Here is a 72,089-nt window from a genome sequence, read left to right as displayed (position 1 = left end):
TGAGACAACTCAAGCAGTTACATTAAGCAGTGGCAAAGAGTTGGAGCTTAGAGGAAAAGTTGAGTATAATTATGTGGATGAAGAGGAGTATGAGATAATGCTTCTCACTTCACTTTCGGAGATGGATCCACCAATGAAGGATGGCATGGATTTAGAAGAATCAGAAAATTCTCCATCAGCTGCAGAATGTGAGATAGTTTCAACCGAACAAGAAATTAATGGACCTACATGGGTTGAGGAAGATATAGAAGAGACAACTCTTGTCGATTCTGGAAAAAATTTGAAAGCTGAAGATTTGGAGAACAAGTATGATGATGTGGTGGAGGAAGAATGTGATAACTTTGCAGAGAGGCATGAGGATGACACACTCCACAATCAGGTGCTATCACCATTTGAAGCACAATTCATTGACTTTGTTGGAGTTGAGGAGCCTAATGTAAATCTCAGTGCTTCCATATTGCAAATCCTGGAGGAAATTTTGCCAACAAAGAAAAAATGGAAGCTTCAACAAAACATGGAGAGCTACATTGCAAAATCATTGAAGAAGCTTCCCCTCTACTCAAAATATCTCTTCCATTGGCATGGAAGACAACAGTTTCAACCAAGAGGGCCAAAGGAATTTAGAGATAGAATCTTTTTGAAGGGCTCATCAAAAAAGGATGTTTGTGCCCCATTTCTTGCGCCACTGCAAAGTGGTGGATCTCGTCTAGCTAAAGACATTAAACTTAGCGCTTCTTGTCATATGCAAGAAGGGGTTCATGAAGACATTGAAGAATTGTGGCTAGGCCAGTACCCCAGTCCACGCGATGCATGACTCCAACCCCCAGGTTGTATTGTTTCAGCTTGTCATCTTTTTAGTGCATTATTACATTGTTCTGTTTTGCATTGAGGACAATGCATTCTTTAAAGTGTGGGGTGGTGGACTGCATATGGATTTTCTTGTGCGAAATTTCACATGATTTTTGTAGTAGTTGAATTTTGAAGAAAAAAAAAATATATTTGAAAAAAATTTTCGGTGCTTGAATCTTGCATATTTATGGGAGTTTTCTGTTGAATTGAGCATTATACTGAAATGCAGCTGATCTTGGTTTGTGGAACCCATCATATCCTTCTATATGCTTGTCGTCTACTCTATTGGATAATCACTTGAATTCACTTGCACGAGAATGTGTGCTTGTGGGGTATGACTTGGGTGAATAGATGTTGAATGTGGACTTTCTCTAAGATGATCTAGAACACCATGTTAGTGATATTCTTGGCACTAGTTAATTACATGCATGTTAAAAATAATAATAATAATAATAAAATGATGATGATTAAAAGCATGTTCCGCTCTTGTGATCTTGCTGAGTAACCGGGGCTCTTGTCTAACCAACTCGAGTTTCGTGTAAAAAGGTGAGGCAATCATGATGAACATACTAGGCTAGCTTAACTTCGAAGCCTTTTCAACTTGAGTGATTGATCCGAGGTGTGCTTTATCACATAATGCCCTAAACCAACTGGTTGGGAGTCATTGGTTGAGAACTCATTACATGGGTTGACTAGAAAGCTTAAAGGAGTGAGCATTGCACAGTCCTAGTAAGATGAAAATAAAAAAAAAACATATAAAAAAAAAAAGAAGAAGAAGAAGAGAAGTATGTATATAAATAAAAGTGCCTTGGTATTACTACTTGACTGTTCTTGGAATTCTTGGAATGTGACTATGTTTGGCGCCTATGAACTCGTGGAAGCCAAATATTTATACATTTCTTCTTTGCACGCACTTAATGTAGATGAAGTAATAGATTAGAAGGATAATCTTCACTGAGTATATGGTTTGGATGAAGTGTGGGGTCTCCACATCTTTTTGATTGGATGGCATTGATGTATGTTGTTTCGATTCTAGAGATTTCCCTCCCATATGTTTGATTTGAGTTATCTTGAAACATTTGTGGGTGTCGTTCTTGTAAGCCCTCAGGAGACAAAACTCCTCCACTAGGGACACCTAGGGGTTTAAAGGCTTGTTGCATACGCTAAATGCAATCGCGATTCCTGCGTTAGTGAGTTAGGATGTTAGTTGGTAGATGTACTTAGTTTAGTTTTACTTGAGGACAAGTAAGGTTTAAGTGTGGGGTGTTTGATAGGTATGATAATACCTATTGTTTTTGGTAGAAATATCCCCCTCTTAAGCTTTCTTTTGATAAATAATGAGTGTATTTATGTGTTGATTTGTATTTTGATAGGTTGATTGCGGTTTGGATGAAAAGCGACGGAAAATGGGCTGAATTGAAGGAAATGTCCACCGACCTTCGTGTGTTCAAATAGTCATAACTTTCTGTCATGTTATTGGAATCGCGTGAAATAAAAGGCATTGGAAACTAGACATCTCAAGCCTTCCGTAGAAGCTAAAATCAGGCAAATCGGAGGTCATATGGAGAAGTTATGGTTATTTGAATTGTGGGACTAAGCGTAACGCGCCTAGGCGTGTTCGCGCCTAGGCGCACCATTGTGCACGCCTAGGCGTGTACGCCCAGAATCATTTATGCACGCCCAGTCCAGAGAGCATTTGATGTGAAGATGATTGAAAATATATACCACGCCTAGGATTGCGCCTAGGCGTGGTACGCCTAGGCGTGAATTCAACACGCCTAGGCGCAAAAAGCAATTTTCTGGGATGTTTTAATTCGCGAATTGCCCGAGCCGCAAAAAACTTTTGGACTTCGAACTGATTTTCTGGAGAGCGAAACCAGAGGGGGAAGGCGACTCTTGGAGCTAGGAGGAGAGATTCTTCAGCTCAACTTGGATTTACTCAACTAATTGGGTTTATTCATGATTTTCTCATCTCTCCTCTTGTGTTCCTCTCTCATTATGTGTAACTAAACCTCTTTTTCCAAGGCTAGGTTGAAGCCATGGGTTTGATGACTTTGTTTATGACTTGATTTACATATATATGAGTTGATTTGGGTATAAATCTTGTGTTTCTATGTTTGATTGCAATTTCTTCATGCTTGTGGTGTTTGGCCAACACTTTAGGTTTTTGGATGAAATTGTTTGGAGAATTTGCTTAGACAATAATATGTCAAGTAGATTATGCTTCTTGAAACACTTGATTATGAATGTGTCTCCCTTTAATTAGGTGACAATTTGTATGAATTCTAATCTCCATAGAACTCCATGAATTCCTATGCATGTTTAGACCAATAAGATGGCTAGAATGTATTTAGGAATATCCGACCTAGACCAATAAGATGGCTAGTGATCGATTTTAGGGAGATTTGGCTTAAGTGCGCTAAAACCGACTTAGGTACGGATTCGTTATGCCTGAATTAGCAAATATGTGTGTGAATTTGTGTCATTGCAAGTCATTTCCCAAGGGGGATTCCAAAGCCTTGGTATTCATCTCATTTGCATTAGTTGCATCTTTATTCTAAGAAAATACCAAAAACACTTTGCTATTTGCTTGTCTTAGTTTAATTACCCAACCAAACAATCTTGAGTTGAACTTTACTTTTGTTTGCATTGTCCATACGTACATACAAATATACATTTGGATTAGATATAACACCGTCCCTGTGGATTCGACCCTTGCTTATCATTGTGCTGTAGTCGCCGACTAGTACACTTGCTAGTAAGGTTAATTTAGACCCAACAAGGGGTCCTGCAGGATGGGGTAGGCCACTAGTTCAGCAGCAGTAGCAGCAGCAGGTTTAGAGAGGTGGAGTGTATGCACTCAGGCCTGATGTGGTTCCAGCAGAGCGAGATCACTTGGGAGGTAGGTTTCTCTTATTCATATCTTGGGCACGTGTTTTGTTTGATACTGGTGCTACGCATTCATTTATTTCTGTATCATTTGCTAAGACATTGGGTTTGGAAATTATGGGAGTGGCGAGGAGATTTATAGTTGATTCACCCCTAGGACCAGGTACTGTGATTAGTGGTATCTGTAGGGACTGTGTATCTAGCTTCGCAGACCATGAGTTTAGAGCGAATCTGTTTGTGATGCCATTTACTGATTTTGATGTTATTCTCGGATTGGATTGTTTGACTGGGTATGAGGCGATTATAGAGTGTGTTGAGAGGAGGATTACACTAACCACACCTACGGGGAGGGTTAGATTTCGTGGCACAAGATTTCTTCCGTGTCCACATTTTCTAGATAATCCTCGGTACATCGATTGTGTTATAGCGGGTTTGATTACTTCAACGTCTAGGGAGGATTCTTTGATCCCTATACCGGTTGTGGAGCATTATTTGGATGTTTTTCCTGATGATTTACCGGGGTTACCACCGCAGAGGGAGATTGACTTTGTGATTGAGTTGTATCCGGGTACAGATCCGATTTCTATACCACCGTATAGGATGGCACCAGCAGAGCTGAAGGAATTAGACACTCAGTTGACAGATTTACAGAAATTGGGTTTTATCAGACCAAGTACTTCACCTTGGGGAGCACCTGTTCTGTTTGTGAAAAAGAAGGATGGTACGATGCGTATGTGTGTGGACTATCGACAGTTGAACAGGGTGACAGTGAAGAACAAATATCCATTGCTGAGGATTAATGATTTGTTTGATCAGTTGAGGGGTAGCCATTATTACTCCAAGATTGATCTCAGATCAGGGTACCACCAGTTGAGGGTCAGAGAGGAGGATATTCCAAAGACAGCATTTCACACATGGTTTGGCCATTATGAGTAATTGGTTATGCCATTTGGGCTAACCAATGCACCTGCAGCGTTTATGGATTTGATGCACAGGGAGTTTAGACCGTATCTGGATCAGTTTGTGATTATGTTCACTGATGATATATTGGTTTATTCAACCACTGAGGAGGAGCACATCAGACACTTGGAGATTGTGTTGCAGACGCTCAGAGAGCATATACTGTATGCCAAGCTGAGTAAGTGTGAGTTTTGGGTGACTCAGGTGAGATTTTTAGGTTATGTGATTTCTCAGGAGGGTATAGCGGTGGATCCAGCAAAAGTAGAGGCAGTGGTGGCATGGAGGAGACCAAAGAATGTAGGAGAGATTCACAGTTTCCTGGGATCAGCAGGTTATTATCAGCGTTTTATTGAGGGGTTCTCACGGATTGCAGCACCGATGACACAGTTGACCCGAAAGGATACTCTATTTGTGTGGACAGATGTGTGTGAGCAGGCTTTCCAGGAGTTGAAGACTCGACGCACGTCACCTCCAGTGTTGGTGATACCCGACAGGGGTATTGGTTATCAGGTGTATTGTGATGCTTCAGTTGTTGGTTTGGGTTGTGTGTTGATGCAGCAGGAGAGAGTGGTTGAGTATGCTTTACGTTTATTGAAGCCGCACGAGAGGAATTATCCTGTGCATGATTTGGAGTTGGCTGCAGTAGTGTTCGCACTTAAGCAGTGGAGATATTATCTTTAAGGAGAGAGGTTTAAGGTATTATCGGATCACAGGAGTCTTCGATACTTGTTTACTCAGAGGGATCTAAACCAAAGACAGCGCAGATGGATGGAGTATCTTGAGGATTTCGATTTTACTTTACAGTATCATCCGGGCAAGGCCAATGTGGTAGCTGACGCCTTGAGTAGGAGATTGATTGCTGCTCGGTTGGCTATTCAGGAGTATGGGTTGGTGGATACACTTAGTCAGTATCGACTGGATATGGAGGAGCGTGGAGATGTACTGAGTTTACGGAGTTTGATTGCTCGTCCGACCCTGGTACAACGGGTGTTGGATGCACAGTTGGGTGATGCATTATTTGATGACATTGAGGATATGAAGGGATGGGTTAGAGGCACTGATGGTGGAGTCAGATTCAGGGGCAGAATAGTGGTTCTAGAGGACACTGAGTTACGAGAGGAGATACTTCAAGAGGCACATTACTCACGATTTGCGATGCATCCTGGTGCTACCAAGATGCATCGAGATTTACGGAGGCAGTATTGGTGGAGTGGCATGAAGAGAGATGTGGCACAGACCGTGACTCGATGTCTTACCTGTCAGTAGGTAAAGGCAGAGCATCGATGACCTGTTGGATTGTTGCAGCCGCTTCCATTTCCTGAATGGAAGTGGGAGCATATCACTATGGATTTTGTGATGGGTTTACCTATGACTCCGCGGAGACATGATGCGGTTTGGGTTGTTGTGGATCGGTTGACAAAGACAGCTCATTTTATGTCTATTTGTCAGACAGATTCGATTGAGTAGTTGACGAGATTATATGTACGAGAGATAGTTCGATTGCATGGGGTACCGTTAAGTATTGTATCTGATCGGGATCCCAGGTTTACTTCACGGTTCTGGGGTAGTTTCAGGTGGGGGATCATGTTTTCCTGAGGGTTAGTCCTCGTAGAGGAGTACAAAGGTTTAGGAGAGCGGGGAAGCTAGCCCCTAGATTTATAGGGCCATTTGAGATTTTGGAGAGGGTGGGGACGATAGCTTATCGATTAGCATTACCCCCACAGTTGTCAGGAGTACATGGGGTATTTCATGTGTCTATGTTACGGAGGTACCATAGGGACCCTTCTCATATATTAGATTGGTCTACCTTGGAGATTGGTGAGGACGCTACTTTTGAGACACGTCCTATTAGGATTGCGGATAGACAGGAGAGGCGACTACGGTCGAAGACCATACCCTTGGTTAAGGTGATATGGTAGCATTATGGAGTGGAGGAGACGACTTGGGAGTTGGAGTCGGATATGCAGACTAGATTTCCGGATTTATTCACTACCTACGTATGATTTTAATTTCGGGGATGAAATTTTCTTAAGGGGGGAAGGATGTAATATCCTGATATGATTTTACACTAATCATAGTATCTTGTTGCGTTGATTGAGGTGGAGTGAACCTCGGGGATGGTGAATCGAGATTTGGAGAAAATAAAAATTAAATCAAGATAAAACTATCAAAATATTTTTTATAAATGGGGAATTTTAAAAGAAAATTTTTGGAACAAGAATCACCTTAATCGGAGTTAAATTGAATTAGTTATGAATTTTTGAAGTTAATTGTAACAATTTAGTTGGGGGTATTTTTGACAGGTGGGTGTTTTTGGTAAGTAAAAGATATTATAAAAGAAAAATAAAAAAAAAATTCACGTGACACTTTTTCTCTTTTTTTCTTTTTCTTTCTCTCTCTCCCGTGCATTTTCTCTCTCTCGGTGGACTGTGGGCCCATTTAGGAGCCCAAATTGTCGGATATGGATTTATGATGGATGACATATATATATATATATATATACAGACCGGGTATGTACCGGTAGACCGTTTGAGATGGGGTACATCACGGGGGACGCCCTCTGGTGTAGGCTATGCTATCGGGATATCCGATCCTCATCCAGTTTCGGTGTGGACCTGGATTGAGACATCCTACGGGGATTAGGGTGGGTCCAGGGGTGATTTATGGATTATGGATTACTGGGGGTTGGTGTGGTGGTTACAGTGTTGTATAGCCTTATCGGCTACCATATTACTTGATTGGATTGGTGTATGGATTTCTGGAGACCGGTGTGGGTGGTTCCAGTGTTGTTTAGCCTTATCGGCTACCGTGCTACTTGGTTGGCTTACTGATGGATGTATATTTACTGTATTGCATATTTGTATCATATTTCTGGATTTCTTATTTATGGATATCGGTGTTCCCTCTCTACGCCCTACTGAGCTTTGTGGCTCACCCCTCTTCTTTATTCCTTTTCAGGTGAGTTGGATGTAGGTGATGGCGGTCAGCGGCGGGATGCGTGAGCTGGTGTGTAGCCTTAGGCTGACTCTTTAGTGGGTGTGGGGATTTTTTTTGTATTGTATCTTGTATATATTATACGGTTTGGTATCGGGTGGATAGATCTTACTATTCCGCTGTTGTATTTGTACTCGGGTAGACATATTTTGTGGATATTATGGTGGTTATTACTATTATTATTACCTATGGCTATTGGGTTTAATTATTGGTTTGGAAATTGGTTAGGGGAATGGGGTGTCCCCTGCCGGTCATGTCCCTGTGGTATAGGTACACTTAGGTATACCTCACGAGAGGGGCATGACAAGTTATTACTTACCGAGATCAAAGTTGCACAACCTATAACTTTGTTTGTTTCCTTTTGATAATTCTTAATTGATTGCAGAATGTTCTTTGAGATTGCCTGCAACCAATTCCATTTTTTCATGTCCTCAACCACATCAACAAATTTTACTAAAGCCCATGGTAACGCATCTGCTCTTGTTGGAAAGAACAGAGTAAGACATGTGTATAGCACAAACAAACGTGCAACATCTTTTGCATCCTCATCTGTATCTCCTATCAAAGCATTGTCAATTGCTTGCTTTATGTTGGGCGATCTCATCATATCAATGCCCTTAAACCTTCGATTCATAAATTCACAATCATTGGGCATCTTGCTGCGGCCTATCTTCAATGGAATATCTCCAGACACTACTCCAAATATCAAAGAAACATCATTCTCTGTAATGGTAACTCTCTTACCTCCAAGAATAAACGATCCACGCTTATCATTGTATGTGCCAGTAATGTCTTGTACGATCAAATCGTGCTTCTTGATATTTAATTCCTTATGCTCCTCCTTCTTGAACACTTTATACAAGTTCCAAAAAGGTGTCATTTCAAAAACTTTTTATGACTACTCTTCAATCGCATGCTTCTTAATGGTGTCGATATCCCTTGCAGATTAGACCGGTATTGTAATTTGGCCATACTGAAACAACAAATTTTAGTATTAACATTATGCAAAAAAAACCGTGCACTATACAAATGTTAGTGTTAACACTAGACACAAAACATTATGCAAATTTGGTAGTGTATTATACAGTAAAATAAATCATTAAAGCCAAAAAGTAAATCAATTACATTATGTATATTGGATTATACAAAAGGGGGAGGTTTGAACAAATTTAACCCACCCACCAAGTGAAGTAAACCATTCAACCCAATTGCATCATTAATTACCTTAATTAACAATAGTGTATTATACATTTTGTAAACTGGTAGTGTATTATAGATTAAAGTAAATCATTCAAGCCAAAAAGTAAACTGAATACATTATGCATATTGCATTGGACTCGATACATTACGTAAAATTATAGTGAATTATGAATTAACATTGTAATTAACATAGATATCCATGACAGTAATCAAAGATTTGAGCTACATACACAATCAAACCGAGCCAAACATGGTAATGTAATCTAAGTTTTGAGCTAAAAAAATCAGGCACTCACAAATCGACAGTGTATTTATATACCCATAAAAAATGGTAGTGTAATCAAAGTTTTTAGCTACCTCCACAGTGGAACCGAGCAAAACAAAGCCATTAAAACACACAAATCGGTAGTGTAGTTATATACCCACCCAACATGGTAGTGTAATCTAAGTTTTGAGCTACCTGAACAATGGAAGTGCGAAAAAAAAATAAAATAAAGCACTCACAAATCGACTGTGTATTTATATACCCACAAAAAATGGTAGTGTAATCAAAGTTTTTAGCTACCTACACAGTGGAATCGAGCAAAACGAATCCATTAAAACACTCAAAGCTCATACCTTTAGTCGATATTAACCCAACTTCAGCAAGACCAAGCCAGAGGACGGTTATCACTGACGATTATAGGTGTATGTCAACAACAGTGAGCACGAACGATTATCAATAGAGAAGAAAAAGCCCGCCGGATGTATAAACAGGGGGAGGAGTATCGGACTGTATATTGAGATAACAAAACCAGCTTAATATTATTTTCCCTTTTGAGATTTTGAATTTTAAAACTACACAATCATCATCCTAATCACCATGCCATGTCATTATGTATACTTATGTATATCAATCTTATGTATGTATATCATATCCGTTTATACTCCCAACTCACTCGATATTTATTTGTAATGATTTTTTTTAACCCCAAATGTGACCATTCAAACATGTTTACCCAGCTCAAATGGATATATATATATACTCAACACATATTGGTCCTACATAATTTCTAAAAGAAAAAGAAGTATACGGGGTATTACACATAAAGTTTCATTGGTGGAGCAGGTTTATTGGTGTCAGACCGGCTATACATGATCGTACGACGCGACTGCTTTTGTGGTGAACTGTGACAATCTTGTTTGATGTTACTGATAGTTTCAAAACATAATCAACAACTTTATAATCTCCCAAATCTGTAGCAATTCGGCTTTGTTGCTCATCACAAAGTGTGATAGCCATGGCGTGCTCCCTAGTGTTCGGATTAAACTCAGTTTGGCCTTGAAACTCTCCAGCCTCCCTTCGACTCATGGCTTCTACAATTTGCGCCACTTGTACCTCCATTTTTTGATGGCTAATCGCCAACTGTTGTACCATATCTTCCAATGCTGTAGAAGGTAGATTGGCTTGATTCTATATGTTCTTCCAAGAAAAATTTGAATGTGCCCTAAAATCAGGATTATCAGGATTAGAGTATGGATCAAACCTTTGATTCTGATTGTAAGAGTTCATCATATTGACTTGGTTCTTGCACAAATTCTATGAAATCCACTCTTTGAGAGCATGTAATGGCAGCATGACCAGGAACATGCATTATATGGCACATAGGTCTTGTGGAATTACGCGCCCATTCATTGCTAGCAGCATGTCCAACTTGCTAGAAGTAGTGTCAACCTGTGAATTATGTGCAAAAGAATAAGAATTAGTAACATCATAAACACCAGTTTGCTTACCTCTTACTTCTGAGTGTTGGGTTTCAATTGCTAGGTTGTAAAAAAAGGTTCGACATTCCGTTTCAGTCATGTTCTTGATTGATCCCCTGTATAATTGTTGATTGCTGCTTTGCTATTGAACGTTTCCAATGCCTCAGAAAATGACTTATCTATTAGAAAATTTTCTCTGAAAAATTATTATTTACCTCAGTCCATGTAGTCAGTAAACCTGACCTCAAACCGTAGAGCCACATCTTTGCTTTATCCTTCATAGTGTATGTAAAGATTTTCATCTCCTCAATCACCTCCATAGCCAAAGACATGCTAAAACTCATGTTAAAAATCTCACAAATGTGATTAAAAGGATCTTTATAACTTAAACCATGGAAAGAAGACATCATATTGAAGTGAATGGTCTTAAGCTCATAGTTCCTTGCTACTACTATTGAGGATTCTTCTTTGATGTTGCTACCTTTATTCTTGTTCCTCAACAAACCTTCAATGTCATCGATGTAAGGTTGTAACTCTCCTTTCAAATAGTGTATCTTGCATGCAACTTGAAAATTAAAAAAAAAAGAGTTGAATACAAAATTAAACTAAAATTAGCCCCCGACAAAGCCGCCAAAAACTTGATGTAATAATTCTCGCAAGTGCAAGAGAGTTTATGAATAGTACAGTGTATGCATGTACGAGATCGATCCCATAGAGACTAGTTTAATTCAATTAATGTACCTAACTTGATGAATTATTGAGAATTGATGGAGAAGGGAAGAATGAATGATGTAAAGAAAATAAACAAGCAAAGAAATAAAATTCAAATTTTTGTGTTATCAATATGAGAATGATACTAGGGAATGATTTAACCTAACAATCTTATCACAAGCATTCAATTAACAAGCACATGATGTATGATTCCAATTCAAGGATTTATTCTTTCTTAAATATGTTGGTTTTTCATTCACAGTCCCAACAAATATCATTAAACAATGGACAAATCATGTTTGTTCGCAATTGTTACCCAATGTTAATGACTCATTACGATCTAAAGAACTATAACAACCAACCAATCCCCTAAACCATGTTCTCAGCATTCAACAATTGATTTATCTAATTTTAGTTCCACTAAGACATGTGAATTCTATTTATTCCTTAGTCTTAGCTAGATGAGCCTAATTGCATACCCAATTGGTGATCAAGCAATCAAATAAACAATACACTATAAGCATGAAAATTAAAGATAACAATTATTGAACCAAAATCATACACCCATCAAATTGAAATACTTGTAATATTCATGCTAGACTACATCAAATCCTGACATTTGAGTTTCATTACAACCCATCATCCAGGAAACAAAATCAAATCTAAAACAAGAATACATAGAAGAGAGATGAAGAAACTCGCTTGAGATTGATGGAATTGAAGTTGGGAAGTAAGCCTTGATTCGTTGAATCCATGCCCAAGCTTGGAGAGAAGGAGAGTTGCTTCCTAAAAACATAAGAAAATTCTTGTATTCTTAAATTTCATGGCCCCTTTTACATATTAAGGTTTAAAAATTAGGAAACCTAAAATAAATAAAAATCTATAGTTTCTCCCATTAGGGACTACTAGACCACTAGAGCGGTCAAAAAATATCGTTCTGGTGAATTTGCATAGTTTTCTAGCTTTGCAGCGCCCAAAAACCACAGCTCTGCCATCTGAATGTCTATATGCCTTTGCTAGAGTGCTCGTGAGTGTTGGAGTAGTCATCTACTGCACTTTTGAGCCTAAGTCAACTATTTTCCCGTCTCTTTGAGTTGTACCTTCATTTCGACTCCCCTACAATAAAAGCATAATGTAAATATCATCAACCCAATTTTATCAAAAAGTACCTAGAACATAATGAAATTAAGCACAAAAATATGATAAACTATATGAACATCAGTTGGAATTTCAGCGTAGGAGAAGGGAAACTGAGTCCTAACAAGATCATTCGTGGGCAAGGAGATGTTCCAGGTTGGTTTCTTTCCCAGTTTAGTTAGCTGATCCACCAACGGTCTTGTCTTATTCTAATAGTGAGTTATTCTAACTATCTTGGCTAAGCTTTATAAGCATCTTGGCGATGGGCTGATCAGCCTCTGTGATTTTAGGTTATAGGCCTTTTGTAATGGCGCTCTCTCATTTGCCTCACAAGGTTGAAAAATTAAAGCCATGGAGTTCTTTCTTTCTTTCGACCTAGCCAACGCGCTCATTCATATCTTTTATTGCACTCAACCCGAAGTGCCGGTTGTCCCTCAAGTTCCCTATGATTTGCCTAGCATAGAAAGTTAGCTGGACAACTTTGATGGTGAACTGATTGACCTTCCAATTGCATATTGGGATTTTGTCGAATTTGAGGAAACTAGTGCGTTGTTTTGCTGTATTGCATATTCACGAATTTATTTTAATCTCCCTTTTTACTTGTTTCTTGCATATTTTCAGGTTCATTATTGACTACAATAATGCGTCCTCTTAAGGCTTATAGTGTTGGGCCACACCGACCCATTGTTCCCTAGGCTAGTACTTCGGCTAAGCCTTCTTCCCAGCCCCGGGTTGAAATGTAGGCAATTTTGATTGATCCCCCTTCAGGCTGATAATAGGCCTAGTGAGACCGTCTAGTCCAATTCCACCTCAAAGAAAAGGAAGCAAATTATTCTCAGGAGTTTAAGGAGTGATGCTCCCAAGGGATCAAATTTCCATTTTTCCATGTTTTTTCGAGTCCAACCGTTGATCCTTCTGTCGACTATTGTGGGTAAGCCTCTCACCTAATTTATTTGGCCGATTTATTGTAATACAAAATTGCAGCTTGTCGTTATTTGAATAAGAAGTTATTTTAAGAGACCTGTTTGTTAATCCCCTTAATTTTTATATAAAAATATTTATTTTTTATTTATAACTTTTAATTTCCATGTCAGCAAGGTATGTTCTATTTTTTTAAAAAAACTTCGCATAACCAATTTCCAGGGTCGTAGGGGTCTGCTGTAATAAAATTACAGCAGACCCTGCTATAATGGCAATTTGAGATAAAAAATATTTTATTTTATTTTGAAAAAATGATAGATGTATAGTTTATGATCTAACGAATCCAACGGTATATTTTTTGTTCGAAACAAAAATCAAATTCATCGTGATCTAGACACCGAATGTTTTGAGTTTATATCCGACGGTCTAAAATTGTTAAGCATTTTTCATGTAGCATATGATTTTTGTTTTGAACAAAAAATATGTCGTTGGATTCGTTAGACCATAAACTACACATCTATAATTTTTTCAAAATAAAATAAACTTTTTTTTTGTCTCAAATAACCATTACAGCGGGGCCTGCTGTAATTTTATTACAGCAGAGCCCCGGCACCCCAATTTCCAGCGAGTGGCTGACTAGAATTAATCAATTGAAATAAATATGAAAAACTAGCGACCAAAATTAACATTTCCCCTCTTATATGCTCTTTGTTCTTCGAATTAGGGTAGGATTCTTAAATAAGAATCCTATCTTGCTTTGGTATAAGCCCAAGTAGGCATCTCAGTATAAGCCTAGGTGGTCACTGCAAGACATCCCCAGTTGTGGTGCTTGTCCATTCTGATACTTAGTATTCATGTTGTATTGAGCAGAGGAAAAGCTTATCAAGATATGTCTTGGATACATTTAAGGGATCCCACGTGTTCATTTTTTATTGGAGGGTGAATTTGATATTATCATATGTCACCTAAATTGCGCTGCTCAGAAGATGCAAAGAGTCTTTAAATCTCATCAGTTGAGCGGATCTGTACCTTAGTATAAATAGAGGAAGACCTGTCACTTTCAACGTTACAGTCCCTAAGTTCTCGAGACCGAGCTAGCCTTATATTTCCAAGCAACTCTACTAAATCCGAGCAAACCTTATAACTCCAAGCAATCCTTTTCCTTTGAGGTACATCTTCAAAAAATATCTTCTACTTCTGATTTAGATATTTCTAATAGCATTTTAAAGGATGCACCTACCTTTGCTTCTAATGAGTCTTTGGATTCTTCCTCGTATGAAGATGAAAGTTCTTCCCTTCTTTTAGAAAATTGATGAAAGTTCTTCATTGGAACTAGAATATGTTGAGATAATCGATGATGATGCTCCTCCTGCTAACGCTCGGAGAGGATACATGAGATCAGATATCTCGGAGCCCGAAGGTTTGGGTTGCAATTCTACTGACAAAGATGTAGAGGGTTTTAGGAGACAATATAGAATCATTTTCCCTATAGACCTATTCATGCTGGGAAATCTTCTCTCAATCCTCGTTACGAGAAATTTTCTATCTCGATTCTTGCTCTCAAATATAGCGCTCGGATTCCTTTCCTAGGTGTCTTATCTAGCTTTTTTCATCGTTATGACATAAACCCTGTCATTTTAGCCTCCAATTCCTGGTTTTTCTCAACATTATTTTGTATGTCCACAACTAGTACAATATTAATTTGTCCTACACTATTATGCCTAATCTTCTCTCTCTTTGTCATCTTCCTAAGTTTCTTGATTTATGTTATCTAAAGTTTAAGAAGAGGCAAGTGTCCTCAAAGTATGCATTTTTCAATCATGACTAGAAGATGAGATATTTTTTTTGTTAATATTACAATTGACGTGCATGAGCATCTGTCGCGTTGCACAATTCCCTGCTGAAGCCAAGCTTTCTCAGCATACTAATGAGATTTATGGAGGTATGTAACTTTTTGCTCGATTTTATGTTTAGTTTGTCTTTTAAGAAAACTGATTGTCTTTCTTTTAATGTTTTCGATCAGTTGGCCCCTTACCTCAGTAGGAGGAAAGTTTAAGATGGCCGAAGAAGCTAGGATACTGGTGCAGCCCCCGTAGGAACTGAACAACTCAAACCAATTGAGTGAAGAAAGAAGACACTGAATACAAGCTACCAGATCAACGAAGGATCATACAGAGCCATACAAGATAACCTTAAAGGATTGTTGCATACAAACATAATTAATTCTGCTACTACGATCTCTCGTGAGATTTGTTACTGATTTATCAACTGCCTCAACGGCTACAAGAGAAACCATTAAATAGATGAGAAGATAAAGACAACAAAAGGTAAAGTAACGGCTACAAACACTAGTGTCAGAGAACAAAAGGAGGAAAGCCAAAACATAGACAATCCTTCACGCAAAGGACCAAAGGAGGACAAAAGTCTTTGATGGTCACGTGGTCCTTCCCCTATTACCAGAATCATCCCTTGGTTCAGTGTTGTCCACGTCATGCATGCTAGAGCTTGGTTGGGTGTGTGCTGCATCAACTACCTCGGCCTGCGCAGAACTCGACTCCGTCGAGTATATCTGAAGGTATTGCTGGAGGAGTTCGGGATAAAAGTGGCGAAGATGGGACTCAGTAAGCCATACGCCATCAGAAATCGGACGATTACGAAACATGACAAGGTATCGCCAATAACCCCCACGCCGAGTGCTGACAAAGTCACGCTGTATAATCACATAAGGTGAGTCATTTAGAGCAGTGGATTGGACAGGAGGAGGCAGAACTGCAGTAGGTAATGTGTGGTGATCGTTGGTTGGAATGGTCGGATTGACAGTGGGGGGTTCATTGGCATCACTAGACTGGGAACTGGGGAAGTCTTCATGACAAGCGGTAAGGTCAGCCACATTGAAGATAGGGCTGAAACGAAGGACAGGAGGTAAATGAATGAGGTAAGCATTTGCGCCAAGTCGTTTGAGAACAGCAAAAGGCCCCGCCCGACGAGAATGAAGCTTGTGAATTGAACCGGAAGGAAAGCGAGCTGGGTTGACACGAATGAACACCAGATCACCCGGCTGGAATTCCACATGGCGACGATGTGCATTTGCCGAAGTACTGTAAGCCTCATTGCTGTTGGATAATCTTCGTTTGACTTCGGCATGAATCTGGTGGATATGAGACGCGAATTCCAAAGCCTCACCGCTGGGTTGTTGAAAAGAAGGCAAAGGCAGCAGGTCAATGGGAGTCCTAGGCTTAATCCCTGCAACAATTTCAAAAGGAGAACTACCCGTAGATCGATTAATAGCATTATTAAAAACAAATTCAGCTTGTGGAAGAATTAAATCCCAGGAGGTAACATGATCTACCACTAAGCATCGAAGGAGATTACCGACACTACGATTAGTGACCTCCGTTTGGCCATCCGTTTGGGGATGGAAAGCACTGGAGTATTGAAGCTTAGTGCCCAACTTCATCCAAAGGGTTTTCCAGAAGTAGGACATGAACTTGACATCTCTATCAGTGGTGATAGACTTGGGCAGGCCGTGAAGACGGACTACCTCAGTAAAGAAGAGGGCGGCAACATGCGAAGCGTCAAACGTTCGCGCACATGGTAAGAAGTGGGCCATCTTGGAGAAACGATCAACCACAACTAATATGGAATCATGATGGCGGATCGTACGGGGCAACCCAAGAATAAAGTCCATGCAAATATCATCCCATGGCCGTTGGGGAATAGGTAGAGGAGTGTAGAGCCCACTGTTTGTCTTGGTTCCCTTTTGTAGTTGACACACACGACATCGTTGGATCAAACGAGTAACATCCCGTCGGAGCTGCGGCCAAAAGAAACGATCAGCCACTAGTGCTATGGTCTTGTCACGTCCTAAGTGACCTGCCAACCCTCCGGCATGAAGTTCCGTGATCACAAACTCGCGAAAAGAGCCTTGAGGAAGGCAAAGACGATTGGCCTTGAAAAGATAGCCATCCTGCAAAACAAAAAGAGAGCTAGATGTGTCCTTGGGCACAACATTAGTGAGATCTGCCCAGATTATAGCAAAGTCGGGATCGGAGGCATAGTGCTCACGAATCGATTCAAAACCAGTAGAGGAAACAGAAAAAGTAGTCAAGAGATGCACACGCCTACTCAAAGCGTCAGCAACCTTATTTTCGACACCCGATTTATGCTTTAACACAAACGTGAATTGTTGAATGAAATCAACCCACCTAGCCTGTTTATGACTTAAATTTTTTTGAGTGGTTATATATTTCAATGAGGCATGATCAGTGAATAATATGAACTCCTTGTGCAATAGATATGGTCTCCAATGTCTAAGTGTTTGGACCAAAGCATAAAATTCAAGTTCATAAGTGGAGTACCGTTTTCGAATGTCCGATAACTTTTCACTGTAAAAAGCCACGGGATGGCCCTCTTGGCTGAGAACCCCCCCAATGCCCATAATGGAGGCATCACATGCAACTTCAAAGGGCTTTGTGAAGTCGGCCAAATGAAGAACAGGAGCTGATGTGAGTTTGTTCTTGATAAGGTCAAACGCTCGTGCGGCCGCTGAAGTCCATTTGAAAGATCTTCCTTTAAGGCAGTCTGTAATAGGAGCTGTGATGGCACTAAAATTACGGATGAAACGTCGATAAAATGAGGCTAAGCCATGGAAGCTCCTAGCTTCAGTGAAGGATGTGGGCGTAGGCCAAGATGAGATAGCCGTGGTTTTATCGGGGTCCACCTCAAGTCCTTCCTGAGAAATAACAAAACCAAGAAAGTTAATCCGAGTTTGGAGGAACGAACATTTCTTTTTATGAATAAAAAAAGAATGACATCGCAGAGTCTCAAACACCACACGTAGATGGCCAAAATGTTCTTCCTCATTGTGGCTGTAAATCAACAAATCGTCAAAATAAACCACAAGAAATTTTCCCATAAAAGGTTTGAAAGTTTGTGTCATAATGCGCATGAAAGTGCTAGGTGCATTAGTCAAACCGAAAGGCATAACCAGCCATTCAAACAACCCATCCTTTGTGCGGAAGGCAGTCTTCCATTCATCACCCGGTTTAATTCGAACTTGATGGTAACCGCTGCGTAGATCCATCTTAGAGAAGATAGAAGCACCGGATAATTGGTCTAGTATATCATCCAAGTTGGGTATGGGAAAGCGATATTTGACAGTGATGCGGTTGATCGCTCGGCTGTCGACACAAAGACGCCAAGATCCATCGCGCTTGGGAATAAGTAGAGTTGGCACAGCACAAGGAGATAGGCTTTCACGAATGAAACCCTTTGACAACAGTTGTGATATCTGGCGTTGCATCTCTGAGTGTTCATTTGGGGTGAGTCGATATGCTGGAAGATTAGGCAAGGACGAGCCTGGAATTAAATCAATAACATGTTGTACTTCACGTAAAGGCGGAAGGTTGCTTGGAAGATCCTCAGGCATGAGGTCCTGAAACTCAGTAAGAAGGTTCTGAAGAGTTGCAGATGTCGTGGAAATAGCGAATTCAGAAGAAGGTTGACATGGTTTGGCCAACAGAAGAAATAGAGCAGGAACATCCTGAGGAATCTCTGAGAGATGCGAAATAGTGAGAACATCTGTCTTTGTCGTGGGTACCGGTCGCAGCGGACTCAAGGTGATGCGTCGTCCGTTGAAGATAAACGAATAAGAATTGTGAAAGCCGTCATACAAAGCCCTTCTATCAAATAACCACGGACGCCCAAGTAGGAGTTGGCACACCGACATAGGAATGATATCACACCAGGCCTCATCCACATAAGTTGGACCCAAAGAAAAACGTACACGGCAACGAGAGTCCACCGGTTTGGTGGTAGAGTCCACCCAGCTAACTTGATAAGGATGGGGATGGGGTTCCTTGACAAGACCCAATTTATCCACAACCCCACTTGCAATGGCATTCATGCCACTTCCATTGTCAATCACCGTATCAAGAGCCTTGGTGCCAACTTCAAACCGAGTACGAAAAATAGATGTGCGTAGCCAAGAACCTTTGTCTAAAACAGAAGCTGCCCCCAGGAGAATGGGCTGAATAACACAACTAGGTAGCTGGGAGGCCTCTAATGTTTCCTCCTCCGTGACAGAGATTTCAGGTTCCATGATGGGAACCTCGGCCAAATTATCTGGGGATGTGGAATCGCCTTCACATATTAGGCCTAATTTAGTAGATTTGTGGGGACAAACAACAGCAAAGTGACCTTTCCCTCCACAATGAAAACAACTACCAGCATTGGCGTCACTTGTTCGTCGGCGACCTTCAGCTGGAGCGGCGGTGCGCGGGGCTAACTGGCCTGTAAAAGGTGTAGAGCCATTAGTAGAAAAACCAGAATTGACACCATTACCTCGGGCTGGCGGAGTGGATGATGAAGCGGGAAACACCCATGGCCTTTTCTGGCGAGCAAGGTGTGCTTCCATGTGAAGAGCGGCCTGATAGGCAGCATCAACAGATGGTGGTGACAGAGATAAAAGTTCATGTTGGATATCCTCACGCAGGCCAGCAATATAGCGCGCGATTGCCTGTCTTTCTGGCTCGATGATTTGGCTTCGAATGGTGAGCTTTTGCCAACGGGCTGTGTACAGAGTAACGGAAGTGGACCCCTGCTTGAAACCCCAGAGTTCACGTAGCATTGCATCAACATAGTCGGTAGGCATATATTTCTCCTTGAGACGAAATTTCATCTCAGCCCATTCAGAAATCGTTGGCCGTCCCAAACGCAAAGCTTGTTCCTCTATATTCAGCCACCACGTACGAGCGCTCCCCTTTAATTTCATGATTGCATAATCGACCTTGCATTCATTAGGCATTTTGTACCAATGAAAATAATCCTCAACCGAGATAAGCCAGTCGTGAAAGGTAGTAGGGTTAAGGTCGCCCCAGAATTCTTGGACGTCCACACGGATGAGACGTTTAACATCGTCCGCCGGGTCAGTTCGACGCTGCTGGAACGTGGTGTCCAAGTAGTATGAACCAGTCCAGCCGGTATTGCGATGGGAAGAAGGAGTATGCTCCTCCAGAGAGGTGAGGCGGCTGCCTCCTGCAGCAGAGGTATTGCCAGGGCCCGCATGTGAAGTGGAAGGTTTGTCACTCCCGCCGACAGACAACAAATCGAGCCGTTGCGAAACCTTTTGGATTGAAGTTTGGAATTGGTCTCCTAAAGCTTGAATTTGCTGGCTAAGCTCCAGGAGAGCCTCGTCGTTGACTTGAGCAGACATGGTGGAAGCCAAATAAGGCCGACCACTCCGAGTGCACATAGAGGATCCGATTGCTCCGATACCACTTGGTGCAGCCCCCGTAGGAACTGAACAACTCAAACCAATTGAGTGAAGAAAGAAGACACTGAATACAAGCTAAAAGATCAACGAAGGATCATACAGAGCCATACAAGATAACCTTAAAGGATTGTTGCATACAAACATAATTAATTCTGCTACTACGATCTCTCGTGAGATTTGTTACTGATTTATCAACTGCCTCAACGGCTACAAGAGAAACCATTAAATAGATGAGAAGATAAAGACAACAAAAGGTAAAGTAACGGCTACAAACACTAGTGTCAGAGAACAAAAGGAGGAAAGCCAAAACATAGACAATCCTTCACGCAAAGGACCAAAGGAGGACAAAAGTCTTTGATGGTCACGTGGTCCTTCCCCTATTACCAGAATCATCCCTTGGTTCAGTGTTGTCCACGTCATGCATGCTAGAGCTTGGTTGGGTGTGTGCTGCATCAGATACTTGTTGAGGAGAACCTGAAGAAAGCTCGGGACGAGGTCAACCACCGTGTTGAGAATGAGGAGAACTGGAAAGCCTAGACAACAAGTATAGAAGATAAGCTTGCCAGGAAGAATCAGTTAGTGGAGGATGAATCTTCTTAGATGTTTCAGGAGGGCCTTATTGTCGGAGTTGAATAGTTTAAGAAATCTTATAAGTATGGACTCACTTTTCGAAAACAGCGTTTCTTCGGCGTTTGAGCTACTTCAAGAGGGCCAGGAGAATTCAGATCTAAGCGGGGCTTGATCCAGCTTTGGTGGGAAAGAGCAATGAAGAACTAGATAAGGCAGCAACTTATGAAAATTTTAAAGCAGCCAAGGAGGCACGAAATGCTCCTCCCGAAGATAGGTCAGATCATGATGAAGAGGTTGACATCGAGATTTAGCTTCAATCGAGATTCTTAATATTTCATCTGATCCAACCGAGCCTGTTGCTTCTAATCTATCCCACTAATCCTTCTGAAGAGCCACCTCTTGAAATTTCTTTGCTAGGAAATGTTTAATAGTTTAGGATGAATTTCATTTAACTTTCTGGTCGCATATGACCAAGGAATATTTTGTATAGTTGGCTGTTTGTGGCCTAGATAATTGGATTTGTAACAACTTCTATTTTTTTTATTTCATGTTTCTGCTTGGTATATGTTACTTAGAATTTTATCAATTACTTTTGAATGATTATGCTAGAAACAATATGACCGGTTCGTGTAACTTAGAACGGAGCTGGTGAATGTGGTTATTTTAAGTCCCTGTAACTTGAATTTCAAGTTGTAAGGCTGAATTACGATATATAATTTTGCTCGGCACTTGTAACTTAGAGTAATGTCTAAGTTGTAAGGTTGAATCGAAGAATCTTTGAGCTTAGCCCTTGTAAGTTAGACTGATTTCTAAGTTGTAAGGTTGAACCGAGGTATGTTTAAGCTCGGTCCTCGTGACTTAGACTAGATTGATTTCTAAGTTGTAAGGTTGAACCGAGGTATGTTAACGCTCTCGGCCCTTGGAATTTCTAAGTTGTAAGGTTGAACTAAGGTGAACTTATGCTTGGCCTTTGCAACTTTAAATGATTTGAGTTGTAAGGTTGAATTGAGCAGCTATGGCCATTATAACTTATAATGATTTCTAAGTAGTAATGGGTAAGTCTTGTGACATTTGAACGTTGAACAATACCTTTGAGAAAACTGCTCTTTTATTGATATTTGTAAGATGAACATGAAGTATCTACTAGGTAAAGGAAATTGCACGAACTTTTCCTAAATGAAGGTAATCTTGAATGTAGTATTTTCAAAGATTTCTCCATTCCACGGTCTTATTTCGCCTGGTTTCTCAGAATCTGTAATCTTATAGGTCTCGTCAAGTAAGACATTGTTTACTCACTAAGGGCCTTCCCATGTTTCTCTAAGTTTTCCTGGTTGGTTTCCAGCTGCTTAAGCTTTTTGGAGTATCCAATCTCCAATGCTTAATTTTCTTTCTCGAACTCTCTTATTATAGTACCAAGTAGTCTATTGTTTGTACGAGGCAGTATGAATTTTGGCCTTTTCTCTTACTTCTTATAACAAGTCTAGGTTGTTTTGAAGAATCTCATTGTTCTTCTGCTCGGTGTACTTCTAGATCAAATCAGAGAAATCCCAAGGTAAATAATCTATGCAATTAACTGATATATGGTTTATGTTATGGTGATTAGTATTTGATAAGAAATTTTTGAAACTTTCTATTTATTGTTTATGTCTATGAGGTCCTTATACGCTTCCGCGAGTTGCATGTTTCCAACAATTGGTATCGGAGCAGGTCATAGATACGTAATCGATGCAAAACAAAATAAAAAATTTATCAAATTTAATTTGTTAGCATAATCTATGTTTTTCGGTGTTATTGCTAACTTTTTTTGCAGACTGAAATTCTGGCTATCATGATCTAGTTTTTTTTTTTAATTATGACTTTAGAATTGTTCACTCTGAATAAAAGAGTAGGAATTTTTGTAAATAAAAATTTTAGATTGTGAACTCTGGTTTGAAGGAGGCTAGGATTTTTTTTGTAAAAACAGATGAAGAAACGAAGAGACGAAGGACACCGACAAACTTGCTGCCACCGCCAGCTACTGCTGCCATCGCCAGCTACTGCTGCCATCACAGGCAGCTGCAAGTGCTGGCAGCAGCTTAAGCTGCAGCCAGAAGCTGCTGTAGCGCATCTGGCAGCCGGTGGTCACCACCGAAAGCTGCCGGACAGATGTGGGCGGCAGGGTGTAGATCGGGCAGTGGGTGCAGGGAAATTCGGGTAGTAGTATTTCGAGCAGTTTCCAAACAGGGATTCCTAATCAACTTGAGATTCGGGCTTGATTGAAGACCATGATAGCTAGGACTCTTGATTGATTGGTTTCCTATTTTAACTATGTCTCCTATTTTAATTGCATGTATGATTGTAATTAAATACCATGCTAGATTAGAATTCCTATTTATTTATGGATGTTATCTAAACATGGAAAATAAAATACTAATCACCCAAAAATAAAATAGTGAGTGGGAGAAGGGTTACACATCACCCTACGGTCTCCATCATTGGTTCAAAGAAAAATATGTAATAATGAAATTCGGAAAATTGAGATATTAAATGTGACTACGGTATTATTTTGGGAAAATCCGTTTTTAACTTAAGATTCTTTTCATAACCAAAGTGTGTAATTCCGACCCATGCATTTAAGTATTCTAATTTATGATTAACAATGCAATGTCCAGAAAGTTCTGTCAACGATTGAGGTTACTTAATTGCGCGTCGTTTTTCGGAAATCCCCCTCTTTCTTGGGAACGACCTGGTTGCTAGATTTGTTAATTGTTAATTTGAAAATCTATGGTGCTATGATAACGGTTTCACTTCATGGAGAAAATCCGAAACGAATCTTGGTTTTGGGCGGTGATACCAAAATGCGTAAATTTCGGTCAATGCATTTTTAAAGATGTCTCTATTCCAGGAGTTTTGGAACTACGAAAATATTTTTTTAATTTGGATTATTGGTAAGAAAATTTAATAGAGATGTAATTGAAAATATGTGTTGGCTTAGACCTTCCTCCGTGTTGGAAATTTTCGATTATAGATATCTCGGATTATTAGTTTTTTTTTACAGTCATAATGGGTAGTCATTTATTATAAAATTATTTCCTCATTGGAATAAATTTTATGAAGATGATGAGATTATGAGTAAGTGATGGTTATACACTTAACTATAAATTATGGAAATATTTCCCGTCGATATCAATACCATTATTTATAGGACCAAAGCAAGTTAACTAATTAAATTTACATTTGACATGGCGTGTTGTCTAGACAATGAAATATAATGTGAACTAAATTGCATGAAATTTATTCTCCCATCGAGATAGAAAATTTCATGCTAAAGTGTTTTGATTGTTAACGAATTATATGATTGATTATGGGTGCAATTTTAGATAAAGATAATTCGAATCATGAATGCCATAAATTAATTTCTGAATATGTCATTTTTCAGTTTTTTTCAAAATGCCTTCATTCAACCCATTATCTGTTATACTGAAAGACCATAAGTTGGATGGAACAAACTATGTCAACTGGAAAAGAAATTTGGATATTGTGCTCACCTCTGAAAAGTATAAATTTGTGTTGACTGAACTATGCCCTTTATTGCCTGAGGAGGGTGCCACTGATGAGCAAATCAATGCTCACAAGAAGTGGAAGAAAGCTGATGAAATGGCTAGATGCTACATGTTAACATCAATATCAGACATGTTGCAAACACAACACCAGAATTTGACAAGTGCCTATGACATCATTTATAGCCTAAAGGAGATGTTTGGCGATCAAGGCAGAGCCGCAAGGCAAACTGTCATGAAAACACTCCTAAACACCCAGATGAAGGAAGGAGCCAATGTAAGTGAGCACACTCTTAAGATGATGAGTCTTTTGAATGAGCTCGAAGTACTTGGTGTTGACATTGATGGTAAAAGGCAAATCGATATCGTACTTCAATCTCTTCCTGATAGCTATGAGAATTTTTGGTTGAATTATAACATGAACAAAAGGCTTTATACCTTGCCGGAACTTCTCAATGAGCTTAAAGGAGCAGAGAAACTTCAACCTAAGCAAGCTAAGGTCAATCTAAATGAGAAAGGATCTTCTACTAAACCGAAAGGTAAGAAGAAGAAAAAGACTCAAAAGAAGAATAAATCAGTCAACTCCAAGGGTATTCAAGGTGGAGTGAAAAAGCCGAAAGGAAAATGTTTTCACTGTGGCCAGAAGGGACATTGGAAAAAGCATTGTCAGACATGGCTAAGCAAGAATACTCAAGGTAACTTTCTTTTATTTGTTGTCGAAATAAAATTAGCGGTTGTGTCTACTGGATCATGGTGTGTAGACACTGGAGGCACTAATCATGTTTGCAATTCGTTGCAGGGGTTCTAGGAAACCAGACGACCAAATAAAGAAGAGAGTTACGTGCTTTTGGGAGAAGCAACAAGACTAAGAGTAGAAGCAGTAGGCATTTTTCATTTGAGTTTTAGTAGTGATAGGACTTTAATTTTGAACGATTGTCTTTACGTACCAGCTATGAGACGAAATTTACTTTCAGTTCCATATTTAGCTTTGAATGGATATTGTTTTGAGTTTGATAACTCTATCGTTATCAGGTCCAATAAACGTTTTATCTGTTCTGGTACTTTGGTAGATAATCTTTACATTATAAGTCCAAATTCTGCTATATGTAATGAATTGAATAACTCAACAATTTTGCCATCTAAGAGAAAGGAACCTTCAAAACCAAATCAAACTTATCTTTGGCATCTACGTTTAGGTCATATAAATCTAAACAGGATTACTAGACTGGTACGAGATGGACCTTTGAGTTCATTAGAAGTTGAGGAACTTCCAGTCTGTGAATCATGTTTGGAAGGTAAGATAACTAAGAGGCCATTTTCGGCCAAGGGGCATAAAGCCAAAGAATATTTGGAGTTCGTACATTCTGATGTGTGTGGTCCAATGACTATCCAAGCAAGGGGAGGTTATGAGTGCTTCGTCACTTTCATAGATGATTACTCAAGGTATGGATACATTTTTCTAATGCACCATAAGTCTGAAACTTTTGAGATGTTCAAAAGCTACAAGGCAGTTACGGAGAAGCATTTAGGAAAGAGTATCAAAACACTACGATCTAATTGTGGTGGCGAATACCTCTCGGGAGAGTTTATGGAATACTTAAACGCAGAAGGGATTTCATCTCAGTTGACTGCACCACGCATACCACAACAAAATGGTATGGCAGAAAGGAGGAATATGACTCTTATGGAAATGGTAAGATCGATGATGAGTTTTTCTGAGTTGCCTAATTTCTTCTGGGGCTATGCCCTGGAAACAACTGCCTACATTCTGAACTTAGTTCCTTCTAAGTCAGTACCAACTACTCCTACTGAATTATGGACAGGGCGAAAGCACAGCTTGGCCCATATACAGATATGGGGTAATCCGGCCCATATGCTGGTAGAGAACATTGGGAAGTTGGAATCAAGAACAACAGTATGTTTTTTCGTTGGATACCCTCGAGGTACAAAAAGTGGTTTATTTTATAGTCCTAAGGATCAAAAGGTCATTATCAGCACCAATGCCCAATTCTTAGAAGAAGACTGTATGATGAATCACAAACCCAAAAGTAAGATTTTTCTTGAGCAATTAAGAGGGGAAACACAATAAAACCAAACAACTCAAGAAACACCAGTTGAGGATAATGATCCAGTACCACATAACAGTGGGAGAATTATGGAATCCCAAACTAATTTTGTTCAGAGGGATGATCAGGACATGCTGGGGAATCAACCAGATCAGCATGAAGATCTTGATACAAATCGAATAGAATCATCGCACCAAAATACTCCAAACGAACAAACAAGGTCTCGTCATAGTGGGAGGGTAACTAGATTACCTAGTCGGTATGCTCTATTGGGTGAAGTGTATGAAATGATCCCAACTGAACAAGATACTGATCCCAGTAACTACAAAGAAGCTCTCCAATATAAAGATGCAATATCTTGGAAGTGAAAGCTATGAAATCTGCGATGGAGTCCATGTACTCAAATCAAGTCTGGGAACTTGTAGAACCACCGAATGGTATAAAACCCATTGGTTGCAAGTGGATCAACAAGAGAAAGAAGGGTGTGGATGGGAAAGTTGAAACCTTCAAAGCTAGGCTTGTTGCGAAAGAGTACACTCAGAATGAAGGGATCGATTATGAGGAAACCTTTTCGTCGATAGCCATGCTTAAATCTATCCGGATACTTTTATCCATTGCAGCATATTATGATTATGAAATATGGCAAATGGATGTCAAGACAGCTTTCCTAAATGGAAGTCATGACGAAAGCATCTATATGGTGCAACCAGATGGATTTGTAGTGAGAAACCAAAAGCACCTGTTGTGCAAGCTTAAGAGATCCATTTATGGACTCAAGCAGGCATCTAGGTCTTGGAATATAAGATTCGACCAGGCCATAAAATCCTATGGATTTGAGCAATGTCCTGATGAACCTTGTGTCTATCAGAGGAGCAATGGAAGTGTGGTGGTATTCTTAGTACTTTATGTAGATGATATATTACTCATCGAAAATGATGTAGCTATATTATCTACTGTTAAAGTTTGGCTGAGTAGTCAATTCGAAATGAAAGATTTGGGAGAAGCCAACCACATTCTTGGGATCAAACTACTAAGAAATCGGAAACAAAGAATGTTGGGCCTATCTCAGGGAGTCTACATTGACACCATCCTGGCAAGATTCGGCATGAAAGATTCCAAGAAAGGATTTCTTCCTTACAGATATGGAGTCACTTTATCTTGAGATCAGTGTCCTAAGGATGCTGATGAGATAAATAAAATGAGTCAAGTACCATATGCTTCGGTAGTGGGAAGCCTCATGTATGCCATGATATGTACTAGACCGAACATAAGTTATATGGTTGGTCTAGTTAGTAGATATCAGTCTAATCTAGGTATGGAACATTGGATTGTTGTAAAGCACATACTCAAGTACCTAAGGAGAACGAGAGATTATGTGCTGGTTTACAAGTCTGATAAGCTTGTACCTACTAGGTATACAGATTCAAATTTTCAGTCAGACAAAGATTCTAGGAAATCAACTTCAGGGTATGTTTTCATATTGGGAGGTGGAGTCATTAGTTGGAGAAGTGTCAAGCAATCTTGTATTGCTGACTCCACTATGAAAGCTGAATATGTGGCAGCCTCTGAGGCAGCTAAAGAATCATTATGGCTCCGGAACTTTCTTATAGACTTGAATGTGGTGCCTACAGCTCTGTCGCCTCTTACATTTTACTGTGATAATAGCGGAGCAGTTGCAAATGCAAAGGAACCAAGGGCTCATTCAAAAGGAAAACCTATTGAACACAAGTATCACTTGATACGAGAGATCGTACGGAGAGGTGACGTCGTAGTGACGAAGATAGCATCAAAGGATAACCTAGCGGATCCATTCACCAAGTGTTTACCAACAAAATAATTTGAGGGACACCTGGAGGGCCTGGCAATAAGATGTGTATCGTCATGTCCTTGAGCAGAAGTGGGAGATTGATAGGAATAGTATGCTAAAGGCCATTATTTTATGTAATATTCAAACTTGATTTATTTATTTGAATAAAATATATTTAGCATTTAAAATGAGAAAAGACATATTGGCATCAGTGTCTTTTATTCTATATGGTATATGAATTGGTGTGTAGAGTCTAAGCTTGCACATGGAAGATCAATTCATAAGTTCCTATCGAATATAAGTAAGCGATCACAGCTAAGACGGAATTGGACAAACCTTCGGCTTGACTGTGGTATAGTATTTCAGTATACCTATCTTGGTTACGGAGAGCGGCAAAGCTTGAACTTACTATACCAGTACACTTGGAGTGTATTGATCAGGACTACATGTGAGTCAATTTTCCCAGTCTGACTATATGGAAAATTGTACACTCACACAGACGTTATAGAATTGTTCATATTTTTAATTTACTAAAGATTATTAGTACATGTGCATTTAATGTACGGGACTTTGATTTACTAAAGGGTGAGGTCTTTTTGTACAGGCCAACAAACACCAAGTGAGTTAGGTCACCGCATTAAATGTACAATGAAAAATACCCTCTCGAGAATGCTTATAGGATTTGAGATTGTGTCAAAATCCTGCAGGTGGATTTTAATTAATCCGACACATTCAAATAAGTTAAGCGGTAAGCTCAAGGAAATATTTAAAGATGTCAATTAAATATTATATGTCAATGGCATATTTAATTGACGGGTATCTGTAACTTAACGTGATGAATTTTATGAACAAGTATAACGAAAGGCTCATATTTAATTTGAGATAAAACGGGGAGTGCAATTATAATATTTTAGTGGAATATATTATAATTTATGAATTATAATTATGTCTATGGGTTTGGGCTGATAATTAAATTCATAGGAATCCCACGTTTTATTTTTCCTTGTTGGTCCCTACTGTAGCCCAGAATCCCAATACTAGAAGATATAGGAAAACCAAAACGGACTGGAATTAGGAGAGGGAGAGGCTTAGGGGTCGGCCCACCTAGGGAGAAAACACTAGGTGTGGCCGACCCTATAAATACACACATAGTGTTGTTTTGTTAACACAAGTTTTGAGACACCGGTTGACCTCTCTACTCTCTAATCGTTTCCAATAGTTTTGGTTTGTGTTCTTCAAGTTCTTGGAGAAAAGAGACCACCCTCTCAATCCAAGTTTGGGAATTAGTGCATACGGTGGAAGATCCGCAAGTTTGAGCTTAGTATCAAACTCGCTGACTCCATCCTTCATTCCTGATTATTAGAGATCAAATCAGAGAGATCTCAAGGTAAATAATCTATGCAATTAACTGATATATGGTTTATGCTATGGTGATTAGTATTTGATAAGAAATTTTTGAAACTTGTCTAGTTATCGTTTATGTCTATGAGGTCCTTATACGCTTCCGCGAGTTGCATGTTTCCAACATCAACTACACCAGTATTTTTATTTATTAATAAATACTCTTTTTATATACAATCACATGCAGATCATGAGAAAAAAATACTCAGTTTAAGAAAAAAAGACAACAATGATGGAACTCTCAACAAGCATATGTCTACAAATGTTGCTTTTTAACGATGGATCCAACAGACAGTCAATTAGTTGCCCATATGAAAATATTACAAAAGCATGCGTATATTTGAAAATCTGGCACAACCCACTATTTTTTCTTTTGATAAGGAAAGATCACTAAAGATGACTGTGAAACCTAGATTTAGAGGAGTGGTTGAAGTAATCTTGAAATTTGGGATGAAATTTGGAAAATACAAAACTTGAGGGGTCAAATTTGATTTAACGAAATATATATAAACCTAATTATTAGAGACCTCTAAATTAAGGTTCCAATATCCTTTAGTTAAGGTGTTCTAGTGCTTAATCAATGTAATTATGTTTGTTTTAGTTTAGTTTTACTCTTACAAGTGTTTCTCATTGGATTTGCAAGGAACATGGCTAAAGTGAACATTTTGAAGATATTGTATTGCTAATTGAGTGAGAAAACACATATGATGTCCATACAACCTCTATGGGTTGTTCGGACTAGTATCAGAGGATATCAACAGAAGCCACCTAAAGCTGCATCCAGAAATCTAGACAAAACATTATTTGTCTAGAAACACGAATTAGTTGTCCGGACAGGAGAGAAAATGAGTAAAATTCAAGTTTGAGACAGGGAAAATTGTCCAGACAGTTCAACTAGCATGTCGAGACAACAATGGAAGATGTAAAAAGTTCAAAATCAACACAGAATGAAATCTGTCCAGACACCTCTAAAAGGTTGTACGGACAGGAGTTCGTGATATGAGAAATCACATTTGTAACCAATAAGAATCGATCTTATAAGGGTAATTCGATATTTTAGAAGCTAGGAGAGAGGGTCAATAAAATTCCAATGGTTTACTCTCGTCATTCTTCATACTTTGTTTCTTATTTTCTCTATAGCTTCTCGCTCTAGTTTTCTTAGTGGTTCTCATCATTTATTGTGTAAAATTTAATTTTAATCAATAAAATTCATGTTTATTAAAAAGATCGTGAGTGGCTAAGTCTCTTTTATAGTGTCTAATCCCAAATGGTAGATGTGATGTTCAATTATAGAAGGTATGTGATGTGCATATATTTTACCACATTTTTGTGCTTAATTCCATTAAGTTCTTGGTAATTTTTGATGAAACTGGGTTGATACTATTTAAATTCCTTGTGTTTTTATTTATGAGAGTTGGAGCAAAGGTATGGAGCAAAGAGGCGGGGAAACAGTTGAATCGAGTTAAAAATGCATTAGATGGTCACTCCAACGAATGCATAAGGGTTGTTTTTGGGCGCTTCAATGCTCGAAAACTACACAATTTCAATTTCACCAGAAATCAGTTTTTGCGCCATGCCAGCTGTCCTCAGGGAGAAAACTATAGATTTTTATTTCTTTTAGGTTTTCTTTTTTCTAAACCGTATTATATAAAAGGGGGTGACACAATTTAGGAACACAATATTTTTTGGATTCTTTGGGCAGCAAACCTCATTATCTCCAAGCTTTTGCAAGGGTTCAATGAGTCAAGGCTTACTTTCCAATTTCAATTCCATCAATCTCAAGGGGGTTTCTTCATCTTTTTTTCTATGTATTCTTATTTTAGATTTGCTTTTGTTTCTTGGATGATGGACTATAACTAAACTCAATTGCTAGGGTTTGATGTAGACTAGCCTGAATATTACAAGTATTTCAATTTGATAAGTGCATTAATTTGGTTCAATAATTCTTGTCTTTAATTTTCATGCTTATAGCTTATTGTTAATTTGATTGTTTAATCACCAGTTCGGTATACAATTAGGCTCATCTAGCTAAAACTAAGAAACGAATAAAATTCACGTGTCTTAGTGGAACTGAAATTAGAGAAACCAATTGTCGAATGCTGAGTACACGGCTTAGAGGATTGGTTAGTTGTTATAGTTCTTTAGATCGTAATGAGTCATTAGCATTGGGTCAACGACTATGAACGAACAAGATTAATACATTGTTTAATGATATTTGTTGACACCACGAACGAACGAAACCACATATTTAAGAAATAATCAACTCTTGAATTAGAATCATAAATTGTGTGCTTGTTAATTGAATGTTTGTAATAGAATTCATAGGTGAAATCATTACCCTAGTATTCTTCTCTTCTTGGTAACAAAAATTTGAATTTTTGCTCTTGTTAGTTTAATTTAATTTCATTATCAATCATTCATATTTCGTTTCCATCCATACCATTGTTAGGTTAGGTACATAAATTGAAGACTATATATAAGCCAAAATATACTTCCACAACCTGAATCAAGTGAGAGTCAAATTGCCCTAAGTTGGGTATGACACATACGCAAGGTTAAAATAGGGAAGCTCATACAATTTTTCACAAAATTGCCCCAAAATTATTGAATCTTGAACAATTGCAAAACAACCATTTTGACCCACCAAAATTGTCTAAAAATTTAGGCCACCGACTTGCTATTTGATGCACCACCTAGGTAGCATTAATGCTGGTGTAAAATTGTGCACCAAACAGGCACTATGTAAATGTATGCTAAAACTAGGGACATAGCATTTTCGTTTGTAAGATGCACAATTGTTATAAAACCTTTTACACATTAATTGTTTGAGAAATTTTATTTACACCATATAAACTACTGACTTTACATCACCTATTTTAATCTTATAAAATTTACACCAAATATTTAATGAATAACCTAAACTACCATTCACTTGTAAAATTGTGATTAATAAAATGTTAAGTTTACCTCTTGCTCTTTGGATTTTAAGCAATCAATGAATATTTGAAACTCTTCTCCTACTTGACTTCTTCCTCTCTCTGTCTCATCTCTCTCTTACCTATCTCTGCTTTCATTTCTTACAATTATCACAAAGTATTACAGCTTGCGTGCATGGTAAACTTGGTGAAAATCATGAAGCAAACTCTGGAAATTATGCAGAAGTACAAAAAATCTGCATTGAAACAAACAAGGTCAACGTTGTGCATTTTCCATAGAAACAACAAATGCAGATGACATGAACCTTCGATGCTACAAACCAAGCTACATCAATTGCATTGCAAGCCTTCAATGGATCTCTTTCACACTATTATCATTTCCATATATATGTACAACAAAATAAAAAAAAATAATAAAAACGAGTAGTCAAATACAAAATACAAGTGTTAACGTGTTGATTGTTAGAGCAACTCCAATGAGATTTCATTTTCAAGTGCTCCATTTTCCATTGATAGTTGTGCATCATCAAAATATCAAGAGGTTTTCTACAATGATAGACAATACAAGCACTTGAATTAATTTACCATTTCCCTCTCTTTTGCAAATTTAAAAAGTGAAGTGGAGTGGAGAGAGAAAAAAATAAGAGAAAGTTTGCAATGTGTCAGACAATGATTGGTTGTGTGGGTCCAATTAATCCTCTTAAGAGACTCTTGAGATATCAAATATTCACTAATATTAAGAGTTGTTTCAAGTGTTGGTTTTGATCCATTGTAGACACCAAGTGCTTGAAACTAGTGTTTCAAGTGCTTAAAAACTCTAATATCAAACATCCATTGTGGATGCTCTTACCACAACCTTTAAGAAGTGTTACGAAAGGAAAGCGTACTTGCCAGCTAGGAAGCACGGACTGGGCAAAATGGGTGCCGAGTCCGCGTCCCACATGCACTAAGTGCTCCCACGCGTGAAAATACGGCTATGACGCGGTTAAACCACGTCGGAACAGTAAACAGAGCACCGACTCACCTGTGACTCGTAGGCAACGCGGATGGGACTCGGTTTTTCACTTAACACATATCACGACCAAGTCTTAACTCTGAAGCATCATCTTCCACATATCACGACCTAGCCCTAAATCGCGACCAAGAATATTGAAGCTTCTCCTTCAAATCGCGCCCCTTTCTGTAGCCCTAATCGCGACCTTGTGTGTGGCTTCAAATCATGACCTCATCTGAAGACTACAAATTGTGACATGCTCTATTGCTCTCCTTCCACGCGACCTGCTCTGTTGCAGCTGGAAATCGCGACCTCGTATGTGGCTTCAAATTGCGAGTGTTTTTTTGCTCTCCTTCCACACGTGACTTCAAGTATGTGATGGATCTCCTCTTCTCTTCTCCAACCTCTTCTCTTCTATTCTCCCGTGAGCTTCTCCCTACCTCTTCTCTAAGTTTTTCCATCAACCCATCAATTTCTTTTTTATAAATTACAAATTTTAGGTTCTATGGGATTTTGTTTCAGATTTTAGGTTATTAACCTCTTGCTTTAAATCTTCTAAAGTTACAGGTTTGGGTGGAGTGGTTCTATTTAAGACCTCTCTTAGAGTATGGGCGGGAGATGCAGATATCTCTTTTGGATCTGTTTTAAAATCCCTAGAGGTTTTATCCTTTTGAAGACTAATAAGTCTCTCTATTGCTTCTTGTTTGGCTTGTGGATCGGCAATAGTATCTATCAAGTCTAGCATAAAAGTTTCATTTTGAGTAAGAGTGTTAATGCTTAATCCATTCATTTTTATGATGGCTTTATAATAATCAAATTCACACTTGCTTTTCTCACACTCGGATTGAGGTTCAAAGGAGGAAGAGGATTCATTGATATGGATATTATCCTCATCAGAAGTATGGGATTGGATTTCAAAATCTTCAGATAAGATTTTGAGAAGTTCGGCTTTATCATTGTCAGGAATGGCTAATTGATTAATTCTTTGTTTGCCCTACAGTGATTCTGATAATGACCAATCTGGCCACACTTACAACAAACGGGTTGTCTATTTCGTGGCCTGGCTTGATCTTTGGTCGCTCTGGTGCATTTAGCACCCCACCTAGGGAAAGATTTTTGCTTATAAGATGTAGAGACATGTTTATCTTTTCTAGGAATAAATTTATGAGGCTTTTTATAAAAGTTTCTTTTCTTAAAGAATTTTTCTTTCTTAGAAGAGGAATTTGGTTTTGGCATTCTCAAGTTATATCCAAACTGTTGGCAGAACTGCCCCACTCCCTTCTTACCAGTCCGTCTTTGCTTCTTAAGCTGATTTCTTAAGTTCATGTCATTATAGTGGGCTAATCCTTCTTTGGTAATTTCATTTATGAGACTACCATAAGAGTAATGGGTTAAGTCATAAGTCCCTCCATGAATGTTCCTAAGATGAGTTTTAACTCTTTCAGCAAAGAGAGGGGGTAACCCTGCTAAGAATCTTTCTTTCCAGAAGACATGATTATAGTTGGGTCTCATTAAGACTCGTGTCATAAAATGTCTTTATACCACCTAAAATGAGTGAGGGTTAGACATCTTAAGTTCATTAGTTGATCCTTTCCCCTATCAGCGATGTTGTTAGCATCGCCTAAAAAGTGATGACAAATAGTGAGACAGAGTGTATAAACTGCGTCTGATTGCCCATTTTTGGCTTTAATAGCATTCTTGATTTCATTTCTTTGGGTTTCCTTGAGATAATTATCCCACCATCCTTTAAGTTGTCCTGTGAATCCAACTGTAATAAAGCTGGCTATTTGAGAATTTGTATTGCCATTTGCTCTACAGATTGTTACAAACATTAGCATATTATGCAAAGTATTTATTAACTGATAGTTGGATTGTCCATCGACATTCCATTCATAGATTGTTCTACTACTATATTCAGCAACAGTATTTATATAGTTTTCCTCAAAGAGAATATCTTGAGGAGTTGGCCTTAGGTAATAGTGCCTAGAGAACGCTGAGGGTGGATAAGTCATTCGACTTCCTCTAGTATTTATCGACATTAATTTATTACCCTGTTTATCTATTAACTGACTCCTAAAATTCTCTAGCTATTCAAAGTCTGGATCAGTTTCCTCTATCTTAGAATTATGAGATAGCACAGAGGTATTTCCCTTTTGTTTATATGAGATTTTAACCCCTTTTAACCTATCCGCTAATCGTTTAACAAATTCTTCGGAAGGCTCATCTCCTAGATTGAATTCTTTGGAGATTTCGGGTCCTGGCCTAATTAAGGCAGGTTTAATTTCAGATTTTGGCTTTCAGATTTGAGTTGATGGCTTGAACCTACAGGAGGAATTGATCGCATTGATGACTTTATCTCAGTAACATTCAATTGATTTTCTATTCTATCCATTTGTTCAGCTATTGTTTTTAAATATAAATTGGTGTAGTTCCCTTGCTTTTGGATTTTTCCTAAATCCTTTTCAGATTCAGTTGTCGTTGTATAAGGGCTGGCTTCTATTCCTTCAAATTTTAAGGGTTTTCCTGATGGATGAATAGATTAAATTGTTTCCCCTGAAGCTAGAGTCCATTTTATCAAAGGTGTTTTTGTAATAACAGAAACCGACTCTCTATCTTGGTATAAGACAAACCATTCTTTAAACAGCATGTCAAATCCTATTAAGGGTAATTCTTTATAAAAAAGGATAATTCTTCTTTATTAAAAGGTTTAAAGTACCATTTTCTAAAAGGTTTATTTTCGTTATTCATAAACTCTTCACGTATGATTTTTTTATAAGGGACAAAAGTTTCTTGGATTAAATTAATTCCTTCTTTTATTTGATAGTTTATAGGTTTAAAACCCAGTTCAGATGGTGTGGGTTCAGGTGTTGCTATAGATTCATTAGAATGTAATTCGGAGGTTTCAAGATTAGAAGCTGCTTTTATAAACAGCATGTGATATATCATTTTGTGATACAATAATACCTTTTATAGGAGGAGTATTAGTTCTAGGAGTTTCGGAGATGGATGAAATGTTATATCTAACGGGTTCAGATTTAGTAGATCTTTTGTCCAAACTAGATAAAGACAGTGAGATTTTCCTATTTGATGAGAAATAAACTTCACCATCTCCACCAGAGTGTTCTATTATCTGTTCTACCCTTCTTGACTCTAATAATCAATAGTAACATAATAATTGATAGTACCACTACCAGGCCTATTTTGTGATTGACAATAGTCTTACCATGAAATGATACACAGAACATGCATGAATGAATGAACAATCGTGAGTCAAATGTTTTGCCACAACTACTATTCTACTAATATATTTTATAATTTGGAAGTGTGAACAATACTTTATAAATGGTATTGTAATTAACTTTTATTACATTTAAAGTAGTACAATATGCATGAAGTTATTTATATTACATTTTATAATTCTAGAATATGTATATAAAATATATATAAATATTTCTTATTTGTCGAGTCCCCCGCACTCAAATACAGGATTCTTTGAGGTTTTGTGAATCCTCGTGTCTCCGCACGCGCATCCCGTGTCCCCGCATCCGAGTCAGTGCTTCCTAGGTACTTGGAGAGTCAATTCTCACTATGAGTTCATCCTCGGCACCAGACTCATCACTGGAAGTATCTTTGACTTGACCCTCCATTGTGTCTACATTTCGCAATGGGGGTTGGGGAACTTGCCCTCCAAACATTCTTGCTTTGGGGTTCTTTTTCACCGTAGTAGCTCCTTCTGACCTGACTGAAACCATTGGGGGGTCAGGATGCGATGCAAATCTCAGATGGGACAGGCTATGAGATCTCTTAACTTTGTCAATCGAAAAACTGTGGCTGAATGGATGGGTGTCAACCTTTCCAAAGAAAAAGTGAAGATGGTTATGATAAAAAAGAACAGCCCATGACTGCATTTTCAAGAAGCCTTTGGAGTTGGCAACTCTTGAATGACAAATAGCAAGGCATTGCATTAGAACAAACAATATACACTCTTGCATTTTAAAAGAAGTTATGAGGTTGTAATAATTTCTGATGCACCCTAAGCTATATTCTTTCCCATGTCTGTTTAAGAAGAAAAAGAAAAGGATAAGAAAAAACAGTAAATCAAGAAAAGAAGTGACTGAATTGAAATATTCAGCAACTTAAAACCAACTACTGCAATAGTGCAATGGCCTTGTATCCATCCTGTATGTGAAGTGTATGAAAGTTCTAACTACCAAACAAACCTGAAAAAACCAAAGTTGTTCATTTTGACTAATAACTCCATAAAAGCTGCCACCAAAAGATTCCCAAAAAAACACAACCTGAACATACCATGCTGCCAAAGATGCTGAGCTGTGCTGCTCTTGCAGATAAATTGTTTTCTGGTTGTCCAGCCCCATCACCATTTTTTTTATGAGGTTGTGCAATGAAGAAATGTTCAGGCCAACTCATCAGCCCACCATGTTCTCTACTTTGAGATCGATGCGGCTCAACTGCAGCAATGTCAAAAATAATTACTCTTGCCCTTGTCTCAACCTGATACCATGCTGCCTGATGAGAAAAACCGGCTGCTCCAGCACCTATCATCCATCAGGTTCAGTAATTTAAATATGCAATATTCTCATAGTCAAGATAAGTGATCAACAATAAGTATTAATTGAACTAAATTAGAATAGATGAAAGCATTAAAGAAATCTAAATCTTTTTTTTCCTAGTCCAATTAGCCGGCAATAGGGGGTTGGATTAACGGTGGGCTAATTTACTTTTTCATTAAAATAGCTTTTCTAATATGGTACCTCACAAAAAAAGATACTTCACTCTAGTGTAAAATAAAAAAAGGATCAGACAATTTCGACAAGTCAATCCAATCTATGGAAGGTGTAAATTAAAGTATGATGAAGAAGTTATATTTAGATTGCAATATTTTAGATCCCTCACCCCCCCCCCCCCCCCCCCCCCCCCCCAACCCTCTTTTAGGTCGAATCCTTCAGGCAACTCCTTTAGGAAAGACCAAAAATTATTGAGGTTAATAGTCTTGCTCATCAGGTTTTTTTTTTTGTCTCTTCCTCGTTCAATCTTAAATGATTGATTACATAAAGGAACATACGAGGGATTATCGTTTACAACAAATCAAAGATATATCAACTTGGAAGTTTATTCTATCAGAATGTTTGTGCAGTTATTATAACACATGAAGCACATTAACCCAAACACCGCAAAATAAAGATATTAAAAAATGAGAAGTGCTAAAGCTTTCAGCTAAATTTACCTGATGTTTCTACGTTACTGAAGCTCAAATTCCGGTGTGAAGGCAACAATGCGGCAGGTGATGTAATAAATTCTTCTTGCACGCTGTGGCTTTTTATGAATCCTTCTAATAGAAAAGCAACAGAGTGGTAAGTTATTTCTATAATTTCTCCCCTTACATGTGTGGTCATCATTGACCCCTCTGCAACAAGGGCTCTCAAGTCTTGCATCCTCATTTTTTCAAATATCTGAGGAAGCAAGAGTTTGGAAAGAACAATGGCGCCTTCCTGTTAAAGGAAAAGAAAATAAAAAGAGTGCAGCTACAGAGTGATAATAATATTCTGACATGTCAGTACATGCTTCTCAAAATGGCAGTACCATATCAAAATCTCAATATATCAATTGATGAATATATGCGTCTCGGTGAATTCAACAATGCCAATAGAACACGTATTTTGATCTTTGAAAATTTTTTGATATCCACATTACAAAATGACATACCTGCCACAGGAAATCTTCAATTGCGGGGTCTGACCTTAGAACTGAAAGTATTTTTTCACTTTCAATAAAGCAGCACATAACCATCGAATCTGTTATCACGTCGCAGACGTAAGGCTTTCCAATTAGAACTTCATGGAGGCCCAATGTACTCCCATGCGTAAAAGTAGGGTGTACTGAGTGCTTATTCCCTATGCTCTTACTTGTCCACTGCCAAACCATAATTATTTTTGGTGATGCATTACCAGTAAAACCAAAGTTGGACATTGTATTTTAAACCTGAATAATTATTTCTCAAAGTCCAACTCACTCATTCAAATGTCTATTTACCTTAACAATGCCATTAGAAATCAGCCAGATACCATTTGGCTTTGAGCCCTCCTTGTAAAGTGTTACACCGCGCAACTTCACTATTTCTTTGGTAGAATCTTTTAGCTGTTCACGGATGGCTGAAGGAAGGGTCCCCAAGAAGGGATGGGTGCTAATCAAATCCTTTATTTTTGGAACTTTCACAAGAGGATTCCTCAGAAGCCTTTCCAAATCAGTCTGCACAAAAGATGATACCCCATTCTCAGTCCAATAAAAGTAGCTGTAAAACATAGAAGAAAGTGAAATACCACATATGAAAATATAACCAAAGAGTACCTGAAAAGCATCATGAAGATGAAGCATCTCCTTTTCTTCTAATAACCCAACCTTCTCAAGATTTTGTACATAATCAATTAAATGATTCAGCACTGAATATGTAACTTGTCTTGTCTTTACAACACGCAAAACCTAAAACAAATCATAGAAAACACTAAATTAGATATCATACAAAGATGTAGAGGCAGATTTGGTGTACCAGTAAAGCCTTAGGCTCACAAGAAAAAGTATGTGGTCGTAAATTTCAAATGAAGTTACTTTAGGCAGAATTCTTTTAAGGTTAGGACTGTAGGTAGATCAGCCATCCCAAGAAACGTGTTTTAAATGTATTTACTAGGCCAAAATTTCAAAACAAATCAAAGGAAATTCCATAAGGATGATAGTCCATTTGGCCCTCAGATGACCAATTCCAACCAGAATACAGCATGAGTAACACATCCACTGTGGAGTATAACAAACTGGCAAACAAACCTGAGGAAAGGTTACACGAACATCTTCCAAGAACATTTTCGCTTCTTCAACTTCTGCCTCACTTTCATTGATGACAATAGTAGCAATATCACTGTCACCTAAAGCATAAATGGTATTGAAGCAACAAATGAGCTACAAGATACAACACATTTTGCAGTTAAAAAAACTCCCAAGGAATAATTATCTTTTTCCTTTTAATTTCGACAAAGTCAAAAATCACAGGAGAAGTAGAAGAATTACATACATAATCTATATAGCTAGTAACCTAAACAAGTATTTGATATGGAATTACTTCACCTACATAGTAGCAACTCATGAAAAGAGATTTCCTCATTTTCCAAGCTATTGCAAAAATGCGAAAAGTAAACTCAAAACTAAATTCTCTAGAATTGCACACCCCAAAATGCCCAATTTGGCACACAGATAAGACTGTTCTTAATTTAGAATTTATTTGAAAACTGTTAAACACATCTTCTTTCCCCATCTAAACCACATTCATAAACGATACCAGAAATGCCAGGAAAATTATAGTGCAGATTTCCATAAATTTGGCTCGTCTTGAACCATACAATTTCATGTTTCCGGATATATAACAAACATGTACAAAGAAAAGTTGCAATGGTATTCTAGTCAGTAGTCTCAGAAACTTAGCATAATATTTGAGATGGAGCTAATGGAGTAAGATGTAACTCAAAGTTATTCTTCGGCCTTTCTAAAAACAGGTAAAACAATATGCAATCTAAATAAGATTTTGCTAAATTCAAAAGAAACTAATCCCTTAATTATGGTGGAGAGAGACATCACAGAAAGCTATTCTTTGGCCACTAGACAATAGAGAAAAATACAGTCATTTAAAAAAAAGGCAAACTGGGGAAACAAAACAGCCCGAGTGAGAAAGACTTATACCTATAAAGTCATGTAGCTGTCTTCGTGCAATTCTATGGGCACGGAGAAATGCAGCACAAATACAACAAGCAGATTCCAACCTTTCTACAGTGAAATACGTAACCAGCTTCTGTGGACAAATGCTCGCTTGAAGGAACTTGTGGTGGTTTGGGAAATGAACATTAGCTTTCAAACCTTTCCAATCACACAATGGCTCATGAGAAGCCAAGTCAATCGCTTCATCCACTGATTGCATCAAAATATTTGCAGTAGTCTGTGTTATCCTTCCCTCGTCCAACATTCCCCAGTAAGCAGCTTGGACACCTGGTTGAAAACTTTCTTGAATTACCAAATACATTTCTTCTGATAACCAAGTTTTGAACGCAAGAAAGCAGGCAGATCAAATGAAACTCAAGGATCTATTGCACAAGGACTTTCTATCTGAAACTATGCCATGCCATTAGTTTGGGACAAAAATCTATTTCAATAAATTAATAGCTTGTTGATTGAAATACCAATGTCACCTGAACAAGGGTGGCGTAGTGACAAGGGAAGGAGACTATAGGACCAGCACTAAAGGTCTTAGGTTCGAGTGTCATTGCAACTAGGATTTAACCGACAATGGTGGTTTTGGGTGATTGCCAATATCATTACTCTCTAGAGGTAAATCCCATGACGCCATCCTTTGGACGGTTTCCCTATTCTCAAAAAAGTTGAAACACCAAATTCCAGAAAGCAAAAAACTTTACAATTGAAGGTAAGAGCTGCTGATAATGACAACAAATAAGTAGACCTGCAATATCAAAGCAATATAAGACAACCGACCTAAAGTAAACGAGCTTAGGGTGGCAAGTTTTCTTACTTTATTGACTGATGTCAGTTTGAACCTAAAGAAATCAATGAAAAGGTCAAAGCCAAGTTCATCATCATGATCATCATCAAAGCCTTCATCCCAAAAGTTTGGGATCGGCTACATAAGTTTATGAGAATTTCAACGGGAATCCACCACGTGTATACGTTATTTCCATTCATTTCTATTATGAATCATACATTCATTCACTCCTATCAAATTCATATAATTTCTTATTATTTCAAGCCATGTCTTTTTAGGTCTTCCTCATCGTCTCCTACTCTCTCCTATACAAATTCTCTCGTTCCTCCTCACTGTCACACCGATATCTCTACATTGAACATGTTCATACCATTTTAAACAATTTTCTCTTAACTTATCTTCAATAGGTGCTACTTCTACCTTAAATCTAATCATCTCCTATTTTATCCTATCTTTCCTAGTGTGACCACACATTCGTAATTCTGCTACATGCATTTTTTCGATATATTGTCTCTTGATAGCCCAACACTCGGAACCATACATCATTGTGGGTCGTATTGCTGACCTATAGAATTTTCCCTTCAATTACACTCTTCAACTTGCTCCACCCATTTTAGTCATATTAACTACATCATCACTTATGTCTCTATCTTCTTGGAAAATCGATCCAAGATAAATAAAAGCCTTACTTTTTGTTACTTCCCCATCTAATTCAATTGTTTGCTCAAAGCCAAGTTGTGCTTCTTCAATCCAAATGAAGTGTACCTAAATTTCTGAGGTAACTCCCAAATCAGTCAAGTTTTTGCGCTTCTTTAACCTTGTTGGAGTTGGGTTTCCTTTAGGTTATATTTTCCTATATGTAATAGTCTCCTAGTTTCCTTCAATGTCTTTAAGTGATAGGCTATTTATGTATTGGTAAACCTAAAGTTAATAACAGAGAGTGAATAAACATCTATTTTCTTCTCTATTGCTACGCCGCCTCTAACAGTTAGTGTGCATCTCTATGTTTTTTATTTCAAATTGGTATCGGAACCAATATCTTTTATATTAGTGTAACAAGATATTGATACATTTGTCTTCTAGTGATCTCAAGCCAAATATCTTAAGTCTTCAACAAATTCAATTGTCAATCAAAGAACTGCGTGCAGTTGTGAAGCCCCAAGAAGAAGAGTTCAACCACAATTATACATTTCTTCAGTCCAATATGCCTTATCGCAGGAAGGCACTGTTGACAAATGTTTATCCACAAGATCCAAAAAAGGAAAACCTCATAAGCATCCTCTTATGAACTAATTTTACTGGACATTTGACATGTATCAGCTCTCAAACATTTTCGTGATCTTTACGAAAGTACTTCGATTTAGTTGCATAGTAAATCCAAAAGAAGCATCAAAACTTAGTGAAAACATGCTAAAGTTAACACCAAATTCATACTCCCTTCTTCCAAAACATGCTAAAGTTAACCCAATGACGGTACAGATTGGTAAAATACTTGTTACCTATCAGGAAAACTACAAAATAATGTAATCTCTACAAATCTATGCAATTTTTCCAATTACATAACTTGCCCAAAAGAAAAATTTTGCTCGTCAGATTGCCTCCAAAACCACTCACACATAGTTCAGCATAGTAAGTATCTCGAAACCAAGCTCTAAATATAAGTGCATTGGGAACTGCCCCAGCGTAACATTTTCCCATATCAAGTCATGCTTAAGAAATAAGCTTTTCTCACTAAGAACAAGTATGAATAATAGTAGTGGCTTATAAACTTCTAATTCAAGCTCCACCTGCTTTTCTCACCAAAAGTTGCCTTGTCTTGAAAAGAATATATACCTATTTACATTTCTTATATAATTATTTTGTAGTGCAAATGAAATATACTAATATTATATGATGCCATATGTTTGCCTTCACTGAGCAATGTTCTTAGATCTGCCACTGACGATACAATATGAACAGTCTCAAACGAAAGAGCTGACAACATTGGTTATTTTCTTTGCCAGAAAATCGAAAAGAGGGAGACAGGAATTTTTTTTCCTTGAGAAAGAAACCTGCCAGAGATGGAAGATAAACTGCATAAATAACAAACTGCAGAGTAGCGACAAAATAACATACCATTCAGTAGGCGTATACGTATATCTTTCACATTTGTAGGGTCTAGATTATCATCACTTTCATTTTGAGAATGAGGGTGCACACATCCTTCCAAATTATTTAAGCTAGCAATATATCTTTTAACTGTAGGCCAGTCAGCAGGTCCAAGTTCCTCATCCTCACCGAGATCCCCAAAAGCCTCTAATGCTTTGTTTAACATTTCGTACTTTGTATAGTCCAATATTCGCCTCTGATTCAAATAGAAACAAATTTAAGATTAAAATTTCAAAAAATAAGTTGCCATTTAATAAGAAAATAATATTACAAAGACTAAAAATTCAAAGGAAGATACAACATAGTTTGGAACAGAACTCCACACACTTGCGTGAATGTAATAAATAAATGGAGTCTAGTTACATAAGCAACACATTGAGTAATATTGTATGAGGGTTACTTATCTAAGGAACACATTGTATATTGGAGCAGCAAAAACTTTGAACAACAAAATCATGGCACCATATTCAAGGATCTGGAAGAAAAAAACATTTTTTTGGGTATCAAGTCGAATCCTCACCTTTGCAGCAGATCGCTTAACCAAATTTAGAATATGTAAAATAAACTGTGTTGTTGATCCATTCACAAGAAGTGTCAAAAATACTATCCCTCCAGTGAAGAAGACAAACTGCAAAATTAGTTGAGAAAAAACCCATCAATTAAAGGCCAAGAGAGAAACTACTTATTGTTAGAATTGTATTTCCTGTACTTTATAGTTGTATTAAATATTATGTGACCTTATTGTACGGAATATAAAAAGACTGGCTTACATTGTGTAGCAACCACCCAATTCTTATCCTGCTACATCTCTCTCTTCTCTCTATTTTCCTTTCACTTCTCTCTCTCTATTTCTCAACTCTTATTGATGCAGCGTAGAAGAAGAAAAACACAATAAACAGCAGAAACGAACAAGATTCTAAGGTATAATTGAAGCTGGAACTATAACAGTACCAATTTTAGGCACCAAAAGACCAAGAACTCAGTTCTGGAATTTTAATATACCATAGAAGCAAAAACTGACTGCTACAGCCATAAAAATAGTCTTTTATAAACCCCCTTTAGTACCCTAGAACGCTAACCATCCATCTAATATAATTATAACAAATCCTAACCATCCAATAATATTAACACATGCTAGTCACATGATCCACTTAACATATAAATATTAAACCTAATATAAAATATAGCTTAGAAAATTAAATAAACACTAAATAAAACAATCCAGAAAATTAGTCACCGTTCCGCTACGGTGACGTGAACAATGCACTATGCTTCTGCATCACTTATATTATTCGCTAAAGTTACAATGAGTGATTTTTTAGATATTTATAACTCTGACAATAGTCATGTTCTGAGAACTCACCAGGGTTCCTGTGTTGGAATGCAGATGCAAGGAGCTGTCACTAGAGCGCTAAAACAAGAAAAAAGTGAACATATTATAAGAAAATATATTTATAGACATCAAAAGTGGAACATTAAATACATTTAAATCATTTTCATGCTGAGAAGACTTGAAGGATTTCTCAATAAACAAAATATATACTACAATCGTTGGAAAGGATTTGTCATAAAGTCAACTAAAACCATCAGATTCATGGTCACATCCACAACTTTGTTGACAAAACTATTCCAGATGATGTTGGTTTAAAAGGGAACTAACCAAAGAAAAAAAGAAGCTCTTTCCCTGTAGCCATCCATGTGCAAAATTCAACGTTACTAAGGAAAATACTCCCTTCAAAACACAATTACTTCCAGAAGGAAATTGATGGCTCTAAAATGATGAGCCCTAAAAATTTATAAACGAAAGGCATGCAGCACTAATTAATAAGTAACCCTTCAGCAAGTAAATCTGGATTAATCAATTTAAGATGGTATATGTGGAGACTTGCCTTGACAGATAATGAAAGTGATAATGCAACAGGCCCTCGAAGACCTGACCACATTAGAATGGTTCCTTCTTTCCAGTCCAAACCATAGCCAAAATACCATAAAAAGGGAAACAATACTGCAACAACAACTAAACGGGAAACTTGCACAAATATGTAGAGAAGAATCAGGTAGCCCCATGAATTTCCTGAAACACCACAAGAACGGGTTATTGGGACATGTTAAGAGCTTAAGAAATGAGAGAAAAATGACATGATTAGATGATGAACAGCAAGAAATACGGAACAAAACAGTGCAAGCTAAAGTTACAAAGATTTTTATTTTCACTCCATCCAAAGGATTGAGTAAGCAAACCAAATCATATGACCATAATATACAGGCCTAAGAAATTTGTTGCAACTGCTTAAACCCTATTAAAAGTAGGTAATTTCATCAACCTTCAAAGAAGATGATTATGCAAGTATGCGTTAAGCATCTAAAATAATAAATGACTAGACTTGAAAACAATTACTACCATGGTTGTGGAAAACGCCTTCATCACCAAGAACACCTTCTGCTATGACAACACCACTACAAGAACAACAGTCAAGAAAGCCATTTAATGAGTAACTTCATAAGAATGTAGAAATTACTTGCATTATTCATTGAGTAGAAATACAAGAAAAGTACGCAGAATTTGGAGAACTAAATCAGAATTTTTGTTTGTAGTTCTCAACTTTTTTCCCTTCACTATTAACCTTTTTCCCTTCCCAGAAAAATTTGCTAGTGGGAATTGAAATGTTACGGTGATTTACAATTGAGGAAAGAAAAACTGACAAGGATAATAAGGTCATCATTGCTAGATGTTTGTACCGCAGCCCTTTATTAGCCATTAAAGCTCTTGTTCAGATGAGATTAAAGGGTTTTTGCAATCCATCATTTGTAATGACAGAATAATCTCATGACATGATATATGCATAAACTCAATGTAATGACATGAAGCACCACGCATTATTGTGCTATTGATTCGTGTGGCCTTTCTTGGCCTTTAAAAGTTATTTTAATCTGATGAAAGAGTACTTGCAATTTCCATCAAGGTTAAGGGCTCATGTTTTTAAAAGTTATATCGATAAAAGTAATTGTTTTTATTCAGAACTTCAATAATCTGAAAGACATATAGATGTATATGTCTCCTTTTCTTGAATCTTCACTTGCCATACTACGATTAACAAAAATGACGATGAGAGTTGCTGGGTACACCACTGCCCAAAAAAGATCCAGATATCAAACGAGCCTCAGCAAAAACAAGATTACTCATCTTCAAATTCACTAACGACCTGCAATTTACATATGGTTTTTGGTACTTCTGTTCTTCTACAATCTTAACAAGAAATCAAGATCGGTTGATTGTACTTCTATAGAAAAATCATTTAACATGCGAATCATTTTGTACATAAGAATTCTCAGAAAAATATTAAAGCAATTTAATCCATCAATCAGGAAAAAGAGAAGAAAAAAAACCTATGGGCCCTGAATGAATTTTACAATCTTGCATAGACAAATTCAATAAACAATGCATTTCACTTATTGATTGCGACGTTCTGGGAAAAAGAGGTAGACTCTCAATACATAGTAAACTCAAATGGCATGTCTAGGTCTAACACATCACTTCAACACCTTAAGAAATAGATAAAATTTAAGAGTGCTAAACTTTAGCTCTTACCTCAAAATGAAAATTAATGTATTTGCAATGTAAGCAACCATTTCCCTAAATAAAAAGAAAAAGATTATATATAACAGGTCAAAGAGTGGACACTTTCAGAACACAAAACGAAAACAGAATTAACATATCTGATTTAGTTCAACCAATTTCTTATATTACATATGAGAAGTGCATCAACTTCAAGAAGGTAATCTACATTTCTGTTATGTTCAAAATGCACGCAGCAAGTATTCACACATCTACTACTATTGAACACATAAAACAATATTAATAAAGTTATATGATCATATCCCATAATTCAATAGTTCTACGCCACAAGAAAAGTTAATAAATATGAAAGGGATGCAGACCCAAAGTAGGAAATCCAAAAAAGAACAGATCATAATGGACAGACAAAAGCTATAAGATTGTCGTTGGCCTAATATAACCTAGGGATGAAGAGAGCTCAAAACTCAAGTTTGTAACCATTCAAAGAAAATAGAATCAACCCTACAATAAGTAAGAGAGGCTTACAATTGTATTCGAAAAACAAAAATCATATTCAATTGTAGCCTTAGAAACCCTAGAATCTTAATCCTTCGTCTTAAATTAATCCTAACCTCCCAACATCATTAAAAGTTACATGCTAGTACATGACTTCTTAAAACATAATATACTAAGCATAAACTAAAATAAAGCAAGAAAATGAAAGCAAACACCAAAAAAAAAAGCTATGACATTGCTATGCGCTATGGTGACATGAGCAGCATTGCTATGCTACTGTCACTCTATTTAGATTTAAATAGCTATTTACAAAAGATACAAAAAAACTTCAAATTCATTTTTGGGTGTGTGTGAATATAACATATATATATAATGAGCTACCCTTGGCAATACAGCTGGTCATAAGCCACGACATAGAAGGGGGCTTTGATAAGTTGGCAGCCAAAGGAAAGTTCAGACAGATTGAATAGTCTCATTTCATCCAATCATTAGAAAAAATATGAGCATGAACGTTGGATATTAATATTGGAGTGATTGGAAGACTTAATTGTTAACATAATTGTATGATTTAATTATGGCATGATTATAGGAATTGACTTGTTAGGATTACTCTCTGTAAATCAAGGAGAAACTTACCAAATTTGTACTCGTATACTTATGGAGAAACTTACTTTGTACTTGTATAAAATAGGGTATTGCCTCTGTAACAAATACAACAGTAACAACATAATATAAAAAAGCACTTCCTGTGTACATCTTTCACAGTTTACATGGTATCGGAGCAGTGCTGACCCTAGGTACTCTATGGTGGAAATCACTCACGACAAGGTGGCGATTATCGGCACCAAAATAGCGAATATGGGTACCATGAGTTCAAATGGACTTGACAACTCGTCCTTCCAACTCACAGTTGAGAAGCTCAATGGGAGAAACTATCTCAAGTGAGCTCAATCAATCAAACTAGTCCTCGACAGCAAGGGGAAGTTAGGTTACCTCACCGGCGAAATAAGGAAGCTAGCCTCAACCGATGCCTCTCTGATGATCAGAGAATTCCATGGTGATTGCGTGGCTTGGTTACTCCATGAAGCCCTCAATTGGTAAGACGTATTTGTTCCTTCCAATGGTGAAAGATGTATGGAACGCCGTTCGCGAGACAGAGAAGTCATTGATTATTGGCTTGAGATGAAGACTCTGGCAAGAACTCGATCTAAGCTACGATGAAGACTAGAGGTCCACCGACAACAGCGTGCGATTCAAACGCAAATTGGAGAAAGATAGGGTGTTCAAATTCCTTGATGGCCTAAATCGTGACTTAGACGAGGTGAGAGGAAGGATTTTGGGCAGAAAACCTCTCCCGTCCACGGGTGAGGTGTTCTCAGAGGTGCGACATGAAGCAAACAGACGCAAAGTGATGATGAACGAAGGCTCCTCTATGCAAGGGAGTACTAGACAAGAGATATTAGCTATCATGACCAGTGGAGCATCGAATGGCTCGAGCTCAAATCAATTGAGGAAAAATATCTAGTGTGAGAACTTTAAAAAAACCTAGACACATGAGGATACCTGCTGGGAATTACATGGAAAACCACCTGATTTGAAACTAAGGAAAACCAGAACCCGGGGATATCAAGTCTCTACGGATGCCCCAACTGAAAGGAGAATTGAAGCGCACAACAGTGCCCCGTCTAATATTGCCTTTAATCAAGAACAAATAAAGCAGCTCTATAGGATGTTTTCTAATCTTCAAAGATCTAGTTAGTCATCCAATAATGTGCCCTCAGGTTCATTAGCCCACACGTAAATTTCTAAAGGCTTTGAGTATCACCTCCCGAACTAGAAATCCTAGGACTATTGATTCCGGTGCATCCAATCATAGAACTGGTACTTATCATATTTTTCCACACTCACCTTGTGCTGACAATATCAAAGTTAAAACATTCTCACCTCTTGCAGGAAAAGGGAGTATCCACATCTCTGATCTGTAATCCCAGAGTTTGTTCTCTATGTTCCAAACTTGTCTGCAATTTATTATCAGTTAGCCAGTTAACAAAAGATTCCAATTGTTCTATTAATTTTCTTCGTTCTCCAGGCTTTTGCACGTCTCCGTCGCTGAAGAGCTTGTATAGCCCGCGACAATTCTTCAATCTCATGTCTCATCTCAGCCATCTCCTTTTGCTGAAGCAATTTTCCTCTTGGATCATGAACTCTACCATGTCCCACCATGGCGTAAAGTTCAAACCTTTGGGCTCTTTGATACCAATTTGATGCAGCGAAAATTAGATACAACAATAAGGAATAGCAAAATATGGATTTGAACGAATAGATTAGATGGAGTGACGATAGAATCGACTGAATGGAGTCTTTAGGGGTGAAAGAAAATCGTTTAGGACTGTTAAGGCATGTACAAAAGTAAGATGCCAGTGCTCAAAAAAAAAGTTACGAAGAATTGAGTAGGAAATGCTTCAAAAATACTGATACCAAAAAACGACATAAATGGAAGTATTGAAAAAAATACATAGATGATATATGATAAGCACAATGAATAACTTTACATTGGAATAAACAGCAATGGAGAATCCATGGAGCAGATGCCAATTAACTTTTCTTTGTATTCATGCAGTTGAACTAAAAATGTTTGAGAATATGCCGGCTGTTTACTGATGACTTATCCAAATCTAAAAAAAATGCATATTGAAAACAGTGTATGGTTTACAGATTCGCTTGTAATTTTCACCATAGTTCTTTCGTTCTTTTTTTCTATTTAAACAACAATAAGAAAAAAAAATTCCACGATTTCTAGTATACTATTTTGACCCCCTCTAAAGGTGATAAAGTCAAAATCACTTAATCCTTGAGTTAAAAGCTATAAAGCATGGTGCTCGTGGACCGGACAGGACAAAAAGAAAAAGAGTCAAGGGGAAGTCAAGATGTTTATAGAGTTAGGATATGCTAAATTGGGTATATGCTATTAAATACAATAGTATATTCCCGCCAATTATGTTATGACGTTCAATATTTCTAAAACAATACAAGAAAAAAGTTCTTGAAACTATATAATTTGATTCCGCCTGTTCATAGTCTAAGCCTTTATAGACAATCATGCATTTTTTCTTTTGAATGTTAGAAGTATAGGTTGTAGGATGTGGTTGTACAGGTATCTTCTTTACCCTATAATACGCAGTTTTTCCTTGATTAATTGCTGATCAACCAGTGCATAATGGTGAAGACTGTTTGAACATTGGAGCACAAATTCCTATCCTTGTCAAAAATTTTAAGCATCCCATTTACTCCCCTATGGTCATATCCCACAAGGTAATAGCACCTGCTTATCACATGGATGCTTCAATTCTAGTTAGAGGCACAGAGCATACCAGAAGTGATGCAAGTTTCGTTGACTTTGACCCTTGAAAGCTGTCCTCGCAACTATCGCATAAAACCTGCTAAGATATTCTAATATGTGAGCTAACCTTTGCCCAAGTAGCAAAGAAAGAATAAAAATTAATTTGCTTACATTCCTAAAGTCATTACTGCCAACACGCCAGAAACATCAACAGCCTCTTGAGCCTAGCACATAGAAGACACAGAGAAGATAGTAAATTTCTTAATCTACAAAAGACAAATAGATTCTCCAAAATGTTCTAAATAACCAAAATAATAGGAGCCCATTACTATTTTAAGCTGCATTTTGGTACAGCATCAAGTATGACATCCTTCCCATGTCAAACTCCTTAGATGAAAGATTTTCACAAAAGGGATATTAAAATATCTCCCAACCTTCTCTCTTCTAAACAATATGTTGGGTAGAATGGCAAAATAACTAATCTTAGCATGTTATCGGAGCGGGAGGTCTCGGGTTCTTAGCTTCCACAATTTTGACCACCATTTGTTGTTGCCCCAAGTGAAGGCCTTGTCTGAGAGTAGTCTTAGTGTCGGGTCTCGTTTATTGTGCACGTGTTGGGCTATCGGATTATCCAGCCCACACATGAGGGGAGAGTGTTAGAATATGTATAAATGATGTGAAATGCCCCAACCTAACAAATTAACTTATTGGGTAGAACAACAAAGTAACTAATCTTAACAATAACAAATAAAGGGAATAATAGGAGGTATTTCTTAATCTCTGGGAGTTGTACCCCACTGAATCAGAAAAGAGTTAAGAAATTCATTTACGTATAACTCAAACAAACTAGACCTGTATCCTACAAGCACACATCAAAAATAGAAATAAACAAAGAGGTTCATTGCTAACCAAGAATAAAAGGTTGAGAAAAGCATTTAAAGCCGAATAACACATGAAAGGAGGACAAACAGAAAAGTAAAGAAAAAACCAAAACAAAAGCCAGCCATAAAGAGGGAGGGTTGGAAGCATGACGACAGCATACGACAGCAATAAAATTAGGACGCTAAACCCAGACATGCATCAACTTTACTTTTCCTTTGAAAATCAACTAAAAACCTTGGATGATGGATTACTTGGTGTGTTAGACCAATTTATTGGACTTGCTAAATTAATAAATCTATACATAGATCTTGCAAGTTGGCCAGGAACATACAATATAATAAGCAACGTAGCTCACGGCAAATGTCAACGAAATCTCAATCACCGTGTCATGGAAGATGAATCCAAGCCACAAAACAGAAGCAATTCCAAAAGCAATACCAATGCCTACACTGGACCAAGGAAAGAAACCATAACCGTCATAAAACTATTTTCCAACATTGTCCAAAATAGTACATAGGATACATACGCTCCAAGGGAGACTTGTGTCAGAAACTTGAGTACAGCACCCCAGTTAAAGTTCTCTCCAAGGACCATTCTAGAGAATAGTTGATAGACCACAATTGCTATCCTGGATATAGAAATTATGAGGACTCAGAAGTCAGAAAAGCCCTGATGTAAATGAAATAATAGAAAATCCATCTATCTAGCTTAGCCTAGAACAAAAGAAGTTTTCATGTAAAGCAACTTCCCAATTTGAATACCAAGATAAAGTTATCTACCGACAGTTCATTGAAGGAAATAAAGGAAGAACAAGAAATCTAATTACCCATCATTCATCAAGGATTCTCCTTCAATTATTGTACTTAGCTTTTTGCTTGCACCAAACTCTTTCAACATAGCAATAACAGCCACAGGATCAGTAGCACTTAGTAGTCCCCCAAGCAAAAGTGATGTTTTCCAGTCCCAGTTATAGGGAAAGATGAGCTGCATAATGATTGAAGATGCACTTACATTACACTCGTACATACAAACAATACGTACACAGAGATAAACATAGGTCAACCAATAGGTTGCATGGTACCTTTAAAGCAGATCCAAGACAACATGTTGAAATAATAACTCCAGGGCCAGCAAGTAGAAGCATTTGTGGCATACATCTCTGTACAGAAAAAGGTAAAAGTCACTGGTTCACTTGAAGCTCTGAAAACTATAATTTTTAGCACTTAAAACCAAATAAATCTGCCGATGGAAACAGAGGAGAAACATCCAACAACCTTTATTTCCTAAGGACATAAACAATTCAATTACAAAGGAATTAAAACAAAAAACTGAAGCAAAAAAAAAAAAAATACAAGAAATTGTGAACATTCATATAACATACAAACAAAGTACAAAAGGAAAGGGATGGGGGGAAGCCATGTGTATTTGCTAGAGTCGAAATTTAAAATGTAGTAAGGTCTCCAGCCCCAGTTACTAGCAGTTTTAGCCTATAGCTCTTGTATACATAAATACGTTATCTTATACTTGGGATGCCAAGTGATAGAGGAGCAACAGCAAATACTAAGGGTGCATTTGGTGCACCATATTCAGTAGCATATAAGCTAATGGTGCACCAAACAACCATTTTGACACAAATTTCTAGACAATTTTGGGACAATAAAGCAACCATTTCAAAATTGTTCTCACGCGGACAATTTTGGGACAGTTCCATATTTCATGACCAAATATGTCCATGTCTTATCAATGGAATACCACAATTAACACAGTCATATTTAATTTCAAAAATTAGTAAAATTTTACTTTATTGTCTAATTAAGTAAAATTATGAAAATGTTCGTTTTAAATATTTTAAATTATTTATCTTTATTTTCTAAATTGTTTGTTATTTGTTTCACTATTTCTTTGCATTTCTTACGACTAAAATGCATAATACCCCTACACGTAACTTGTCGCAGCATATATGCGACCAGCAAAAGCTGTACCAAACAATACAAGCATTTGAGACAGCATATATTCTACCATTTTTACCAGCATATATACTACCACCACATATTCTATTTCGAGCATATATGCTATTGAAGAAATTGTCTGCCAAACGGACCATAATACTAATAATAATTATTATTATAAGGATTGTAATATATTAGGGTAGATTACGATCACAGTTAAGTAACTATTGCGATTTTTCTCAATTAGGCTTCTTATTTTATTGTATGGCCGTTGGGTTTATTTTATTTTGCCCAATTGAGTTTTCTGATAAGACATAGATAGAAGCGATTAAAATAAAGACATGGTCACTATAGGATAAATGGACGCCATAATTTGAGATAGGACTGCATACTAGGAAACCAATATTAAAAAGAAATAAAACATACTCCTAATTTCCCCCTAAAAGATACTATTTGTTCACCAAGCAATAGTGGAGAAAACTCAACCTCGAGTTTTAAAGAATCGAAGTAAGCTTTTGACTTCTTGATCATCCTCATCGCAATAAACGAAATTCCAACTGCTAACCAATGCCACCTTGACTTCTTAATTGGATTGATTAAGTTTTTGACAGAAAAAGCCTCTCCACAATGTTCATCAAGTCTTTCTGTAATAACAAACTCAATATGTTGTAGTTGCGTGTTAGCAACACATTCCGTAGGCTTCTCCATACCAACAACTTGTTGTTCTAATGGTAATTCCTCCACATCTTCTAGATAATCATCATATATCTGGCTTGGTAAATTATCTCCTCCCAAATCATTGGAATCCAAGTTCAGGTCTTCCTCTTCTTCATTGAAGATAGGTGCTAATAATTCATCCAACCCTTCCTCCAGTCGACCTCTTACCGCTTGGGTTGCTGCTCCGATATCAATTTAATGCAGCGAAAAATTGATGACAACAATAAAGAATGGCAGAATAAAGATTTGAACGAAGAGATTAGAAGAAGGGACGATAGAATCGACTCAACGAAGTCTGTTAAAACCCAACAAAAAATCCTGTATTTTAATTGAATAGAAGTCTAAAAGTCGTCCATGGCACGAGATGTTACAATCCTTAAATAGAGAAACCCTAAACCACTCCTACTAGGAAACGAATATTAAAAAGAAAACAATCAGACTCGTAATTTACCCCTAAAAGATACTACTTGTTCACCAAGCAATAGACTCCTAAAATATCATAATAAAACACTAATAAATACCTAATCTCGTTTTTCTAACTAACCTAGAAATTACGATAATGACATCGCTTATAACACTCAAATTAAACCCTATAATATTGTCCTAACAATAATACTAACTTAAATAAAAGATAAATAAGACCTAAAACCAACTGAAAAGAACATAGACTTCTAAATAAACTATAATTCGAAATCCCATTGATTTTTTATTTGCATCATACTCCCCTTGTTGGAGAAAACTCGACCTCAAGTTTTAAAGAATTAAACTAGGAAAGATCTTGACTTCTTGATCGCCACACCCAACATACGAGACCACCTTGAACTCTTGAATAAGTCTACAACCAGCATTAACAAAAATCATGGGATTTTGAATTATAGTGTATTTAGAAATTTACGTTCATTTCAGTTGGTTGTAGGTCTTATTTATCTTTTTTTATTTAAGTTATTATTGTTAGTACAATATTATAGGGTTTTATTTTAGTTTTAAAAGCGATGTCATTATTATAATTTCTAGGTTAGTAAAAAAAAATGAAATTAAGTATTTATAGTATTTTATTATGATATTTTAGGGAGTCTATTGATTGTTAAACAAGTAGTATCTTTTTGGGGTCAATTAGTCTGTTTGATTTCTTTTTAATATTGGTTTCCTAGTAGGAGTGGTTTAGGGTTTCTCTATTTAAGGATTGTAACGTCTCGTGCTATAGACGACTTTTAGACTTTTATTCAATAATAATACAGAATTATCTGTTGGGTTTAAACCCTAGAGACTCCATTGACAAAAATGGACAATAGAATTTGAACGAAGAGATTAGAAGAATGGACGATAGAATCAACTCAAACGAGTCTTAAGGGTTAAAACCCACAGAAAATTCTGTATTATTATTGAATAAAAGTCTAAAGTCCTCTATAGCACAGGACGTTACAATCTTTAAATAGAGAAACCAATATTAAAAAAAAAAATCAAAAAGACTCCTAAATTACTCCTAAAAGATACTACTTGTTCACCAAGCAATAGACTTCCTAAAATATCATAACAAAACACTAATAAATACTTAATCTCGTTTTGTAACTAACCTATAAATTATGATAATGACATCGCTTTTAAAACTCAAATAAAACACTATAATATTGTCCTAACAATAATACTAACTTACATAAAATATAAATAAGACCTAAAACCAACTGAAAAGAACGTATACTTCTAAATAAACTATAATTCGAAATCCCATGATTTTTTATCTGCATCAACATGGAAGGTTATGAGAAGTAAAGGATAGCTTCTTTTTTCCCCAGGCAGAGTTATTGAAGTGGCTTAGGCTCCTAGTAGAGGGGAGTAGCTCTTACAGCAATGGTCTCAAGCCAGAAAGTCTTGAAGCAAGATTTGAAGTTTGAGGACTTGTTCACAACTTCTGTGCAGAGAGATGTAAAAGGAGATGATTTTAAGAAACTATCAACATGGTTTTGTTTCAATGTTCGTATGAAACGTTAAAGAAAGTCAACTAGTGTTTCAATTTGTATATTGATATGGATTTAAGCCATCATATGAAGGTTGGGTCCCAATCCCAGAGAGCTTTTTTCATTTTTTTAAGTTTTAGGCTCGATGAACTGACATGGCTTAGTAAGAAGGGCCTGCGTAATTTAATTCTAAGAGAAGACACATGCAAATCTTATGATATCTGATTCCTCAATTTTCAAAAGCAAGAGATCTTCTAGTGCTCATGTTCTCTCAATTTGTTTATGTTACAATCATGCAATCAATAGAGGGTTCTCATGTTCTTAAGTTGTTCAATTAAATCAATCTAAACATCCAAAAGAGTGCATGCTTTCTTACCCGTTGTTTGTGTGTGTAGGGTGGGTGGTAATGGAGAAGGGGAGAGAGACAGAGGTGGGGAGGGGGAGTCTGCAAAACTACAATGACTACGCCTAAAATAACAAAAGTTTACGGCATTCAATTCTTAGAACAAAGTAGGAAAAAAAAACCTTTATTTGGTGGACTTCCATAGAAAATGAACTCTCGAAAAGAAGGGCAGGAAGAAAAACAGCCAAAAGAAGGTCAGGATCAATATTTGCCCCTACAAATACACAAACATGAAAGGCCAGAATTTATGGCTTAAACACTTTTAGTAAAGATAATGTAAGCTATACGACAGTTGAGCCGCAATTGAACCTGGTTACAATAACACCAAGAAATGAACCAGAGAGCATTAGTAACTTACATAGACGAATGCCATTCCCAATCTTTCCCAGTCGATGATTTGTACCATATTCTGCAAATAAAAAAATTCACTTAGCGTAGCATTAACAACATGATTAGTGACAGCATGCACACAATTATCATTTTACAACAAAAAGGCACAACATAGTATCTAGCTTGTGGGGATGATTTGGCAGTCATATATAGCCTCCTTACTCCATACTGCACATACAAGATCTAAATGACATAATGAAATGAAAACAAAAATGAGTACCAAACTGAACATTCCAACAAATGGTTGCCCTTGTATAGATATCAAAAGCATCCAATGGCAACGGTAAATAGACACCAACTGAATTATAATGTTGACTAAAAGGAAAATTTATAAAAGTTAGTATCAGAAGTGAATTAAGGAAGCTGAAAGCATAAAGTCCTAGACGACAGACCATAATGAGAACATTTTTTGGTGACTTGCACACCTTGGAAAAGCCTCAGCAGAAAGTTGCTCATATACTATTCCAGGACTCTGAAAATTTCTCACGACTAGTGCTGTATTGTTATAATCATTGTGAGAATTAACAAAAAGAAAAAAGGAAAACTACAAGCTGGACTCACTAAAAAAGTTAAGAAGAAATCAGCCAAACAATAGGCATTGTTGCAATGACTTCTAAATAATAATGTGCTCCATCTGGGGTCAAGTATAGCTTTGAATAAGGGTTCATTTAGCTTACAAATCTTTGGGATTGTAACTCATTATTGTAGTTGTTGTACAAAATTTCATACTCAAGTACCTTCACAATTGTAAGGCACAAAAAACAATAAGACAAGGATAATCACCATGAAAAAAAGGTAGATATTTAAATATGGGAACTCGACTAAAACAGAGATGAAGTGAGACAAGGATAATCACCATGAAAAAAAGGTAGATATTTAAATATGGGAACTCGACTAAAACAGAGATGAAGGAACTTACATCATAGACAAAAACAATATCTTATGATATGATTTAGCAATATCTGATTATGTTAGCACAGCATTGTAATTTGCAAATAAAATTACTTTTCAGCCTGAAACTCATATCAAAAAATAGTAAAATGAAAGAAGAACGATGGCTCACAACTGTGGAGGAGGCGAGGAGCACAGTTGTCTGATATAGATATATGGAAGTTCGACTATTAATCTACAAGGATTGATGAAGAGAAAATCCTCCAAAGCGAAAGTAATCTATATATGTTTTATGTTGAAAGAAAAGGTACTTAAGATCAAGTCAGTTATAAGGTCCACTAAGCTTTACAACATAGAACAGCAAGACTCGAAGAGAGAGAAAAAACAAGATGACAGAAAGTTAATTATATGGATCAGCTGAATGTCGAATCAATCCAAAACAAGATGACAGAAAGTTAATTATAGGGCTTTATGATGTGCAGCAAGGATCAACGTAATAGCAGTGAGGACCCAAGGCAGCAAAGCATGTGGGACAAGGCTATAAGTAAAGAAAAAAGGGAGAAGACCAATAGATTGGTTAAACCCAAGTAGCGGAAATTCAGGTTACAGTAATCAAGTTAAAATCGATCTTCATTTTCATCAATTGGTAGTTTCACAGTTCAATTGGTAGATTTAGTCTTCATCTTCTGAAATACAAGTTCCTAAATAACACATGAAAGTTGTAGCTACCCTGTGCTAGTAATTAGTTGGAAGTACATATAAGAAAACAACGACACAAAAAAAAATACAAAGGGAAAAGGCAAAGAAGCATAGAAAGATGAAACCTATACCAATAGCACCAATTGTGACTCCGCCCACGAGAAGAGCGACGGTGTACGGGACTTTTGTGCCACGCAAGACGTGCCTGCAGGCGATCCCAAGCACCAAGCTTAATCCAAAGAAAATGACAGCGTCGGCTGGTTTCGAATCAGAAGGTGACGACGGAGAAGATCTAGAGTTGGCCTCGTCTAAGATTCTAAACGGAAACGTCGCCTCTATCACAGTCGCCATCGCAGTTGACCAGCAGTAGATTAAACTCGTTAGGTAGAATTTTCCCACGAAATTTCCCTTTTGCAAATTACCTAAACATCCTGATCGGATTGCATTTTGCAAATTACCTAAACAGATTAGGTTTTAGAAACGGAAGTACTAAATATCCGTAAAATTGACATCCAATGACTTTTTTAATAAAATTTGTTTGTTATTTTAATCCATGTGGCATGTCTATTGACTTCTCACCTAGAATATATAAGTTTATAGATGGAAAAATTATGGATTTATATCAAAACACAAGTGCATTAGAATGTTTTAGAAAACATATTTAAGGGCATGTTTGGTTCTAGTTTTTAAAACTGTTTTTTGTTTTTGAAAATTTAAATGAGATTGAAAATTCTTTTGGGTGGATGGTTTTAGAAATTATTCTGTAAAATTGAAAACCATTTTTGTTTTTCAAAAACCAAAAAATCAAAACTAATATTTGATGTTTTCTAAAATTATTTCCACTTTCCTCTTTCTCCACGCAGAATCCTCTACCAAATGAATTTTATTTTCATCATTATTTTTTAAAATTGTTTTCAAAATCTAAACTTAAAATCAGTTTTTAAAAACAAAAAAGCAAAAACATTTCCGAACACGCCCTTAATGATTTCTCTCTCACACAAGTGAAATTTCCCTCTTTTTTTGTCCTTTTGATTATTGTTCACTTATTCAACACAGACAAGTGACATCATTGTAATCTTACTAGTGTTAGCTATGCAAATGGATATGCAACTCGGACCATGGTATATGGTCTGATTCATGGTTTTGTATTTTTTTAAACCATGGTTAATCAGACTGAACGTATATATAAATCATAATTAAATTAAAAAATATAATTATATATAATTACAATTAATATTTCATATCTGTAAATATAATAGTATAATTATGTAAACATAACAAACTAACAGTATAACTTAATGTAAGTTTATACTTTATATTATAATTATAATTAAACTAGTGTAACTCTTACTCTATTATGAAAATGAAAATTGAAAAGTGATGTTTGAAAGTAAAAAGTTGAAACACAAAAATCTTAAAATGCTAATGGCTTTTGACTTTCCAAAGAGGCAGAGAATTAAGAAGACTTGAGAGTTCCTTCATTCCTTGACCGCTTGACTTCCTTGATTCCTTTCATATGCAACACAATGGCAGCATTAGAGCAGTACAATCATAGAGATTTTCCTAAAACAGTGAGAACCTTTTAGAGAGGCAGAGAGTTTCAGGCTTCCATCGTCGTTATGGCAGTACTCCTTGATCCTCGCTACAAACTAGACTTAGTTCAATGGGGTTTTGAGTATTTGGAAGATGATGCTTCCAAGATTCAAGGGTTGGTGTCTAAGGTGAAAGATCTTTTATTCCGCATGTGCAAAGATTATAAAAATGATATTTCAGGAGTTGTACTAGCTGATGTGGTAGCTAGTAATGAGAGTTTGGGGAATGCAAATGAGGAGGAGGCTGATGCAAATTTTGAGTTGTTTATGAGAAGGAGAAAGGATAGAGATGTGGTTCAAATTAGGAATGAAGTTGATAAGTATTTATTGGAGGCGACAGAGAACCCTAAAAATCTTGGATTTATTTTGTTGGATTGGTGGAAAGAAAATCATGTAAGGTATCCAATCCTATCCAAGATTGCTAGGGATGTATTTATTGTTCCTATGTAGAGTGTGCCTTCAGAGTCTACATTTAGTGCTGCAAAACGGGTTGTGAATCCTTTTCGAGCATGTTTGACTCCCAAAATAGTGGTTTGCTACTTTGAGTTTGATACTTGAATGACTATACTCATAACTAATAAGGATGACTGTAATTGGGGTAAAACCTAATGGTGTGCTTGTATTTTGAAGCTTGCTTGATTTTGCTTGAACTTTATAGTTTCAAAGTATGAATTTTGCTTTATTTTGTTTCATTTTTAGTGAATCAATGGCATTGGTTTTCCTTGAGGCCCATATCTTATAAAATCATAACCAGATCGAAACCAAACCAGCTTGTCGGTTAATCGTATCACCAGTTTTGATGGTTTATGGTTTGGTTTTGGTTTCATAATATGCAAAACCGTTACTACCGGACCATGCGCAGCCCTTATTGAAGACCTATATAACTTCTTGCAGGTATATTTCTCATTTTTATTATATCTATTCTTAATACTTGAATTTTAAAAAAAAAAATTTGAAATTCACTAATTTTTTATGGCAAAAATATATATTTGGTCCCTCAACTATACCATTGATTTCATTTTTGCTCTTAAAATCGTCCCTCAACTATTCAAAGGTACCCCGTTCGTCCCTCAAATGATTTCGACATTAGAAGAAAAATCATATGTGGCATCCCAGGAGGCATAATTTTTACACATGTCATCCCACTTGGCTTAAATTTTACATCTGTCATCTCACAAAACCCCAAAATACCTAACTATTCAAAATCCCCAAACTATTGTGTTGCATAGTTTAAGCACTAAAACTGATAGACATTAACAGTTTATGGTAATATCAATTATGTTTGTCAAAGTTTGCCAACTAGGATTACTCCGATATGCCAAATAGATGTCACATTGGATTTTTCCAACTACTCTCTCACTTGAAGGACGAGATAGATTCATTTCAATAGTTGAAGGACGAAGTTAAGAGCAAAAAATGTTTAAGGATGAAATTATAATTAGGGGTATAGTTGAGGGACTAAATGCTATATTTTCCCAATTTTTCATCAATGATAGCAATTCTTTCAAGATTAGCTTGATTTTGCTCAAAATGATTTCTATATAACTGGACAATCTTATGCTGACCATTTTGCTTCGGCCATAGCTTCTCGAATACTCCAATGAAATGAAGCAAAGGAAGGAATTCATATAAACCTTTAGGCACATTTTTTTTTTGTCTCATGTCAAAATATTAAGTTTCATTACTTGCTTATTTTATTATATTTGTTCAACCCTTTAACGTCAGTAAAAGGGTACTTTTCATTCCTCAACTATTGGTCAGGTTTTATTTTAGTCCCTTAGCTTTTTTTTTCTCCCCTTTTCGTCCCTCAACTATAGGAAAGTTCCTCGTTTGTCCCACAAAAAAATCCGGCAATGGAAAAATCCAACGTGACATCATATTGTTCGTCAAATCAGATTTCTCTAACGTGTCATATAGCTGTCACGTAAGCATTTTTCAACCCCAATCTCATTTGAATGACGAAAATGGTACTTTTCAATAATTGAGGGACGAAAATGGGAGAAAAAAAAAACTTAGGGACGAAAATGAAACTCACCCCATAGTTGAGGGACGAAAAGTACCTTTTTGCCCTCACATGGTCTCTGTCACACCCCGACCTTCGGAGCGTGAGGAAAATGAGAAAGTGACACAACAACACCACACACAACAATAAAACAAGCAGAAAATCGGACAACATCTCCCCATAAATTGGAGAATGTCATCTTGCACGTAGATAGAAAATCCAAAAATAGCATAATATCCAAACATAATCCAACATTAAAAAAACAATCCAATTCAAGACCCTCAGGACCTACAGGCCACAACCACCTCCATACTACCTAACATAGGAGTTCCAATAATCCGGAGCACCCTCCTGGTCATCCAGCATAAATCCAGAGGAATCAATCTCATGGTACATAAATATGTATTCAATCAAATAAAAGACACCAAAAGTCCAAAATATAAGTCAATCAACCACCCATGCCACCACGATCACGCCCTCTCCTACTAATCTGGAGGACCTACATTAGAAGCAGGCTCACTTGAAAGGATAAGGAAAGGAGGGTATGAGCTGAATGCCTAGTAGGGATAAAAATAGAGTATAAATAAAGGCTAAAGTTTCAAGAAAGTAATTGCAGCAATATGTCAATGATAAAATATGCACCTGGACCATCCAACCGAACCTTCAAACTCACCTCCAATGATCAACCATCAACAACTCATCATTCTCAAGCATTTTCAAGCACCAGAATATCCAGGACATCGATAAATACTTGAGAATGTCAAATATTAGGCATAAGAGTCCCGATCACATTGAGCACCCTATTGTCCTAATATCCGGCTCAAGAGTCCCGATCACACGAAGCATCCTCTTGGCCAAAAATCACATATACATAAATCCGACATAAGAGTCATGATCACACGGAGCACCCTCTTGGCCCACATACCATAGTAACCCCCAATCCACCAAAACCTAATGTGAAACACCCGAGTCCATACCCGATGATTCACCATGCCACTAATAATGCACAAAAAATAAATGCAATGTTTACATACATCAACATTTCATGAAGAACATTTTCAAACATGTCAATCAAACTTGACATTTCCAAGGTTTAATGTACAATGAATAAATTAATTATAGAGATAGCAAAAATAATAGGAATAAAATAAGGGCTCGGCCCTCTTTGGAACAAACAAAGAGTAGCCCAAATGAACTTACTAAACCAAACAATAATATGATATCCAAGAAGAGAAAATTCAAGGTACTTTTATGGAATTTGAAGAATCTAACAAAAATGGGGAAATCTCAACCTCAAAGAAAATTGTAAGCCCTTATCACAAAAGCAATGTATACTCCACGTAAATTCACTAACATATTCAATAAAATAAGCTTCATTAAATTTTCATATTCCTCAACCCATTCAAGTCTCACATTTCATATTCTACAATCCAATCCATTTCTAAATATTCACATTCTACCTTAATTTTTCAAGGTTAAACCATTAAAATTCTATCAAAATATTATTTTCATCCTAACCAAATTTTAATTAGAACAATTTGAGTCAAGAAATCTTACCTTGAAACTTGTTAGTTTCACCAAATCAAGAAAACAAAGTCTCTTTTTGAGTTAGTTCAAGAACCACACTTGAACCTAATAATATAGGAAGATTATAGCCTAATTTGGAGTTATTGAACAAAGAAAACTCTCTTTGAATCAGAATCTCCAAAACCCATTAAACCCATAACCCTAGGTTCAAAGATTTACCTTAATCCTTCTCTTTTCTTTAAGCAAGTAAAGTGTGGGTGTAGTTTCAACTTTGGAGAACCCTTGACCGGCCAGAAAACTCACCGAAATGTCGCCAGAAGTGGCTGCCGGAGGTGGTGGAGAGAAAAGGGAAAGACAACCATTTTGTCTTTTTGTAAAAATGATAATTGGGTTCTACTGCACCCTTTTCTCTTCTATTATTTATTTTTTATTTTTAAAAATCTTTCCTTTTTTTTAAGAAATTGTGAGAATGTGCTACTGCACCCTTTTCTCTTCTATTATTTATTTTTTTTTTTAAAAATCTTTCTTCTTCTTTTTTTTTTTAAAATTGTGAGAATCAGCCAATATGGTGCTACTGCACGCTTTTCTCTTCGTTCATTTTTTTTAATTAAATCTCAATATTTTCTCTCTTTCTACTTTTGACCCTAAATTGATTGTTTTTAAATATCCTTTAAACCCTTTTGAAATTTCTTTCTACACTCATTTTATTTATTTCATAAACTAAGTCCCTATTTATTTCTATTTTTATCTTCTTTTACAGAGACGGTCTATTACAACCTCACTATTGATAATGGACTGACAAATCCTAAAATCCAGTATCCAACAATACTATTTTTAGCGAAGATCAATGATTTAATAACTATAATAACTAAAAATAGGTTTTTGAAGCTGGTCATATGAATCCAATGGATCAATCAGACGTTACTTTACACATGATGCAGAATTGGATGCAAGAGGAAGTCAAGTGATATAGCCTTTATCAACTTGCTATTTTCTTTCGCATTGCAATGTTCTTACACACTTTCATTTGTAATAATTATGGAGCATAGTTTTGAGACTCAAACCAGCCTACCGGTTGAACCGTGAGACCCATGAACCAAAGGTCTTCACGGACCATTTCATATAATCAAACCGTTTAAGCATTGAGCCATCGCAAACCATGATTTAAACCGTAAAAACAGTCAAACCGTGAATCACCCGGTTTGCTAAAAACTTGTTGGTTCATAGAATTGGTTTAACTACACAACTTTTTTTTATTACTAAAAGCCCCAAAAGCCCACCCATCATTTGGGAGGCTTGCACAGATTGTGGCTTGACAAAAACTACAGGTTTTATAGAAAAGTTCTCACGTGATCAATTGAGATTTCTTTCCATTGTGGGACAAAAAGCAGCTTTTCAAAAGCTCTAGGTTTTTCATTTTTTAAACAAACTTATTAATTTTTTATTCATATATATATATATATATATATATATATATTCGGTAGAGCTACGTATCCCTAACAAATTCAGCCATAATCAGTCATAACATGTAATTAGACAACATAATAACGAAAGTTAATGTAATTAGACAACGTAATAACAAAATTCAATGTAATTAGATAACGTAATACTATTATAGCCGGTTATGGACGAAAATGTTAGGGATATAAGTCATTTTTGATATATATTATATAGTATATATACTAAATTACTAATTACTGTATACTACTATATAGCTAAATATTTATTATTTGATTATTTAAAAAACCTGTGGTTTAACCTTCGTCGTAACAATTGAATCTTGAAAATCTTGAGCCTTCAGCTTTGATGATTCGATGCACGGATCGTTTTAAAAACTATGATATGGAGTACTTGTTGGATTCTATTGATCTTAATTTAAAGAGCAAGATAATACACCTAGAGAAATGATTAAGCTTGATAAAAAATTTTCAATTTTGAAATAATTTAATTCAATTACACATATTTCATAATCATATCGATTTTATTTAAAATTACATAAAATTTCCATGTCAATCTCTATATGAGGAATATTCTTATGATTTTGAATGATTATTACTGCTAAACTATTTTGCTAGTCAATGACTTAATTGCTAATATTCTTGTGATGATTTGGAATGAGAGGTAGGGGATTTTCGGTAAAACGCTAAGAATGAGAGGTAGGAGATTTTTTTTAATCGTTGGACTCTTAACCTACAATATTGTTGTTGTTGCTTATTCTTCAGGTGGTGATCCTTGTGTAAACCATTCATTGTTTGGCTATAAGTGACTTACTTGAATACATGGTTCGCATTGGCTTGGTGGTTTAAATGGACATGATATATTATTCTTGGACTTCTAATTTATTTAATTCCTAATCCTTGGGATATTTTGATCATTGATATTTTTGGACTCTTCCTTGGTGTATTAGGTATTGTTGAACTCATTGTCTTCCTTTGATTAGGTTGCTAGAGTTGTTTGCGAAATCTTGGACTCATTCTTATAATTGTTGTCTGTGGTGTCTTCCTTGGAGTTTGTTGAGCTCCTGATTGCTGAACAATCTTGATTCCTCCTATAGAAGAAGGCGGTACATGCAAGCATGGTTTGATATGATACACAGGTTTTAAATCTCTGCATACAATGAAATTATATTATATATATATTTAACATTCGATTTTCCTGGGCTCAATAGGGTATGGACCTAGCTGGGCCTAGGAAGATAGAGTTGTGCAGACTTGTAAGTGATAGGAATAGTATGCTAAAGGTCATCATTTTATGTAATATTCAAACTCAGTTTATTTATTTGAATAAAATATATTTAGCATGTAATATGAGAAAAGACATATTGACATCAGTGTCTTTTATTCTATATAGTATATGAATTGGTGTGTAGAGTCTAAGTTTGCACACAAAAGATCAATTCATAAGTTCCTATCGAATATAAGTAGGCGATCACAACTAAGATGAAATTGGACAAACCGTCGGCTTGGGTGTGATATAGTATTTCAGTATACCTATCTTGGTTATGGAAAGCGGCAAAGCTTGAACTTATTATACCAGTACACTCGGAGTGTATTGATCAGGACTACATGTGAGTCAATTTTTCCAGTTTGACTATATGGAAAATTGTACACTCACATAGACGTTATAGAATTGTTCATATTCTTAATTTATTAAAGATTCTTAGTACATGTGCATTTAATGTACGAGACTTTGATTCACTAAAGGGTGAGGTCTTTTTGTACAGGCCAACAAACACCAAGTGAGTTGGGTCACCTCATTAAATGTACGATGGAAAATAATCTGTTAATAAAATTCACGTCCAATTTGATGATACCCTCTTCAGAATGCTTATAGGATTTGAGATTGTATAAAAACCCTGCAGGTGGATTTTAATTAATCCGACACATTCAAATAAGTTAAGCGGTAAGCTCAAAGAAATATTTAAAGATGTCAATTAAATATTATATGTCAGTGACATATTTAATTGACGGGTATCTGTAACTTAACATGAAGAATTTTATGAACAAGTATAATGAAAGATTTAGATTTAATTTGAGATAAACCGGGGAGTGCAATTATAATATTTTAGTGGAATATATTATAATTTATGAATTATAATTATGTCCATGGGTTTGGGTTGATAATTAATTTCATAGGAAGCCCATGTTTTATTTTTCCTAGTTGGTCTCCACTGTAGCCCAGAAGCTCAATACTAGAAGATACAAAAAAACAAAAACAGACTGAAATTAGGAGAGGGAGAGGGATAGGCGCCGGCGCCGGCCCACCTAGGGAGAAAACCCTAGGTGTGGCCAAACCCTATAAATACACACATAGTGTGTGTTTTGTTTCACAAATTTTGAGACACCAATTAACCTCTCTACTCTCTAATCATTTCCACTAGTTTTGGTTTGTGTTCTTTAGGTTCTTGGAGAAAAGCGACGACCCTCTCAATCCAAGTTTGGGAATTGGTGCATATGGTGGAAGATCTACAGGTTTGAGCTTAGTATCAAACTCGCTGACTCCATCCTTCATTCCTGATTATTAGAGATCAAATCAGAGAGATCTCAAGGTCAATAATCTACTTGCAATTAATTGATATATGGTTTATGCTATGGTGATTAGTATTTGATAAGAAAATTTTTAAAACTTGTCTAGCTATCATTTATGTCTATGAGGTCCTTATATGCTTCCGCGAGTTGCATGTTTCCAACAATTGGTATCGGAGGCGGTCATAGATACGTAATCGATGCTAAACAAAATTAAAAATTTATCAAATTTAATTTGTTAGCATAATCTATGTTTTTCGGTTTTATTGCTAACTTGTTCTTGCAGGTTGAAATTCTGGCGATCATGGTCTAGTTTTTTTAAAATTCTAGTTTTAGAATTGTTCACTCCGAATAAAGGAGTAGGAATTTTTGTAAATCGAATATTTAGATTGTGAACTCTGATTTGAAGGAGGCTAGGATTTTTTTTATAAAAACAGATGAAGAAAAGAAGAGACGAAGGACACCGACAGCCTTGCTGCTGTTGCCAGCACAGGCAGTTGTGGGTGGTAGGGGGTAGATTGGGCAGTGGGTGCGGTGTAGTCCAGGCAACAGTGTTTCGAGCAGTTTCCAAGCAGGAATTCCTAATCGAGTAAAGATTCGGGCTTGATTGAATATCATGATAGCTAGAACTCTTGATTGATTTGGTTTCCTATTTTAACTATCTCTCCTATTTTAATTGCATGTATGATTGTAATAAAATGTCATTCTAGATTAAGATTCCTATTTATTTATGGATGTTATCTAAATATGGAAATTAAAATACTAATCACCCGAAAATAAAATATTAAATGGGAGAAGGGTTACACATCACCCTACGGTCTCCATCATTGGTTCAAAGAAAAATATGTAATGATAAAATTCGAAAAGTTGAGATATTAAATGTGACTATGGTATTATTTTGGGAAAATCCATTTTTAACTTAAGATTCTTTTTGGAACCAAAGTGTGCAATTCCAACCCATGCATTTAAGTATTCTAATTTATGATTAACAATGCAATGTCTAGAAAATTCTGTCGAGAATTGAGGTTACTTAATTGTTCGCCGTTTTTCGAAAAGCCCCCACTTTATTGGGAATGACCTGGTTGCGAGATTTGTTAATCATTAAATTGAAAACCTATGGTGCTGTGATAACGGTTTCACTTCATGGAGAAAATCCGTAACGAATCTCGGTTTTGGGTAGTAATACCAAAATGCGTAAATTCCGATCAATGCATTTTTTAAGATATCTCTATTCCAGGAGTTTTGGAATTACGGAAATATTTTTAAGTTTGGATTATTGGTAAGAAAATTTAATAGAGATGTAATTGAAAATATGTGTTGGCTTAGACCTTCCTCCCATTGGAAATTTTGACTACAGATATCTCGGATTATTATTTTTCTTGATAGTCATAATGGGTAGTCATTTATTATAAAATTATTTCCCCATCGAAATAAATTTTATGAAGATGGTGAGATTATGATTAAGTGATGGTTATACACTTAACTATAAATTATGGAAATATTTCCCATCGAAATCAATACCATTATTTATAAGACCAAAGCAAGTTAACTAATTAAATTTACATTTGACACGGCGTGTTGTCTAGACAATGAAATTTAATGTGAACTAAATTGCATGAAATTTATTCTCCCATCGAGAAAGGAAATTTCATGCTAAAGTGTTTTGATTGTTAACGAATTATATGATTGATTTTGGGTACAATTTTAGATAATTCGAATCATGTATGCCATAAATTAATTTTTGAATATGTCATTTTTTAGTTTTTTCAAAATGCCTGCATTCAACCCATTATCTGTTATACTAAAAGACCATAAGTTGGATGGAACAAACTATGTCAATTGGAAAAGAAATTTGGATATTGTGATCACCTCTGAAGAGTACAAATTTGTGTTGACTGAAGTATGTCCTGAATTGCATGAGGAGGGTGCCTCTGATGAGCAAATCAGTGCTCACAAGAAGTGGAAAAAGGCTGATGAAATGGCTAGATGCTACATGTTAGCATCAATGTCAGACGTGTTGCAAACACAACTCCAGAATATGGCAAGTGCCTATGACATTATTTATAGTCTAAAGGAGATGTTTGGTGATCAAGGCAAAGCCGCAAGACAGACTGCCATGAAAACACTCCTAAACACCCAAATGAATGAAGGAGCCAATGTAAGTGAGCACACTCTTAAGATGATGAGTCTTTTGAATGAGCTCGAAGTACTTGTTGCTGATATTGATGGTGAAAGCCAGATCAATATCGTCCTTCAATCTCTTCTTGATAGCAATGAGAATTTTTGGCTGAACTATAACATGAACAAAAGACTTTATACGTTGTCAAAACTTCTCAATAAGCTTAAAGGAGTAGAGAAACTTCAACCTAAGCAAGCTAAGGTCAATCTGAATGAGAAAGGATCTTCTACTAAACCGGAAGGTAAGAAGAAGAAAAAGACTCAAAAGAAGAATAAATCAATCGACTCCTAGGGTATTCAAGGTGGAGTGAAAAAGCTGAAAGGCAAGTGTTTTCACTGTGGTCAGAAGACTTTCTTTTATTTGTTGTCGAAATACAATTAACGGTTGTGTCTATTGGATCTTGGTGTGTAGACATTGAAGCCACTAATCATGTTTGCAATTCATTGCAGGGGTTCCAGGAAACCAGGCGACCAAATAAGGAAGAGAGTTACATGCTTTTGGGAGATGTGACAAGACTAATAGTAGAAGCAGTAGGCATTTTTCATTTGAGTTTTAGTAGTGACAGGACTTTAATTTTGAATGATTGTCTTTTTGTACCAGTTATGAGACGAAATTTACTTTCAGTTCCATCTTTATCTTTGAATGGATATTGTTTTGAGTTTGATAACTCTGTTGTTATCAGGTACAATAAACATTTTATCTGTTCTGGTACTTTGGTAGATAATCTTTACATTATAAGTCCAAATTCTGCTAAATGTAATGAATTGAATAACT

General features: G+C 36.7%; 3 protein-coding genes across 6 annotated transcripts; 1 reads left to right on the top strand and 2 right to left on the bottom strand.

Annotated features, from left to right (window-relative positions):
* Positions 1–34,486: 34,486 nt before the first annotated feature.
* LOC120008713 lies at positions 34,487–35,502 on the bottom strand. The gene is made up of 2 exons (XM_038859095.1): positions 35,032–35,502; positions 34,487–34,984 (listed from the first exon to the last, which is right to left on the bottom strand). The coding sequence occupies exons 1-2, from the start codon at positions 35,500–35,502 to the stop codon at positions 34,487–34,489; spliced, it is 969 nt and encodes a 322-aa protein (XP_038715023.1).
* A 1,765-nt stretch (positions 35,503–37,267) lies between these two features.
* LOC120009559 (sodium/hydrogen exchanger 8-like) lies at positions 37,268–60,375 on the bottom strand. 4 transcript variants are annotated; one of them, XM_038860193.1, is made up of 23 exons: positions 60,122–60,375; positions 58,369–58,419; positions 58,133–58,224; positions 54,068–54,145; positions 53,813–53,970; positions 53,513–53,614; positions 53,318–53,435; positions 52,276–52,328; positions 52,136–52,201; positions 48,282–48,326; positions 47,094–47,149; positions 46,582–46,766; positions 46,056–46,103; positions 45,213–45,320; positions 44,660–44,888; positions 41,734–42,036; positions 40,828–40,925; positions 40,357–40,488; positions 40,042–40,257; positions 39,715–39,921; positions 39,236–39,500; positions 38,299–38,546; positions 37,268–37,841 (listed from the first exon to the last, which is right to left on the bottom strand). In XM_038860193.1, the coding sequence occupies exons 1-23, from the start codon at positions 60,339–60,341 to the stop codon at positions 37,551–37,553; spliced, it is 3,369 nt and encodes a 1,122-aa protein (XP_038716121.1). In that variant the 5' UTR covers positions 60,342–60,375; the 3' UTR covers positions 37,268–37,550. The 4 variants fall into 4 exon arrangements, with proteins under 4 accessions (XP_038716121.1, XP_038716122.1, XP_038716124.1 ...); XM_038860194.1 differs by lacking the exon at positions 48,282–48,326; XM_038860196.1 differs by lacking the exon at positions 58,133–58,224 and having other exon boundaries at positions 60,122–60,263.
* A 10,532-nt stretch (positions 60,376–70,907) lies between these two features.
* LOC120008712 lies at positions 70,908–71,606 on the top strand. Its single transcript, XM_038859094.1, has one exon. The coding sequence runs from the start codon at positions 70,908–70,910 to the stop codon at positions 71,604–71,606; it is 699 nt and encodes a 232-aa protein (XP_038715022.1).
* The last annotated feature ends 483 nt before the right edge of the window (positions 71,607–72,089 follow it).

The sequence above is a fragment of the Tripterygium wilfordii genome, chromosome 11, assembly GCF_013401445.1.
Source record: "Tripterygium wilfordii isolate XIE 37 chromosome 11, ASM1340144v1, whole genome shotgun sequence".
Classification (NCBI taxonomy): Eukaryota; Viridiplantae; Streptophyta; class Magnoliopsida; order Celastrales; family Celastraceae; genus Tripterygium; species Tripterygium wilfordii.
The sequence above is the reverse complement of the archived record's forward strand: the minus strand, read 5'-3'. Positions and strand labels throughout refer to the sequence as shown.

Bases quoted from the DNA above. Each gene is read 5' to 3' on its own strand.
- LOC120008713 (XM_038859095.1), bottom strand. From the start codon at position 35,502: ATGAGACCCAACTATAATCATGTCTTCTGGAAAGAAAGATTCTTAGCA. The intron at 34,985-35,031 runs GTTTGTTGTAAG...GAATCACTGTAG, and splicing joins GGCCACGAAATAGACAACCC to GGCAAACAAAGAATTAATCA.
- LOC120009559 (XM_038860193.1), bottom strand. From the start codon at position 60,341: ATGGCGACTGTGATAGAGGCGACGTTTCCGTTTAGAATCTTAGACGAG. The intron at 46,767-47,093 runs GTAGTAATTGTT...GTGGTGTTTCAG, and splicing joins AGGCGTTTTCCACAACCATG to GAAATTCATGGGGCTACCTG. The intron at 40,926-41,733 runs GTATAAGTCTTT...TTTATGCTTTAG, and splicing joins ACAGCTACATGACTTTATAG to GTGACAGTGATATTGCTACT.
- LOC120008712 (XM_038859094.1), top strand. From the start codon at position 70,908: ATGCCTGCATTCAACCCATTATCTGTTATACTAAAAGACCATAAGTTG.